The sequence below is a fragment of the Lampris incognitus genome, chromosome 10, assembly GCF_029633865.1.
Source record: "Lampris incognitus isolate fLamInc1 chromosome 10, fLamInc1.hap2, whole genome shotgun sequence".
NCBI classification, from domain to species: Eukaryota; Metazoa; Chordata; class Actinopteri; order Lampriformes; family Lampridae; genus Lampris; species Lampris incognitus.
The window spans coordinates 10,702,407-10,766,000 of record NC_079220.1 but is presented as its reverse complement, the minus strand read 5'-3'; the positions used below and the strand labels follow the sequence as shown (position 1 = coordinate 10,766,000).

At 44.5% G+C, this 63,594-nt stretch overlaps 1 protein-coding gene and 2 pseudogenes across 2 annotated transcripts; 1 reads left to right on the top strand and 2 right to left on the bottom strand.

The window, feature by feature from the left end:
* Window positions 1-2,885: 2,885 nt before the first annotated feature.
* On the top strand, window positions 2,886-27,049 carry engl (endoglin, like). Of its 2 annotated transcripts, XM_056287761.1 has the most exons (17): window positions 2,886-3,154; window positions 3,935-4,053; window positions 4,707-4,876; window positions 9,944-10,081; window positions 10,834-11,008; window positions 13,066-13,237; window positions 13,696-13,837; window positions 14,380-14,572; window positions 15,347-15,516; window positions 15,666-15,821; window positions 15,970-16,047; window positions 17,232-17,456; window positions 19,996-20,586; window positions 25,188-25,332; window positions 25,609-25,698; window positions 26,038-26,134; window positions 26,914-27,049. In XM_056287761.1, the coding sequence occupies exons 2-16, from the start codon at window positions 3,984-3,986 to the stop codon at window positions 26,130-26,132; spliced, it is 2,610 nt and encodes an 869-aa protein (XP_056143736.1). In that variant the 5' UTR covers window positions 2,886-3,154; window positions 3,935-3,983; the 3' UTR covers window positions 26,133-26,134; window positions 26,914-27,049. The 2 variants fall into 2 exon arrangements, with proteins under 2 accessions (XP_056143736.1, XP_056143737.1); XM_056287762.1 differs by lacking the exons at window positions 25,609-25,698; window positions 26,038-26,134; window positions 26,914-27,049 and adding an exon at window positions 25,045-25,107 and having other exon boundaries at window positions 25,188-25,308.
* A 1,372-nt stretch (window positions 27,050-28,421) lies between these two features.
* LOC130119305 (zinc finger protein Gfi-1b-like) lies at window positions 28,422-32,727 on the bottom strand (annotated as a pseudogene).
* Window positions 32,728-62,555: 29,828 nt separating this feature from the next.
* The window catches only part of LOC130119243 (KIF-binding protein-like), a 2,988-nt pseudogene continuing 1,949 nt past the window's right edge, over window positions 62,556-63,594 (bottom strand).

The window sequence follows — 63,594 nt, the reverse complement described above, 5'->3', positions numbered from 1 at the left end:
GTCTTTGAATACCTTGCTAGCTCTGCAGCAGTGTTCTGTAAAATTTTTCAGCTATGCGTAATATTGCAGGGGTGGAGGTGGGGGTTGGGGGATGCCAGACGGGGACTCAGCTGGTCATATTAGTAATGTCCTGAAAAAGTGATCAATGAAATAGTTCGCGGGGGTTATTCTCGTGTATGCAAAGAAACACGGGGGTATCTTCTGCTTGCAAAGACACAGCACAAAGTACACGGACACACAAACACACCGAAGGGTGCACCACGCCGCCAGCCATGTTTTTCTGTCTCGAAAAGTAATTCGGGTGGTCTGCAATGCTATAACGGCAAGCGATGAGTCAATTGAAGCTGGTAAAAACATCTGCAAAACCCCTCTCAGTGGAGAACGCAGCTGTTCAGTGGCGCTCCAGTATTTCGTGCGTTTAATTTATCAAATAGAAATGGCCTCCGATGGACATGGCGGAGAAAGATGAACTCAAACCATTTTGCAGAAAAGGACAACAACCGCTGTTCGCCTCAGCCCCGTCCCTAATTCCAGAAATGTTCGGAAATGTTTTATTTTCTCTCACAGATTGATCAGTCTGCCTTTTTTTTGGGGGGGATAAACTGCAGGTACACAGCATTCTGTATGGATATATCGGACATTTACCCCATTACACACATGGATGAATGAAGCCTTGTGAGTTAAGTCCAGCCAGCTGGAAGGGACCTTTACATGCAAAATGAAATTTTCCTCATTTTAGCTGGAATGTGGTAGACTTATGCTTTATAAACTTTCATAAGATATGAAAACACTCGTCTTTTTTTTCTTGTTGCGATATAAGTGATCCCTGTGCAGCTTCTCCATAAACTACGCCTATGCAGGATGCGGTGCATAGGAAAACCCCTCCCAGTCGAGGTTTGACCCAAATAACACGTAAAAACATGATTATCAGTACTTGTAGTACATCGGGCCGGGTGACATGGACAAAATCAAATATCACCATATTTTTGGCCGAATACCTCAATATCGATATTGTGATGATATTGTACAGAGGACTATTGGTGCTCTCACAAAATATTTACAAGGCGGCATTTTTGATAAACACTTATTAGTAATGTGGATATGATGTCCAAGCAGGTAGCGACAAATAACATAACAACTAGAACGGTCTAATAAGTTCAGAAAATTGCATCTCTTTACTTTCATGCAGCATTTAAAACCAGGAAAAGACGACACTTATGTCATATCACCATATTACGACCCAAATCCCAGATGATATCTGCTCTTATATGCATCCATCTATCCATTCATCCATTCATTATCCAAACCGCTTATCCTGCTCTCAGGGTCACGGGGATGCTGGAGCCTATCCCAGCAGTCATTGGGTAGCAGGCAGGGAGACACCCTGGATATGCTGCCAAGCCACCACAGGGCCCCCCCACACACACACACACACACACCTAGGGATAATGCAGCACGGCCGATTCACCTGACCTACATGTCTTTGAACTGTGGGAGGAAGCCGGAGCCCCCGCAGGAAACCCACGCAGACACGGGGAGAACATGCAAACTCCACACAGAGGACGACCCCCAAGGCTAGACTACCCCGAGGCTTGAATCCAGCACCTTCTTGCTGTGAGGCGACCACGCTAACTCTTATATCATGATATCGATATAATATCGATATATTGCCCAGCCCTGCCTGTACATGCTCAAAAACGGATTCGCCAAGTCAACTTTTAAACAGCCAACATCAGCGTAGCGGTATCGCTTCTGCAAGTCATCTGTAACGGGAACACAAAATGAAAGTCCAGCATGCACGACCCATACCGTCTGTAACAACGAACGCTTGAATAATGAAGACATAATGACTAAAAACCAAGCGATAAGAGACTTTATCAGCACCGCCTAAACTCAAAACCTGAAATAGACTTTCCTCCGTGGTCCCCTGGTGCTTTTTGAGCAGAATTTGATGATGATCTCCTGTAAACCGTCGCCCCCTAATGCATCTGAAACTAATCTGGATCTGACGTCTTGAGGTTTTGCTGCAAAAGAAAGAGATGGGTGGAGGAAAGAGGGAAGGCCGTTGAACAAGCTGATACGTACGATGGCATAATGGACACAGAATACAGTGTTTTGGCTTTCTTCACCCCCGAAATACCAAGTTTCACAGATGACAGCCGTACCAAACATCGATTTAGGTTGGCTAACACAAAAGGGTGAGAAACTGGGGAATGATCCGTCACCATGCTATGAGGATTAATGCAGGACCAGTCAAGTCTGAGATTAGTCAACAAGAAACTACTTTCTTTCACTTTCTTTTCAGCTATCTAATCTGATTTAGGCCTACATGTTGGCTGTATTCAATTGAACTGAAGTGCATCTCTTTTTATCCCCGTCGCAGTTCGATTTTCTTTTTCTGCCGGGAGAAAACGGTTTGACCGAGGAAAACCAGCAAAGCCCATTCTGAGGAAAATTTGTTTTTCTAACTTCTTCCTCAGAAAAGCTGATGTTGTTGACGTGAGTATAATTTAAGGGACGTCCCCAGAGAGATAGGCTAACACAGAGAGGAGGAGAGAGCAGAAGAGGAGGGTCGAGAACCACATCCAGCCACTTGGTTGAAGCCCATCTCCCCCCCCCCCGCCCCCCCATTGTTTTCTTCCAAGCACTTTAACCTCTTCCTGCATTTCCGAGACATTTCATCCCCCCCCCCCCAACTGCCTGTCACGTTCATGAAAGTCCGGCCTTTCCCTCTCTCAACCCTCCCATCTTCCCTCCTCCTCCCCTAAACTTCCCTCCTCTCACTCCCAACCCTTCTTCCTGTTGCCTTCTAAGTTTCTCAACGTTTTCAGAGTCTTTTATTCCCGTGTCTGCCATCCCTCTCTCCAGTCTGTCACACCATCCCACGGCCCCTCCCATAACGCTTCTCAGCACTGCTTCTGTGGGGGGGAAGCTGCTTTTTTATTGCTGTGATCAAACCATTGCAAGTTTCTCTGTTGCTCTTACTCAGTCGAGATGTAAAAAAAAAGTTGAAATTTAGATAGATATCTTTTTTCTTTTTTCTTTTTTTTTTACGCACGAGTAATTTCTACAAACAGTGAAGGTGTGAGTGTTTGTTGTGACCTACGTAGTGTCAAGTCTGCAGCAACAGTCGGATCTGTAGCCCTGCTGACAGGTAAGTTTCATTTTGTTGTCTTACGTCTATACGTGGGCTACACATATAGAGACGAGGCTCTCTTCTCTTCTATCCTCTTCTCTTCTCTTCTATCCTCTTCTCTTCTCTTCTATCCTCTTCTCTTCTCTTCTCTTCTCTCCTCTTCTATCCTCTTCTCTTCTCTTCTCTCCTCTTCTCTTCTCTTCTCTTCTCTTCTCTTCTCTTCTCTTCTCTTCTCTTCTCTTCTCTCCTCTTCTATCCTCTTCTCTTCTATCCTCTTCTCTTCTCTTCTATCCTCTTCTCTTCTCTTCTCTTCTCTTCTATTGGTGGTAACGGCGCACGTGCTACCGCTCGTGGATCCGTCGCGCACCTGTGCATTAACCGTTGTAACAACATCTGCATGGAAGTTTTTCCCAGTGAAACCGGAAGTTGGAGGACGACGTCTCTCGGCTCTGCTGTCATATCGCGTTCCAATATTTATTTACATTCGGTGTTATGTATGTATGTATTTATTTGTTTGGTTATTGTTTATTTACGTTCAATATTATGTATTTAATTTGGTGTGATATATTTTTTTCGCGGACTTGTTTACTCACGCGTTAATCGCGCTCAGCCGTATCCAAACAAACACCACGGCGAACCCGTAACCCCGCGGCGCTTCTCCCGCAACGTGAACCGCAGAGGTCCAAAAAGGGCCAAAAAAAAATCGCAAAAAAACCCAAAACTTTTTAAATAGTAATTTCCTCCTCATCGCGTTAACCCTTTACTCTTAATAATAACGAGCATGTTTTCATTTCTTAGGATGCCGCACATGTGGCCCTTTCACTGAAATCCCAACAGTTGAACGGTAATGATGGCGTCGCCATCAACTTCCGGATGGGCGCTCTTCTGTCTCCTCCTGCTTTGGGACAGAGCGGCAGGTAGGGATCAAACCTCCACAGCACACTCAGCTCATGCAAACAATGGTTGAGCTTGCAGCTTGTTTATTAAAAATATTAATATGATGTAAAAAAAATCAAAATATGATGCGATTTTGAAGTAATGAATTGCGAGGAGGGCTTTTTTTGGTGGGGGGGGCGGGGTCACATTTCCTTTTAGGACTTTTGTCTCTTCTCTGTCCAAGAGTTGTAATCAGTGTGCAAATCTCAAGTCATGTTTGCGTCAACTACACACACGGTGGACAGGGAGAGGAGAGAAAAGAAAAGAAATATAAGGAATACAGACAGATTGGCAGATAGAAAAGCTGCATAAAGACGTAACGACACCGAAAAAAATGAGCAGTTCAGTGGTATGTGAAACCATTCTTTCCTCTTGTATTTGTGTTATTGCACCCCCTGTTAATCCATGGTGTTTGCTTGCCCATCTTAGTGTCTATCTGTTTCCTTGCCTGTTTTTTTATGAATGTGTTTAAAACTTATTTCATCTTGATTTGCACACCTTGACTCTTTTATTTGTATGTAAACTCCAACCACCAACAACTAGGGGTTCTTGATATCACATTTAGTCTGCCTCTAAGTTCCTACTTCCTGCCCTCCTCTCCGCCCGTCTCTGTTCGTGTGCGGGCTCCTTTCAGCTGGGAGTGAGATGGAGGAGTGCTCCACGTCTCCGACGGGGGAACTCCACCCTGTTCAGGGTCTTTTGGAGAAGTTTGAGGTCGGTCCAGGCTGTGCTGCAAGGGAGAGCGGGGATAAAGAGACACATGTTATTGCCATAAGGAGAGCAACACAAAGTCCAAACAACCAGGTAAAGAGGACTTTCAGGTGAAACTTGAGGACACTGACAAAAAATTGTTTTTCCAAAGGCCGAGACAAGGGCTGTGTCCAAAATGGCTCCCTACCCCCCGTCTGGAGAATGTCCACACAAGACACTGAACAGTGCAGTAGAAAAACAGAATTCAGACAGCAAATATTGACTTTTATCATCACACAGCATCAAACGTTAGACCTGTTCCTGTCTGTCACATAACATAACAAACATAGCTGGTTAACACCTGTAAAGTAATGTCAAGTAGCTCTGACCCGTGAAAGATTAATATTTAAATTTCTGACTGACCAAACAAGGTTCGAAATCTGTTTTTCTAAATTTATTTCTGATTTTTCCCTTTTTCTCCCAATTTAGTGGCCAATCGATCCCTATTTTAGTTCAAACATCCACCCTCATACTGCATGCGTTCGCCAACTGCATCTCTCCGGCCGGGTTCGAATCCAGCCTGTGCCCTTTGCTGTGTGTCATCCGCTTGCTCTCTCCTGCCTTTCCTGTCTCTCTCTCTACTATCACTATCTTATCTACTACTACTACTTTTGGCTGCTCCCATTAGGGGTCACTACAGCAGATCATCGGTTTCTATCTCTTCCTGTCCTCTGCATCTTCCTCTGTCACACCAGCCACCTGCATGTCCTCTCTCACCACATCCATAAACCTCCTCTTTGGCCTTCCTCTTTTCATCTTCCCTGGCAGCTCCGTATTCAGCATCATCCTCCCAATATACCCAGCATATCTCCTCCACACATGTCCGAGCCATCTCAATCTTGCCTCTCTTGCTTTGTCTCCAAACCGTCCAACCTGAGCTGTCCTAATATACCCGTTCCTAATCCTGCCCTTCTTCGTCACTCCCAATGAAAATCTTAGCATCTTTAACTCTGCCACCTCCAGCTCCGCCTCCTGTGTTTTCGTCAGTGCCACTGTCTCCAAACCATACAACATAGCTGGTCTCACTACCATCTTGTAAACCTTCCCTTTAACTCTTGCTGGTACCCTTCTGTCGCAAATCACTCCTGACACTCTTCTCCACCCACTCCACCCTGCCTGCACTCTCTTCTTCACCTCTCTTCTGCACTCCCCGTTACTTTATAGAACTCGTACGCCCTCGTCACCTTTACTCATGCATCCTCACCATTCCACTGTTCTCCCTGTCATTCATGCATATGTATTCCATCTTGCTCCTACTTTCATTCCTCTTCTCTCCAGTGCATACCGCCACCTCTCCAGGCTCTCCTCAACCTGCACCCTACTCTTGCTACAGATCACAATGTCATCTGCAAACATCATAGTCCACGGAGACTCCTGCCTGATCTTGTCCGTCAGCCTGTCCATTACCATTGCAAACAAGAAAGGGCTCAGAGCCGATCCTTGATGTAATCCCACCTCCACCTTGAACCCATCTGTCGTTCCAACTGCACACATCACCACTGTCACACTTCCCTCATACATATCCTGCACCACTCCTACATACTTCTCTGCAACTCCCGACTTCCTCATACAATACCACACCTCCTCTCAGCACCCTGTCATATTACTACTACTACTTTCGGCTGCTCCCGTTAGGGGTCGCCACAGCGGATCATCCATTTCCATTTCTTCCTGTCTTCTGCGTCTTCCTCTGTCACACCAGCCACCTGCATGTCTTCCCTCACCACATCCATAAACCTCCTCTTTGGCCTTCCTCTTCCCCTCTTCCCTGGCAGCTCCATATTCAGCATCCTTCTCCCAATATACTCAGCATCTCTCCTCCACACATGTCCAAGCCATCTCAATTTTGCCTCTCTTGCTTTGTCTCCAAACCGTCCAACCTGAGCAGTCCCTCTAATATAATCGTTCCTAATCCTGTCCTTCTTCGTTACGCCCAGTGAAAATCTTAGCATCTTCAACTCTGCCACCTCCAGCTCTGCCTCCTGTCTTTTCGTCAGTGCCACTGTCTCCAAACCATACAACATAGCTGGTCTCACAACCATCTTGTAAACTTTCCCTTTAACTCTTGCTGGTACCCTTCTGTCGCAAATCACTCCTGACACACTTCTCCATCCACTCCACCCTGCCTGCACTCTCTTCTTCACCTCTCTTCTGCACTTTCTGTTACTTTGGACAGTTGACCCCAAGTATTTAAACTCAAATGCCTTTGTCACCTCCACTCCTCGCATCCTGATCATTCCACTGTCCTCTTTCTCATTCATGCATAGGTATTCCGTCTTGCTCCTACTGACTTTCATTCCCCTTCTCTCCAGTGCATACCTCCACCTCTCCAGGCTCTCCTCAACCTGCACCCTACTCTCGCTACAGATCACAATGTCATCCGCGAACATCATCGTCCATGGAGACTCCTGCCTGATCTTGTCCGTCAACCTGTCCATCACCATTGCAAACAAGAAAGGGCTCAGAGCCGATCCTTGATGTAATCCGACCTCCACCTTGAACCCATCTGTCATTCCAACCGCACACCTCACCATTGTCACACTTCCCTCATACATATCCTGCACCACTCCTACATACTTCTCTGCAACTCCTGACTTCCTCATACAATACCACACCTCCTCTCTCGGCACTCTGTCATAAGCTTTCTCTAAATCTACAAAGACACAATGCAACTCTTTCTGGCCTTCTCTATACTTCTCAATCAACATTCTCAAAGCAAACATCACATCGGTGGTGCTCTTTCATGGCATGAAACCATACGGCTGCTCGCTGATCATCACCTCTCCTCTTAACATAGCTTCTATTACTCTTTCCCAAATCGTCATGCTGTGGCTGATCAACTTTATACCTCTGTAGTTGTTACAGTTCTGCCCATCGCCCTTGTTCTTGAAAATCGGTACCAGTATGCTTCTTCTCCACTCCTCAGGCATCCTCTCACTTTCCAGGATTGTGTTAAACAATCTAGTTAAAAAACCCACTGCCATCTCTCCTAAACACCTCCATGCCTCCACAGGTATGTCATCAGGACCAACTGCCTTTCCACTCTTCATCCTCTCCATAGCTGCTCTCACTTCCTCCTTGCTAATCCACCACACTTTCTGATTCACTATCCCCACATCATCCAACCTTCTCTCTCTCTCATTTTCTTCATTCATCAGCCCCTCAAAGTACTCCTTCCACCTTCTCAGCACACTCTCCTCGCTTGTCAGCACATTTCCATCTCTATCCTTGATCGCCCTAACTTGCTGCACATCCTTCCCAGCTTGGTCCCTCTGTCTAGCCAATCGGTACAAGTCCTTTTCTCCTTCCTTAGTGTCTAACCTGTCATACAACTCACCATACACCTTTTCCTTTGCCACCTCTCTCTTCACTTTACCCTGCATCTCCTTGTACTCCTGTCTAATTTCTTCATCTCTCTAACCCACTTCTTCTTTGCCAACCTCTTCCTCTGTATACTTTGCTGTACTTCCTCATTCTACCACCAAGTCTCCTTGTCTTCCTTTCTCTGTCCTGATGACACACCAAGTACCTTCCTAGCTGTCTCCCTCACTATTTCTGCAGTGGTTGGTTGCCCAGCCATCCGGCAACTCGTCACTACCGCCCGGTGCCTGTCTTAACTCTTCCCTGAACTCCACACAACAATCTTCCTTCTTCAACTTCCACCATTTGATCCTTGGCTCTGCCTTCACTCTCTTCCTCTTTTTGGTCTCCAGAGTCATCCTACAGACCACCATCCAATACTGCCTAGCTACATTCTCCCCTGTCACCACCTTGCAGTCTCCAGTCTCTTTCAGACTGCGCCTTCTACATAAGATATAGTCCACCTGTGCACTTTCCTCCGCTCTTGTACGTCACCCTGTGTTCCTCTCTCTTCTTGAAACATGTATTCACCACAACCATTTCCATCCTTCTCACAAAATCCACCATCATCTGTCTTTCCACATTTCTCTTCTTGACACCATACCTCCTCATCACCTATATGTTTCCTTCACCGACATGCCCATTGAAGTCGGCTCCAATTACCACTCTCTCCTCCTTGGGTACCCTTTCCACCACATCATCCAACTCACTCCAGAATTCTTCTTTCTCTTCCATCTCACACCCAACTTGCGGGGCATATGCGCTGATAACATTCAGCAATACACTTTCGATTTCCAGCTTCATACTCATTACTCTGTCTGACACCCTCTTCACCTCCAACTCACTCTTGACATACTCTTCTTTTAGAATTACCCCTACCCCATTTCTCCTCCCATTTGCACCATGGTAGAAGAGTTTGAACCTTCCTCCGATCTACTATACTATCACTATCTTATAAAGCAGAAAATGCTAAAAAACAAAACAAAACTTCCATCTCCATATATTTGTAGATAGGGTCAGGAGATGGAACATCAGAGCTGTTTGATGGGCTGCTGGATGCCGTCACGTGTCACTTGGGTGCTTTCTTTCACCAAAAAAACATCCAAGTGACACAAGATTCACAAAAAAGGGGAAAAAAGCTTTACAAAGCATAGATAGATAGATATGTTATTGTCCTATGAGAGTATACTTTTTTTCACCTTTTGTACAGAGCCTCACATACAGTAAATACATGTACACATACTATACATACCACAATACATTAACAAAAGAGTTTAGAGGTTTGGTGAGTTTAAAAATTCAGTGGCAGAGTCATCGTGGTTTATTTCAACATTCTAGTAGTAAGCACAGCTGTTTGCTAGATGTTACAGTGTTTTGTGGGATATTTTGTGGCCCTAGAACGTATGCCAAATTTGGCTTGAGACTCCAAACACTAGACCAAGATGGCTGACACCTGAAATAGTGCACTAAATGGTAAATAGAGAGCCATTTTGGAGATAGCCAGAGATTTATTTACAGTGCACAGGTGTGGATGAGTAAAGTAGCTGACTCTTCCCTGGCAAGCCAATGTTTACCTCTTGAGAAATTTGGGAATTTGGTTTCAACTGTGGTGACCTCACGCGGACGTGTGAAATAACAGACGCGTTCACTTTGAAAAAAGTACACATATCACGTATTACCACGACACGTACCAAAGATGTTGGAGCGCTGACTGTACCTCCTCACCCCCCCCCCCATCTCCTTTTCCCTGTCTGTCTGTAGGTGACGGTTGTCCTGAAGCCTTTGTCTCTGTCCTATCCTCCTAATAGAGCCCTTACACTGGTGCTCAGCTCCCAGCTGCCAATCAACTGGTGGCTGCAGGCAGAGGGGCTGCCCCCAGACCTCCCAGTGCTGATACAGGTCAGCCCATGTGTGCATGCATTTGCTTATGATCCTTCTAGAAAAGATATAGAAACTACCACGAACTAGTGGTGGTAGACCTTAAATAACAAACCATCCATTATCCAAACTGCTTATCCTGCTCTCAGAGTCGGGGTGATGCTGGAGCCTATCCCAGCAGCCATTGGGTGGCAGGTGGGGAGACACCCTGGACAGGCCGCCAGGCTATCACAGGGCCTTTTTTTTTCTTTTTTTATCTACCTATTCTGTTAAATCTCAGATCTTGGTAAGTAACCAATGAGATCTGAGGCCTAACAGTACAGATAAATGTGGGCTCACTATTTGGCAAGCAATAGGTCACTGGTGCCCTTTTTATCTAATGGGGCACCACCTTTTTATCTAATGGGGTCTAAATAACAAACGACACCTTGGAAAATAGGCATATGCTGCAGATGAGGGTTAGGATCCCATGTGAGACATAGTATTTTAGCTCTTAGATCAATGTTAAAATTTTGATTTTTATTCTCAGAACACTTTTTCATGTGTGTCTTCATCTGTAACAAGCAAACTTGTTTTGTTTTTTTTTCTAATAAAAGTAAAAAGCTGTGAGCTGAGGTGTATTCATAGCTCTTGGCTTCTTTGTATTGGATTTGAAATCTATAAATATGGCCTGGTCGTCTCAAAAAACGACAATTTAAACGTCAACCCTCCATCCATTTTATATCTCCCCTCACCCTTTTCTTTCACCTCATCCCATATCTCCTCTCTTCCAGGTGTCCTCTAACTCCACAGTCCAGTCCTGCACGCTGCCTCTTCAGGTACAGCCATTGCATCGCCTACCATTTCGTGCACGTGCATTACTGCGCTGGACTCAGAAACAACACGGCAGCTTGTCCTCTCTGACACACACGCGACACGGCAACCGAGTCAACATTCGACTGGGAGAGGGTGAGCGAGCGACACTGAAACCAAACTACACACTGGCGGTGATTTGCATTCAGGGGGCCTCAGGGAAATTCAGCAATCAGAATAGTAATAAGTATTGAAAGAACCATATTGAGCTGAAATTGAACATACTAGTCTTGCTGCGGCTATTTTTAGCCTTATTTTTAACTATCCTGTCGGACATTTTGGACTCTTTATTAGCCCTACGTAGCATACAAACTCTGTTTCAATTTCAAAATCCTCAACTACTTTAAAATTCTGTACTTGGGCGTCCGGGTGGCGTAGCGGTCTATTCCATTGCCTACCACACGGGGATCGCCAGTTCAAATCCCCGTGTTCCCTCTGGCTTCGTCGGGCATCCCTGCAGATACAATTGGCCGTGCCTGCCGGTGGGAAGCCAGATGTGAGTATGTGTCCTGGCCGCAGCACTAGCACCTCCTCTGGTTGATTGGGGTGCCTGTTCAGGGGGGAGGGGGAACTGGGGGGAATAGCGTGATCCTCCCACGCGCTACGCTCCCCTGGCAAAACTCTTCACCGTCAGGTGAAAAGAAGCAACTGGCGATGTCACATGTATCGGAGGAAGCATGTGGTAGTCTGCAGCCCTCCCCAGCTGGGCAGAGGGGGTGCAGCAGCGACCAGGACGGCTCAGAAGAGTGGGGTAATTGGCTGGGTACAATTGGGGAGAAAAAAGGGGGGGAACCCCCCCCCCCCAAAAAATGCACTCATTTAAGATATTGACTTTTTTGCTATGGAGATGAACGACAGAATGCTATATCTTGTGAGGATAAGGTTATTGTTGAAGCATAAGCAGGTTTCTATTGGTGGTATCCTAGTTATTATGGGATGTCCTATTACTGCTATGCACTTAAAACCATCTAGTTGTAGCCCAGTAACCACCTAGAAACCACCCGGCAACCACTAGTAAACACCTAGTAACCACATAGCAGGCTCTTAGAGACACCCAAGCACTAAGAAGCCCCTTAGCAACCCCTTAAGTATCCTCCTAGCAGCTGCTAGAAAACACTGAGCAACCATTTAGCATCACCTGAGTAACCAAGATATAGGCCTGATGCCCTATAAACCAGCTACTGTAGAAATCTCCTTGCACCTGCTAGTAACCACCTGCCACTTTCCGCCAGCCCATACGTCTCTGAAAGGCAGTTACTGTGTAGTTATAAATAGAACTGCACAGATAAGCAAGGCATTACAAGCCAGAAGGGTCTGCTCTCCCTTTTGTTCACTATTATTGATAGTGTTGATTCTGAACTGCTTAGTGGAATATCTCAAGCCAGTGGGTTCATTACACAATAACCTGTCGGGTTGACCATAATGAGATTAGACAGAACTAGGTCTAATCCTGTTATAACTGTCCTGACCAGGTACTGATGTCAGTGCAGGACTGTGTGGTTCTGTGATGCCAGAAATTCGTGTTGATCCTGCTGGAAGTGTCAGGGGCTTAATCAAACAAATAGTATGTAACGTTTCTCCATAACAAATTAGACTTTAAATGCATACTCCTTAATGGTATACATAGCCTCACAAACCTCTCTTTCCTCTAAAACCAAAGCCTGGTTTTTACAAAAGTGAATCATCTCCAGCAGTATGAATCTTTGCATCAGAACCCGGATATTGGTGAAAAGAGATAAGATGAAAATAGGTCGGACAAAACTGGATCAACTGTTTCTCCAAAGAGAACATGTGGTCTCAGTTATTGATGAGATCACTGTGAGAGATGTCTCTTTTTCATTGAGATGTTGACTCTCATCATAGGAAATACACATTCCTAAAAAAGACACCCATAATAATAATAATAACACAAGTTAAATCTTTTTGGCATACCCTTTTTACGTAAGTGCACCATTGCTTTATTCGGGGGAACATCTGTGCACATTTGGTGTACAGATGTTGAAACCTGAGGCGCTGTATCCTCAACACCATTTCAGGATACTTTGCAGAAAAACAAAGTTCAAACGATGGAAATATATTGGGATTTATAAAACCAACCACCTTTAAAAAAAAATATGAGACATTTACTTCTTCTCCCACTTCCACTCTTACAGATTCAGCCTTGCCCACTGTGTGCCAGCTGCAGTCCCTGTTTCTCTCTCGGAACTACTTGACCTCTGACCTACAGCCACAGGAAGTGAAGGGCTGTGCCCCCGCAATGACAGGAGCGGAAGACATGGAATTACATGTGATCAAGCTCCATTCGGCTGGATCAGGGCTCTGTGGGTGAGAGCACATAAACTCAGAGGCCGATTTTAAGGGTGGACGCAAGGAGATGTCATTGGCCCCCTAAAACTTCCACCCACCCCTCCCTTTCCATCCCCTTAGGTTAATGCCACAATGTACTATATTTAAATAAAGGACCATGTAAAGAAATGTATTATTGATATTTAATTATCCATATTAGAGACTGACACTCGATGTAAGAAAATCTTTCATTGTTAAGCGTATCTAGGCCTATGGATACAGTTTAATTCAATTCAATTTATTGTCATTAAAAAACAACGCAGGCACATGTGTAAAAATTAAACAAGGAAGTGATTTAAAAGGTGATTGTGGTGCTTTTGAAGTATTCGAACCATAAATTGACACGTGATCATGGAAATGAGGGTAGAAAAGGAGGGCTTACTCGCAATCTTTGTGTCTCTCGTTCTCTTTCTTCCCTCCCCTTCATCTCTCTGAAGCTCTTTCCAGGTAGAGGTGGTTGTCTCCCTGGTGAGTCCTGCGAACTCAGGGACACACAACGTGGTGCTGATCCTCAGCAGCGCAGTGTCCGTCAACTGGGCGCTCACTGCTCCCGGCCTCCGTGGTCACATCTCTGTTCATGTGCGGACTGCATCTCTATTTCCTTTTCCAGATGACCCATTTGGGAAACTGTCCTGTTTTTGTCACCTTAATTTGTCGCCGTATGTTGTGATCTCTCTCATTGTGTTACTCATTATATAGATTGTCGTGCAATCCTATTTAAAATCCAAGAGAATCGCCACAACCGAAGCTACTGTGAGGCAGCAGGCGGTACACTTGAAATAATCAGCAGAAGCTGTTTAAAGCTGTTTTTTGTTGACTTTGCGCACCCTTGTGGACAAAGGCGGTAGTGTTTCTGGGAAGAACGACCTCATTTTGCGTAAGCGCGTTGGTTGCCTCATTTGCTTGTGGTGGCCATAGAACCAGGCATCAAAATTAAGACTGATAAATCTGTGTAAAACTCCTTGTAGCAACTTTTAAGGACAAAGAATCAAATGGCATTGGTTTGAGTGCTGAAGCGCACCTCTCCAAACATCTTATCTGTCTGTCTGTCTATCTGTCTGTCTGTCTGTCTCTTCTCTCTGTATTTTTCTCACTCTCTATCCATCTCACTTTCTTTCTAGTCCTCTAACAGTGTATCCACACCATACCCACCAGAACCTTACCTGACCTTGTCCAGCCAGCTGAACTTTGACCTCTCTGCCAAGCCTGATCTTCTTGCCTGGGCCAGTAAGAGCGGCTTCCGCAAGGTGACCTCGTACACTGAGGCTAGCTTGGCCAATCACTTTGTGATCCGGCTGACAGGGAGCAGGACAGGTCAGGACCCCGTGTGTGTCTCTTGTTTCCATCGCTGAGTGAGTGAGCCAATTGTTTAGGTTTTATTTACAATTTCTTAAAGCTACAATCCTGAAGATTTTTGATGATGCCTGATAATGCTGGTAATTGCAGTAATTGCTGATGTTGTTGTATCTGGCGGTAAAGGTTTTCTGTAAGCTTGGTCTGCCATATTGGCTTGTTAGCCTCAATAACGTTATCTCTCCCACAAACTGGTCTTATTCTTCCACATTTGGCTACTATGGTAAAAACACAAAACACTTGTGTGCAGGATTATTTTTCATGAATGCTGAGCAACTCAGCATTTGTGACTTGGGTATTTGTGGATTAGCTTATTTTAGATATGCCAACAGTAGAAAGTATCAAAAAGGAGGTTTGTTTTGCAGTTAATCTTGAGGATTAACACGCAAGTGAATCTGTTTTAATTTCATGTATTACATTTTCAACATATATGTTTTAATCAGGTACAGACTCACACACCCCCTGTACAGCCACAGTCCATTTATTACAGAGGGGCACAAAGTTTGTGACCTTGCTGAAGGGATTTTGCAAGTGGAGGCTGAGGGTGCAGAGAGCTCCTCTTTCTAATGCCCTTTTACTTGTTTATCCACGGAAGAGTGTCGTCAATCACTTCCTAAACTGTTTCGAATGTCAGGAAGCAGAAGAAAACAATACTTTTACACGGTTTACTTTGAATGATTAGTCTGAGGAGAACTTTTAAATAGCTCATTATGATGACCTCCTCCCCTTCCACAGAGGTGGTTCCAACAATGCATCCTCTCATAATGCGTCCCCCTTGGGCTGAGGAGCAGCAGATCAGGGAGTGGCTGAGCGGGAGAGGCAAAGCTGAAGGAGGCCGATGGGCGTTCACGGTGCAATGTGATGATGGACGACTCAGTGTAATAGTGGACAGACACATCCTGCAGGTCGCTATATGATAGAAATATGAAATATATGAAATGTGGACCTCTTCTAACACAATTTAATGTTTAACTTAAGCTTTGCGTACATTCGTTTTCTCATTCTCTTGCAAATGGAAATTACGGTTATAGCGGCTGTTTTCTCCTCCACTCAGACTTTGTCGGTCCCATTGGCTGCCGTGACTCTGCGGGATCCTAAATGTCAGGCTCAGTCCAACGGCAGCCATTTCCTGTTGGTGTTCCCCGTCATTCTCTGCGGGACTGAGGGCCTGTTGCTGAGAGAGCCCAGAAGGGTGCAGTATAAAAACATGGTGAGGAGAGGGCTTTGGGGAGAAGATAGGTTATAATATAGTGTGTTTTTCACTCATCTGGTCTCTTCCAGGAAAATTTCTTGAACCCATCACCAGTTGTGTTCCAGGAGGTATTATTTTTGAATGCTTCATTTCCTGTCTGACGCAGGTGCTGTTATGGAGAGACAAGCCTCAGACAATTCTGGCACACAATGAGATGGAGAAGACATGGCCACTTCACATACATGTAAGATATCTGTCTAGATCTATTATTTGGTAAAAAGATACAAACATAAGAAATGGGACATTTCTCTCATCCATCTCTGAGCTCAGCTGACACGCCACAGTTTTCAGGCAAGCCCAAAATCGCATTCTCCGTCATTTACAATATGAGAGGGTTACACAGGTGTCGGCTATTCAGGTCCAGAGAAACCTACAGGCCTATAACAAAAAGATTCAGCATGAGACACTGTCTTTGGGATTGAAGGTTTATAACCTATAAAAACATATGTAGGATACAACTGTGAATTTAGGCAACATCGATTTCTTTACCCCCCCCCTCCTTTTCCTCTCCAATTGTGCTTGGCCGGTTACCCCACTCTTCCGAGCCATCCCAGTTGCTACACCACCCCCTCTGCCGATCCGGGGAGGGCTGCAGACGTAGTCTGGCCTCCTCTAAAACCAAACCCTAGATTTTACAACAGTGAATCATCTCCAGCAGTATGAATCTTTGCATCAGAACCTGGATATTGGCAAAAAGAGATAAGATGAAAATAGGTCGGACAAAACTGGATCAACTGTTTGTCCAAAGAGAACATGTGGTCTAAGTTATCGATGAGATCACTGTGAGAGATGTCTCTTTTTTACTAAAATGTTGACTCTCCTCATAGGAAATGAGCATTCCCTAAAAAAGACACAAATAATAATAATGATAACACAACACACAACACATTTCTCTCCTTGACACCATACCTGCCCATCGCCTCCTCATCACCTCTGTTCCCTTCACCAACATGTCCATTCAAGTCCGCTCCACTGTGTTGGTAGGCAACGGAATAGACCGCTACGCTACCCAGAGGGATTTCTTTATTTTCTTTATTCTTAAACTCTATGAAAAAGAGAGGACAGGTCATTCCTTTAGTCTGCTTTCATTACACCACCTAATCTAGATAGTCTAGTCTGTTAATGAAGGTATCATGTTCACGTTACAAAAATAAAGCACCAGTGTTTGGTTCAGTGAATTTGAATTGACCACTAAAAATGACTTGGAAAAGAAGTGGGTGACTTTTGGCAACATCCCTATGTTTTAGGGCCCTCCAATCTTATGGGGGGGGGGGCAACTCAGCGGTATGCCAATGGGTACAGTACAACTTCGTGTTAAATCTTCCCTCATCTCCATAAAGCATTCTCATCTATTATTTGTCCTCCTAGTTCAGCTGTTTGGTGGAGGTCCCCAGACCTCCCGCTGAAGTGCCTACCCCTCCTCAGTCAGGTCTGGTGCCAGGGGACCCTCAGCATCCAGAGCCAGCCTTCATCCCTGTGCCCAGGCCGAGATCTGGACCGCTTCTCCTCTTGAAGCTGTTTGTCACTGAGGGCTACGAGCAGAGGAATACCATCCCATGTGTCATTATCGCAGACCATCGTGTGTATGTGGAGGTCAGTGTGCGTTTGCATACAGATTTTATATGTGTATCTATTATCACAGCCCTATCATGGTGTGTCTTCCCTGTGTCTGAGTATCAGTGCCTGTGCTTTTTGTAACTTTGATTCTTTGCTTTTTTTTCGGAGACTTTGATTTTTATTGTTATGATGCTGTTTTTTGGGGGGGGGGGTTACCCTTTTTTCTACTCAGTTGTATCTGGCCAATTACCCCACCCTTCCAAGCCATCCCGGTCACTGCTCCACCCCCTCTGTCAATCTGGGGGAGGGCTGCAGACTACCACATGCCTCCTCCGATACACGTGGAGTCGCCAGCCGCTTCTTTTCACCTGACAGTGAGGAGTTTCACCAGGGGGACGTAGCATGTGGGAGGATCACTCTATCCCCCCCCAGTTCCCCCACCCCCCGAACAGGTGCCTCAACTGACCAGAGGAGGCGCTAGTGCAGTGACCAGGACACATACCCACACCTGGCTTCCCACCCGCAGACTCGGCCAGTTGTGTCTGTAGGGACGCCCAACCAAGCCAGAGGTAACACGGGGATTCGAACCAGCAGTCCCCATGTTGGTAGGCAACGGAATAGACTGCCAGACCACCCGATCGCCTGCGGTGCTGTTTTTAGTCAGTTATACCGTGTTGTTAAATATCCCAGATTTAACTCTTATCATTCTTCATCCCTAAAAGCAGTGGTGTGTAGCAGTCTTCCATTTCAGCCTACACAGCACTCCTCTAACCCCATAGTAATTACCACTTTTAAAATCTGGCAACAAATTAGGCAACAGTTCAGCCGGCCTTCTCTCCCCCTAGCTACACCTATCTGCAGCAATCCACTCTTTCAACCAGCCAAGATTGATTCCAGATTTGCCGTCTGGCGCACACAAGGCCTATCCTGCCTGGGTGATCTTTATGTTGGTGGCCCGTTTGTTAGCTTTGCACAATTACGTTCCACATTCAAACTTGAACATTCTCATCTGTTATTTCCAAATTTGCAACTTTGCCAAATCCAGCACCCCCAGCATTCCGCAGGCTCTGCCAGCCTTGGGCGTTGACCAGTTACTGACTTGCCAAAAGGCCATATTTCTTTTATATACAGTCTTTTATCAGCAGTGACTCCCCCTGCTCTGCATAAGATCAAGACAGGCTGGGAGACTGAACTGGGTATCACTCTGTCCAATGATTGGTGGGACACTACAATACTCATCCTCCTCTTGTGTGAGGCTTAGTCTCATTCAATTCAGAGTCCCTCATAGGATTAATTTTAGTAAAGCAAGATTATCCAAGATTTACCGAAACCTCTCTGATATTTGTGACAGATGCTCTCAGGCGCCAGCAGACTTGACTCATATGTTCTGGTCATGGCTCGAGTTTGACGGAATACTGGAGGTCTGTCTTTGACCTGATATCGGGGATTTTGGAACTGAATCACCTCAAATTGCTATCTTTGGTGTCTCTGAGGAGGGAGTTAAGATGACTGCTAAACAAATTAATGTGATCTCCTTTGCCTCTTCAATTGCCCGTCGTCGTATTCTCCTCCAATGGAAAAATCGCTCATCCCCCTCAAACACGTCCTGGTTACGGGATTTTATGTCATTTCTGAAAGGGGAAAAGATCCAATTTGCTGTCCAGGGCTCAGCTGAAAGTTTTTACAAACACTGGCAGCCTCTTATCTCTCACTTCGAAACGATGCGCTCTGTCCCACTGGACTAGAGCAGTGGCTGTATGATTTGGTCTAGATAACTGTGTACTGTTCTGGCATATGCGTGTGCAGCATATACATATAGTGTATACAGGTGCATTGGGCATGTGTTTATGTTGGTAGGCATACATGCAGGTATAACAGTGTGCAAGTACGTACATCTCGGACTCTGGCCTCGTGGGGTGCAGGCGATGTTTGAGGGCAGATTGACATGTTGATTTGGTGTGTTACCAATTGTCCATACTTTTTCTTTTTTTCTCCTTTTTTATGTTATACAAGTATTTTGTTATCTTTGCTTATTCAATTCACTCATTTATTATTATTATTGCTGTTGTTGTGGTGGATTTTGATGTTAGCCATTAGGAGGGAGACAATGTTTATCGGTGGTTTCCCCTTTTTATATATATTTATATATATATACATATAATATTAAAAAACAATTTTTTATTGTGTGTTTTTGTTGACGTGCAGGGGTTGGGTGGGGTGGAAGGGTGGATGGGGAAAAGAAAATATGAAAAATGGTGACCTGTAAACCCAGTATTGTGTTTATTGTTTGCTCATTTTTCCCCAATAAAAAAATCTATATTGAAAAAAAATCCCAGATTTTATGGTGTTGCATTCCCCAAGATTTGCCCTCTTTATCGCAACAAAATGTGGCATTATGGGGCACATTATGGGGCGCATTATGGGTCGTCGTCTACCATAATGCAGTGAAAACTAAGACAAAACTCGCTTCACTGACTGTTTATAGCAGACATCGTGTCAAACGCACCTTCAACACGTCTATTTCATTACTTTTCCTCACATCTGCTTCGTTGTCCTTCCTTTTTGCCGCTTGCAGGTGTCAGCCGAAGGGCCAGTTAGAGGTGTGGTGGAGGTCAAGTCGTGCGTGGTGTCTCCTCTGTCTGACCCGCAAAAATCGCCTTTCTGGAATGTGATAACAGACGGCTGCTCCACGGAGCCCTCTCTGACCATAGCCAAAACCAGGGGAGACGGAGAGGAGGACAAGCAGGTGGAGGTGGACGAGAACAGCGAGAAAGAGGAGGAGAAAGAGGGGTGGGAAGAAGTCGGCGGTAACGAGGAAGACGGCGAGGATGTGAGCAGAGGTGTGCCTTTTAGGCATGGAGGACGACCTCGGGGACGCGGCACGGCAGATAGCGGTGAGGAGAGAGGGAGAAACACTCGGGTCGAGAGGGCGGAGAGGAGCATCGGGGAGGGAGCAGAGGGGGAGGTCCATTCCCTGAGGTTCAGTTTCATCCTGCGACCCATTTATAACAACTCCATGCAGTTCCTCCACTGCAGCCTTCTTGTGTGCGTCTCTGACTCGGCGGGGGAGTCGGGAGAGGGATTTGGAGCAAAGGAAACGATGGGGAAAGACTGTCAGAGCGGGCTACGCATCCGTCCCCTTGTATCTGAGACACCGGGCAGACAGGTACTGGGCAAGAAACCTGGGGCTCATTTTGGTAACACAAAGCATGAAGCTAGAAAGTTGATAGCCTCCATAAAATATGGATTAAGATGTTTTTTAAATTTAGAAAAAATTAAAATACAAACATTTGAATAGTTTAGACATGATAAAGAGTCCAGCTTTAAATATAACCTAGCTTTTTTTAACAAGATATTTTTGTTTTCTCTTACAGCTACTTATATTGTTATTATTGTAAAGGAAAATGGCTCTAGTTCAGTTAAAGGAACAGTCTGGAATTTTTCAGGTCTTTCCTTATTTTATACTCACCTCTCATGTAGTACATGGATAAGTTTCATTTTCACGATCATCCATCCATCCATCCATCCACCCATCCATTAGCCAAGCTGCTTATCCCAATTGGGGCTGCGGGATGCTGGAGCCTATCCCAGCAGCCAATGGGCGACAGGCGGGGAGACACCCTGGACATGCCGCCAGTCCATCACAGGGCCGACACATTCACACCCAGTGACAATTTAGTACGGCCGATTCACCTCACCTACATGTCTTTTGGGCTGTGGGAATCATCTATCCATTTATTCATATCGGACGCACAGCTCCAGCTTTCCATCTAGAAATCAATGCAAAAAAAAAATAATTCCACAGTTCAACCAAAGCTATTATGATGCTGCCGCAGTCTGTCATAGTGGATTCCAGTGGTAATTTTGAAAATGTAGTTATTTTTATTGCTTAATTCCCTCTTTGTGTTTGTTTTGAGTGACTCCTCCTGGTAATTGCTTGTTGACTGTGCTGCAGAAAGTAGAGCGGTTGGAAGCCGACCGCAAAAACCTGTAGTTTTTTAAATGACCATTTGAAATTCACCATAATAGACTGCTATAGCATCACGTTAGCTTTGGCTAAGCCATGGAATGCTTTTTTTAAAAATATATTCATAATTTTTTTATTATACAACACAGAACAAAGCAGCTCAGACACAATATAATAAATATATAATCAAATAGCAAGGTAAGCAAAGCAAGTAGAAGAGGTACAGAGACAGGCCAAGCCGGTTTAGGAAACTGTTGTAACATGGAAGATGACAGTGTAGGTCCAATATATTCAAAGTAAGGGTCCCAGACTTTATAGAACGTGCCCACTGAAGAGTGAAGCATATATGAGATGTATTCAGTGGGAATACACTCCATTATAAGATTGTGCCACAACTTTTGTTGGAGCAGCATCCTTGAACTAAAAGAGCAAAATAGGTGTCTGGGTAGTGCAGCGGTCTATTCCGTTGCCTACCAACATGGGGATCCCCACTTCAAATCCCTGTGCTACCTCCGGCTTGGTCGGGCGTTCCTACAGACACAATTGGCCGTGTCTGCGAGTGGGAAGCCGGATGTGGGTATGTGTCCTGGTTGCTGCACTAGTGCCTCCTCTGGTCGGTCGGGGTGCCTGTTCAGGGGGGAGGGGGAACCTGGGGGAATAGCGTGATTCTCCCACGCGCTACATCCCCTTGGCGAAACTCCTCACTGTCAGGTGAAAAGAAGTGTCTGGCGACTCCACATGTATCGGAGGAGGCATGTGGTAGTCTGCAGCCCTCCACGGATTGGCAGAGGGGGTGGAGCAACAGCTGGGACGGCTCGGAAGAGTGGGGTAATTGGACGGGTACAACTGAGGAGAAAAAGCCCCCCCAAAAAATATAAATAAACAAACAAAAGAGCAAAATATTCTTCCTAGTGGCAAAAGTCAATGAACTGGATAACCTCTTGTGTTTGATATTTATAATATGACCATCTGGAAGACCAAGTGTGAGGCACATAGTGTCTAACTCATTTGGAACACCAAAAATAACACACAGTTCATCCACAATACCAGACCAATAGTTTTGTAGCTTCACACATGACTAGAAACAGTGAATGTAATTATCAGTCTTAGAGGTAAGTTATAGCAGAGCGGAGATGCCTTTGCATCCATTTTGTTTTTGAGAGCAGGTGTTATAGGTGTACGATGTATAATTCAAAACTGAGTATATTTGGTTCAGTTACAGGTAGATATTTACATAGCATGTATCTACACTTCCTGCCAGATTGTCAATAGAGATGCCCATGTCTGTCTCCCGGGCTTGCTTAGTAGCTTGGGAAGTTAGAGATGAATTTGAATTGGAATTGGATGAATTGGAATTTAGGCTCTATAAAATACAATGTGTTTCAGCCTGAAACACATTATCTTATCTTATCTCATCTTTTTACAAGTATCCTGAAATTCAGGATACTTGTAAAAAGATAAGGCCCTTTCTACATGTGAGTTGGATCTTTTGTGATGAAGTATCTGATTTGTAAATATCTAAAAAACTCAAATTTCTGTAAGCCATATCACTACTGTAGCTGCTGAAAGGATAGTAAAGTCTGGCCATCAAATAGGTCTCCTAGCGTTGTTATCCTCTGGCTGTACCATGCTTTAAAGTCCCAGTCTTGACAGCCAGGCAGAAAGTCTGGGCCATCCAGAATAGCAGCAAGAGGGGATGTTAACTGAAGATGGCCCTCTATAGTACGGATGGACCTCCAGGCTTTGACTGTGCTTAAAGTGATAGGGTTAGTACAGAGGTCCTTCACAGAGTTAAAGTTATTCACAAACAACAAATTCCACAAAGGGTATTTGGACTGAGAGGATTCAATGTCAAGCCAAATTGAGGTTGGGTCATATTTGACCCTATCCGCTATCACACGAAGGTATACTGCCAGGTAATAGTCTCACATTTGGTACATCAATGCCCCCATCAGAGCCAGCCATTTGGGGTTTTGCCATCTCCACTCAGATAAAGGAACTCAGCCAGCCTTAATAACCTTGTTTGATAATAAAATACGGATCATTTGCAGGGGGTAGAGTAGTCTGGGTAGGATGTTCATTTTAATAAGAGCAATCCTATCCAGCCAGGAAAGAGGTAGGGGGGCCCGACGATCTAAATCTGCCTTTATAACATCCAGAAGAGGAGGGAAATTGGCCTTAAACATCTGACCATATGTAGGTATTATATACACTCCCAAGTACACAAACCCAGAGGGTGACCAACAGAAAGGATAGGGCTCTGATAGGCTTGGGGCATATGTTAAGAGACCCCAGCAGCATGGCCTTGGAGTTTGCTAAATTAATTTTGTACCCTGAAAATGTGCCAAATGTTGTAATGATTTGGATCAGGCAGGAAATAAGAGTTTTTTTGGTCTTGGTAAAAATATCAACACGTCATCCGTGTATAAATTAATTTTATGCTCCCTCTCTCCAACAAGAATACCAGATTTTAGAGCATTGTACCTAATTGCTGGAGTCAGTGCTTGACAGCAACATTAAAGAGCAATGGGCTAAGAGGGTCACCCTGCCTATTTCCGCATGAAAGAGAATGTTGCCAGAACTCAGCCCATTAGTCAGAACTGCTGCCATTGGATTATTGTAAAGAACCCTTACCCAATTGACAAAGTTATCACCCAGATCAAATTCCTCCAGAGTATAAAACAAAAGAGACCACTCAACCTGGTCGAAAGCCATCTTGGCATCAAGAGAAAGCACAAGGGCAGGGTCCTTGTAGCCCTGGGATAGCTGAAAGATGTTAAGAAGCCCTCTCATATTATCACAGGAGTTCTGACCCTTAATAAAACGGGTCTGGTCCTCCTTAATAATGTAAGGTAGCGCTTTTTTCAAACGCATGGCTAGTATTTTGGAAAGCAATTTTTGATCAGAGTTTAGTAGGGCTATTGGCAACTGTCAGGGCACTTTCCTTTTTTAAGGATAAGAGAGACATTGGCCTCCCTAGTGATTGAGGTAGGCTCCCACTTTCAAAAATTAATGGTTAATATAACCAGCAAGGGGTCTAACAGAATATTGTCAAACTCCTTATAAAACTCACACCCAAGTCCATCTGGCCCTGGAGCCTTCCCCGATGGCATAGATTTCAAAGCAAGCATTGCTTCCTCTCTTGTGATTGGGGCATTTAACTGTAGTTTTTGAGCTTCTGTAGCTTTTGGTAGTCTAAGGTCTGAGAAAAATAAGTGCATAAGGGCTAGGGTATTGTCAGGCTGTGCCGACTTGTATGAATTGGAATAAATAATGCAAACTCTTTTATTAATGGTTTTGGCATTGAATGATCTGACACCTCTGGAGTCTGTAATTGAGACTATAATTTGAGAGTCTGCCCTCTTTTTAACAAGATTGGCAAGATATCTACCAGGTTTGTCCCCGAACTCATACAGCATCTGTCTGACAATTTTGAGGGAGTGCCCAGAATCCTGACTCAGCAGAGTATTCAGTGCAGCACGTGTGGCCATTAGTTCCTTGAGTGAGCTTGGGCTTGATATATAGTTTTTCTCCAAGTCAACTAATCTAGATTCAAGGAGTTTATGCTGATCATTCTTTCAACGTCTCTTGGGAGTGCTTTTTTTGTACTGAACGAGGACTGTGTATTTGTCCCCCATTAATTGCATTGAAATCTAGATGGTAATCCGGAGCTGTGTGGATGACTGTGGTAATCAAACCTACCTGTGCACTTAATGAGCGGTGAGTATAACATTGAGACAGACTTCAAAGGTTTAGAACCGCTCCTTCAACTTAAAAGCATGCTGCAATATTCCTGTTAGTGTGAGATCAGAAACCTCTCTAGGCCAATGGTGGTCACCCAGCCCATCAGTCCAGTCACAGCCAAACCAGTGGGGCCCCTTCCTGGCCAGAGGACGAGGAGACTCGGTGTATCTCGGCTGGACAAACCAAGCCAAGAGCACGGCAGTGAGTATCTTTCATTCCTGTTTTTTTCAGCTCTCAATGATTACAAATAGTAAAGACTATTTATTTATACAGCACCTTTTATACATGAATTGCAGCTCAAAGTATTACATGTTAGCTTTAAAGTATTACATGTTAATCACAAAGTGTGTTGCCCACACTCATAACTGCTTAAAATTACTCAATGTATGGCATACCCTCATTCTTACTCCATTTTTTCCCGTTTTCTTTTTTGTTTGTTTGTTTGTTTGTTTGTTGGTTGGTTGGTTTATATTCCAGACTCTGGAACAGTGGTGGGAATTGTCTTTGCAGTATTTGTTGTCGGTGTAAGCCTGATGGGGGCGCTGTGTTGTATTTACACTCATACAGGTAATGGACTCAGTCCAGTTTGTAGTAGTAGTAATAATAATAATAATAATAATAATGATAATAATGGATTACATTTATATAGTGCTTTATCTAGACACCCAAAGCGCTTCACAGGGAAGGGGGTAACTCATGTCAACCACCACCAATGTGTAGCACCCACCTGGGTTATGAAATCAAATGCACAGTCCACATTCATTTCATTAAAAGTGCTCTTAGCACATTTGGCACACTTGGCACACAGAAAATCACAAAATGAAGCATGTTTTATGTTGCGGTATAATGCTGTTCATGCACAAGTGGTTTCCAGAGGGAACATTAAGTTTGTGTGGTTGCATAAAGGCATACAGCCTCCATCCATTAGATGTGAAAGGCAGAGGGACCACAGTAACTGGAGTCCCCCAACACAGATGGATCAGTCCCACAGCTCTGTGTAGAGGTAAGACCTCAACCTCACAATCATTAAGAACTGTTAATAATGGCTATTAATAATAATAATTAATTGTTAATAATGTTAATATTGACTGTTAATAATGTTAATAATAACTGAACATAGGCTGTTTTATAAAATAACCTATAATGATAATAATAATAATCATGATGCAATCGGGGATTTACTCTTACTCATCAAAAATAAATTTCAGATAACCTTACGTCATGGAAACTTAGGTCTTAGGCATTAGAAATAAAGCTGTATTATTATCCATTTTAAATGGGAAAAAGCATGACCAGTTCGAAAGGAAATAGCGTAAATAGATTTTAAAAGAATACATTGTCTTTTTGGCATAAAGGTTACTTCCTCATTATCTTGTTTTCATACCACTAAAAAGTGGCAGCAGTTTCACTTTTGGAGCACAGTGGATAAGCTATCAGTGTAAAAAATCACAACAAAAGCATGCACCATAGCAATTCAGATATTTGAGAAACAAAAATGAAACCGCTATCAATCAGGCAATCTGAGTTCGTGAGACCCTACGCTATGGCTGTCTGTAGACTTGATGCAGATCTGGTAGAGTAGCGCTGCACATGGCACACAGCAGCAAGAGGACCGCAGCGTAAACAGGATGTCAAAGTAATGCAGTTATAGATATTACTGCCGTGGTTTAAAGCATCAGTGTCTTTCAAAAATGCATCTGATTTAGCAAAGCGCCTGCAAATCATAATTTAGTTATGTCGCACTTGTGACTGAACATCCTTCATCTTTTATCCCTCTCTCAGGATTTCCTCCTGCAAACCTGAGACCGAAGGCAACGTGGGACGGCGCTTACAACTAGTTGGTGTGTGCACATGAGCATATACGGTTATGCGAATGTCCACAGCGGTCATTCTAAGGTGTACATCAGAAATATGAGCGGTCTGAGAGACCTGGCGATGACGTGAATGTGTATAAAAGCAGTTAACCAAGCCCTCGCCGTGTTGCTGTAAAGAACCAAATGCTTTTTTTTCCCCCCACAGTGAAATATCACCCCTTCGATTCCCCAGGGGACCTTACGTTATCCGTAGCCGTTTCAAAAGTGGCGGCTGGCAGTCTAAGGGGAAGTCTGGATTCATACAGGATCCAGACCTGGTCTAGTTTGACTTAAGCTGTAACCACATCCTGGCCGTCTACGGATGAGGTTCATGAGGTCAGACGCTACATGAGCGGTTATCTGTCGGAGGTCCACATTTGTTCCTAGCTTCGTAATTCTGTACAAAGTGTCTGTGTAACTGTGAACTTGGGTCTGATTGTAAGATGTTATCACAAATAGGTCTGTATTGAATATGGTCGGTGTCCATGTGCTGCATAGTCGTAGCTGTAGTAGAGTCTAGCGTCCCTCGTATAACTTTACACTCTACAAATGTCACTTTTGTGTAAAAAGGTGTGCACATATATTAAAATCTATACCGTCCACGGGTTATGGGAGCGTCTCCGCATTCTGCAGGACGTTTCGTTGTCTTTTTTTTTTTTTTTTTTTTTTAGAGATTAATTTCAGCAAAATTGTCCTAGGAGACGTAGGAGCACAGTAATCTTGACCACGATTTGGCCGAGTGCACTTCGAGAGTGGCTCGTCGCCGGTCATCTCCCCCGGGGAGTCCGGCGCCGGTCCATTAAAAGTGGATTTTTCTTTAACCGGTGACAACGGGGGGCCGCAATCCCCTGCACACCTCCAGGGAAATGGCTTCTGGGAACGAGGGAACGTCATTGTGTAATAAGACGGTTATAACGCTGCTGCTGATGTCTTGATTTTCTTTTCTTTTTTTTCTTTTTAATAAGGTGCTAGCGATGTCAACAGGGACCCAGGATTTGATCACTGAAAGGAAGATATGTGAAAGCAAACCTAACGTGTTAATGATTGCTCCCGTTAACAACACATATTATTACCACATTTATTTTCAAAACTACAAAGTGCAGAGTATTTCTTTTTCCTATTGTGTGTTTTTTTTTAAATTAATTTTGTTTTTACACAAAGCACACCAGTATTAATTGTAAGGGCCGCGGTTAAAATGTCCTTTCGATGAAGTAACTTTCATAACACAGACCTGGGCCAGACTTCCTGTGTGGACTTTAAACACACATCAGACATCAAACATGGATCTGCCAGAGTAAAATGTACAGAGATTACCAGAACGTTATAACTTATCACCTGTATGTATCTGCAACTATTTCAGTACATCATTTTAAAACGTCCCATCTGTATGGCACGCCAAGACTTTTCAAACAAAGCGTTGATTTTTTTGTTTTGTTTTTTGGAATTACTTAAATTCATTTATCGTTGAACTCAGATCTGTAATCCCCCCCCCCCCGATTCAGCGGTGAGTACAAGCACCGGGGGGGTAGCTGCTCTGACTCTCTGTGTGGCGCTGCAGGTCGACCCGGCGCTGGAAGCTGCGCTGGCAGTAAGGGAGGGCAGGTGAAGGGCTGGGAGCTGCTGTGTTTGCGGCTGTGGGTGATGAGGTTGGAGCTCTGGCTGAAGGCTTTACCGCACACCTGGCACACATGTGGCTTCTCACCTGAGGGGAAGCCATAAGAAGGGAGGGGTGGAGGACATGGCGTTGGCAGAGAAGAAATTTTTATTTTTTTGGTAGGGGGGGGTCAGTTTTTCTGAAATTTGGCAGTTTGCCTGTGGGGTACTGAATATGATTCACGTGCATGCAGTGAATGGTTGCTGAATGTATTATTTGTACATGTTTAACATGCTATTTATTGCATCCTCTTGCATCGCACTTTCCTTTTGCTCTCGTTTCTGTGTCTCTGTATCGTGTGTTGAGTTTGTTGTGTGTTACAAAGCCAGTTGTGGATAGGACTCAGGCACCAAGGCCACTGAGACGGTCTCCTTTACACTCGCAGTATGGCACTCGGTCAATAAAGTGGCTTTGATTCTGACCTTACTGTGTGAGCATACTTACTGTGTATTTTCAACTTCCAAGTTTTAATGGTAGACAAGTAAGTTTTGCACGTTCTAGGAATCTGACCTAATGGGGCGTTCAACATCAAGATCACAAACATGATGTAAAAAAAACTAAAATAATATTAAAAAAAAACGTAAAAATCTTAAGACTATCTGACGATACTATTATCCCTAAGAAATGTGAGAAAAGTTTCATTTCTTACAGAGTACAAAAATTATTAACTGGCAAACACAAATCAGTACAAATGGCATATAACAGCCTATATTAAGCATTGCATTGGTGTGTGTGTGTATATATATTTTACTACTTTATTAATCCCTATGGGGAAATTCTTTCTCTGCATTTAAACCATCCTAGCTGTGTAGTTAGGAGCAGTGGGCAGCTGCAGCGCCCGCGGACCAACTCCAGTTCGTCTTGCCATTGCCTCGGTCAGGGGGCACCGACAGGAGTATAAACCCTAACATGCATGTCTTTTTGATGGTGGGGGAAACCGGAGCACCCGGAGAAAACCCACACAGACACGGGGAGAACATGCAAACTCCACACAGAGGACGACCTGGGATGACCCCCCCCCCCCCAAAATTGGACAACCCCGGGGTTCGAACCCAGGACCTTCTTGCTGTGAGGCGACAGCGCTAACTACTGGGCCACCGTGCCTCCCAATATTGCACTAATAACAAAATATATTGACAATGTATACAGCGGGGATGCGAGTATATATTCATGTTGTGTTGATGCAGCATGCTTGCGTTTCGTGGCCTTACCTGTGTGTGTGTAAGTGTGTTTCTTCATGTCTGACTTCTGGTGAAACCTCTTGCCACAGTACTGGCAGGGGTAAGGCCTTATGTCTGAGTGGATGAGGAGGTGAGTGGACAGTGTTGATGAACGTTTGAACACCTTCCCGCAAATCTTGCAGCCAAAGCTGCGCTCCTAAATACAAAACGCACATTATTAACACAAATCGAATAGGAAGAAGTTCATTTTTCCTTCATCGTTGAAAAGTCATCCCTCTGCAATAACAACGCAAGTACAGAGAGTCTGTAAATCCTAATGGCAAAATGTACTCCCAACGTATACCATACCTTCGTTTTACCGTAGCTCCCGACTGGCATGTGTTCATTAGGGGTATGGGGTACCTCTCTGGCTGTGGGGGAGTTTGTCCATGGGACTGAGGGTGTGTTGACAAACGTAGCCTCCAATCCATGGTCTGCTGAGAGGATGATAGGCGAAAGATACTGAGAGAGAGAGGGCGACATTCTAGACAGCACCTGTAAAAAAAGAAAGGAAGAAAACAGCAGAGTTGTCAGTCTCTGCAAATGTGTGCTTTTGTATTCATTAGATGACAAATGAGTGAGGGGGTGAGGAAGGTGGGAAGTTGCAAAAAAAAAAGGTGTCATCGCTGAGTCAGCCACCAGGCCACATTACATGATTGTAATATAAGCCAACAAACGGGCTCCATCGAATGACAAAGGTTTTCACAACTGCCCCACATCTACTTGTCATGCACTGTAAAAACACGCCGCCAGTGTGTCTTCTGACACGTCTAACAATATATCGCTACATCCTGCCAATCACGCAGGTAGATGAAATTATTACTATCATGACACAAGACAAACCAAAGACATCCTCAGGGCTTGTACTGTCTCATAAAGAATTTACTTGACTAACTGGATTATTTTGCTCCTTATTTGTTGAGCATTTTCCCTACCGTTGAGTGTTTCTTTTAAAAAAAGTTTTATATATATATATAGTTTGACATATTTGATATAGTTTGACAGCTGATGATTGCTTATGGCATGAAACAGGCTTCTACTGTCTATTAAAGAATTTACTTGAATCACTGGATTATATATATATATATATTTAAAATTATTTTTAAAATTAATTTATTTCTATTTTTCCCCTTATCCCACCCGATTATCCCAATGGCATATGGCCGGAACTCTTGTCGAATAACTCCCCTGGCTCACGTTTCCACAGGAAGGAGATAGTCGTAACACCAGCTTCCTTCAAACTCGTGTCGGCCGCTCTCGCTGTTTTACGCGCTGAAGCCTCGCATGGTTTGCATTACCTTAAGGCCGCGAAGGAGACGTAGGGAGAACGCTTTCGGTTGCTTGGCTCCAGGCGCCCGGATGGGTCGCTGGAGAACGACGAGTCCCCGAACACTACACCGATCTACACCCACTATCCCTCGGGTAAGGGTGGCCTAATGAATGCCTCTTTTTTATATACATATATATATATATATATATATATATATATATATATATATATATATATATATATATATATATATATATATATATATATATATCCATGCAACGTTACTATATATATATATATATATATATATATATATATATATATATATATATAGTAACGTTGCATGGATAAGTAGACACGTTGGTCCTTGAGTAACGGGTCGGACCCTTTAGTCGACTGGTTAACGTTGTCGCCCGCGGTGCAGGAGATACGGGTTCGCATCCCGGCGGTGGCGACGATTCCTGGGCTGCCCCCCTAATCCGCTGCATCTGCCATCCAATGCCTGGCCCTGGACCTCTTCCTACGGGCTGTACAGCTACTTCACCTCAGGCAACAGGTGCGGCTTGCCAAGCCGCTCACCACTGAAGAGTCGCTGCATAGGGCAGAGGAGGTGGAGGTCATCATGGCGGAAAAAGGAACGGCCCCAACACTGCGCCATCATGTGCGGGCACTACAGGAAAGCGAGGAGGAGCCACGCACATCCGTCCTGGCAGCACGAAGGAAGTGGGATGGTGAGACCGGGTGGCCATCGGAAGCGCGTGCGCCCAGAGGCTCGAGGGAGCTGATATGCTGAAGCGCGGGGGTAGTGTAACGTGCATGGATAAGTAGATACGTTAGCCCCTGGTTAACGAATCGGATCGTTTAGTCGACTGGTTAACGTTGTCGCCCGCGGTGCGGTGTACACGAGTTCGCGTCCCGGCTGTGGTGGTTCTCGACTGCCCCCCTATATTCGCTGCTTAGCACGAAAAGTAAGGAAATGTGTGTTAGGTAGATTGTTTCTTTGTTGTAACAATGCTTCTTGGCAATAAATCTTATACCGTTGGAAAACCTGTTTATTTCCCTTTTAAATGGCGCCACATTTGTAAGGAACATGCATTTGTGGGATGAGCAGCAAAGCTGAGAATGTGGGTTGCACCCATGAAAAATTTGCCAAATCTTCTCTGCCAATGCCAAACAGCTTATTTTGCTGTTGCTATTGACTCTTTTGAGCTTCTGGTGCCCCAGGTGCTGACAATCAGGTGCCTGATATAAGATTTATTGCCAAGAAGCACCGTTACAACAAAGAAATAATCTACCAGACACAATTTTCCTTACTGTTCGTGCTAAGTTTATATATTATATATATATATATAAACTTTGTTAAAAGAAACACCCAATGGTAGGGGAAATGCTCAACAAATAAGAAGCAAAAAAAGTATATACACAAATATATGAATAATGCTGGACAAGAAAAAGCAAAGGGAAAATGTGACATTTAAAACATCTACTGTCTCTTACCTTCTCACAGAGAGGGCATTCGCTGACATGCGATTTGAGGTCAGTGTGCAATACGTGGTTGAGTAACACCAAAACCAGTCTCTCCAGCTCCTTCTCTCTCTCAGAGCCACCAGGGTTATGTGACGACCAGGTCAAAGCAGGCTGTGGTGGCTCCTCGCCATTTGGCACATCGGCTCCTGTCGTAATATGGATGAATGACGGTGTGCCACAATCAGCTTCACGTTTACCATATCCTCTAGAGATCTCAATCCTTCACAAACAATCCGACAACTTGTCTCTAATGTTGATTTGTGGAGGATGTTAGTTTTTGCGCTGTCTCTAATAACATTGTAACCTTTCTTTAAACTCTATATCTCCTTCAGACGTGAAATCTGAGTATAACATAGACATTTCATATATTATAACAAAGTCCATCTGAAAACATTGGCTTGTCATTCTGTTCACAACTTTCCAAAAGGTTGCTGAGCAGTTTAATGGAAGACTTCTTCCTGTGGAATAGAAAAGCTGGTCTTGGTACCTGAGGACCACTTGGCCACGGGGTCTTTTGAAAACAGAGTCTGTAGAGCATCTTGGGACTGCCGTCTGTCCTTCAGTGGACCACACTGCAGACTCTTGGAAGCTTTTACGTGGGACAGGACATAGGCCTGGGATTGGCCTGAAAGACGATGCTGAGGCCGAGGTTGATGGTCCAAATCCGTGGCTCGGGCGTCCATAGAGGAATGATGTAGGTAAGACCTACTCCTGTTACGCTTGACAAGGAACGAACGAGGCATGGTCCACTCCCGACTGAGGGGACAAGAGGAGATCAAGTGTGTTTAGATGAAGGTAAAGACTAAATGAACGAGACGGCAGAAAGCTGTCATTTTAATGTCGCTTTGAAAGCAGGGCTTCGCTAAAACAGTGCACATACACACCTGCTGGTAGATGTTCAGTTGAAATGCCAGCGCCTGAGGTTTGCGAATCAAATACAGCACGGCCACCTGTTGTGGTGTTGCTGGAGAATTTTCAAACTGACATTGTCTTCTGTCTGTTGCATTTTTACATGGATGTCACAGACCTATTTTCCAACAGTGCACATCTACAAGCTCATTTACATTTACAGCTTAGGGATTTACGTTGATGCTTTAAAGTGACTTACAATGAGTGCAACTGAAGAACAAGCTTCATTTCCTAGATAATCAGAGTTCAAATACACTACAAGAGTCATAAGTGACCAACTTTAAACACTGCATTTATTAAGAAAGTCATTTTTAAGTGGGTTGACGGTGAATGGGTTCATATTTTCAGAAATGAGATAGTAGCATAAAGTTGCTTCTCTGTGTAACTGTACTATAGCAATACAGTGTTATTTGATCAAGTGAAGCCCGATAAGACACAACAGGAAAAAGCATAAAGCAAAAGAAGTATTTTGTCTTTTTTTCCATATTATTTTCAAATGTATTGCAGGTTGGTTTCAATTATGCTCCCTGAAGATTTGGGTTGCATGGTTCAATAAATGTCCAACAGTTTCACTGTGGTGACAATAATTAAAACAAAATAATACCTATGCCTATTCACCCACAGCTAGTTTTAATTATTAGCATAATGTCCACATGCACTTACATTTTAAATTCATGTTTTATTCCAATATGCGATCCAATAAGACTAGAAATCAAGTTACACCCTGGTACATTATCACCCATATTTGTCAAATGTCGGACAGCAATTGAATTGTTAAACTTACCCAAGCGAGGAGGAGGTGGGGGGGGGGTTCATATGCCGAGGCTGCTGGCAACGTCCTCTATTCTCTCTCTCACACCCATTGACTGCTGACATGACACAAGAAGATTTGATATGATTTTGAAGTGGGTTAGTTCTTGCTGAGAAATGTGGGGCATAAAGCTTGGCAGATAAAAAAAAAGCGGTCAAGAATTTCAAGTGAGAGTTTGAACCTGAAACTCTCACTTTCTGAAAGTGTCTTTTTATGGCTCACCAAATAATGATGTGGGACCCAAATTAGTCCTTCCACGAGAGTTCCCAAAGGCATGAATAATTCCCACAGCGACGTTGTAAAGCGTATTACTGTCTACAAAGGTTTCTAGTAAAAAAAAAAAAAAAACCCAAGAATTATTAATAAATTGTCCATATATTGTGGTCAAGGCAGACCACAATGGAAACAGTTACTAACATAATTCCAATCTGTTCTCAATTAGTAGTTAATTTTTTGTTAATTAGTCAACCTCATCTGATCACCCTCACTTGTATAAAAGACAACACCTCTGGCTTTTTCCAAAGCTATGTCACCTTTGCTTCTTTAGTATGGAGCTAAACTAAAGTGTTCCATGTCAGACCTATGCTGACACACGTAGTAATAGCACAGGTTACTGTGGGTGGACAGCTGAAAATATTGAGCATGCTTGGGAAAGTTTCAGTGCACCCACATTTACATGTGAACACCGGGACCTTTTATATTTGTGTGTGTGTGTGTGTGAGAGAGAGAGAGAGGTGTGTGTGTGTGTCTGAGCGAGAGGTGTGTGTCTGTGTGTGTGTGTGTGTGTGCTTAATTATACTGTACGAGGTTCCGTCTGTTTCAGTTAAATCATTTTCGCTTCGATTCATGCCATTCTATTTCATCTTCTGTGTCGTTGCCATTCTATTCTATTACGGTTTAAATTATTTTTACTGATTTGTTCTGTCTGATTTCTTATTTTACCATCACCGTTTACTCCTCTTTCACTTAAGCGCATTGCGTTGCATTTCAGAGTACAAACCGTGAAATATGAATAAAGTTTTTAAGTTTGACTCCGGGTTTTTACTATGGTAGAGGCTAGTTCCCGTCGATGCAGAGAACGGTCAACTGAGCATGCGCAAGTACTCGTTGCCTCCGTTGTTTGGGTAGGTTAGGGTTAGGGGCGGGGTTAGGGTTAAAGTTAGCTAATCAGACGCAGAGTAGGGGTGGGTCTTCCTAGAACCCTAGCGCCTGGATGCTACGCGGGGCGCGTGGAGGCATTTTGCGCATGCTCATTTGACCGTTCTCTACTCCCTTTCCGTCCTCTGCATCGATGGGAACTAGCCTCTACCTTTTTGCTATAGGTCTCCGACTTACACGAAGTAGGCAAACTCGTGGATACCTTTATAACGTCTGCGCATGTGCAGTTTGAACGTACACTGAACGGGGAGTTTAGCTTAGCTCACAAAGGGAAATACGCCTTCTCCGAAGCCAGCCATCAATACTTACATCGGCTGATTAGCTGTAGTTTCGAATATTTTTCAGCAATACGCATATCCTACGCATAAGTCACTTTTCGTAGAAGAAGACAGATATGCGTCGTTTTGTCCGTAGAAGAAGACGACTTTTCCGGAAATCAAATGATCCCCGTAAGCCTGATGTGCAAAAAGAGCGGGAGGAAGAAGATGGCGGCGGGGGAAAAGCATGACGCCTGAGAGGCCAGTATCATTGCGGACCGGAGTATTTTACATCTAAAAAGGTGTTGGTTTCGGATATTATAGCAGAATTAACTTCCTAAAGCTCAGAACAATCATCGTGATAATGATGATCATAATCATGTGACTTTTATGGATATACGGAATTCATTTTTACTTGTACTCTTGAAACCCAAGTAATTGTAATACCGTAAATTTACCCCTAATACTTAATTACATTTAATAACAGATAATCTAAGACTTTTACTCACGTGGTATTCATATGGGGGAAGGTTCACGTTTACAAAAGTTATTTTTGGGTGAAGTATCATTACTTACGCGCGGGTAAAGATTTTGAGTACTCTTTCGAACTCTATCTGTGTATGTGCTCTCATGTGGTACACAAACATCCCACGCAGCTCCATTTGTGACCAGAAGGTGATTTTTTTTTGGTACTTCATTTTGAAGGTACAAGCACTGAACTAACCAAACAAACAGGAAGGTGAGAAGACTCAGCAAGAAGAGCAAACCTGGGCATTGAGCGAAAATCAAAAAGGTGAGCTGCAATTGCTCGAGTGCATGTTTGAGGAGCTCAATTAGCAACTGTCAAAAGAGCTGCACCTTCATGTGTTGAAGGTTGAAGTTGAGTTTTATAGGCCACAGTGACAGGCCCCTTAAACATGTTAAAATTTAGTTTCATTATTACCGATGTCAACGATGTACTTTTTTTTTTTGCAAGTAAATGTCCTCCATTCCATTCCTCACCTTGAGTAGTCGCAAAGACCCCGAGACCCTCAGATTGAAATCAGATCAAAATGAGTCAGATATAAACTTAAAACAAAGGGCTTCTGAATGTGGTTGTTATTGCACAGACAGCTGGTGTGAATCCTAGTGTGAGCAGCATTGCAGCGGCGTTGAGCGTGCCTCAATGTGCTCAGAGAGGAGTCTACCAGGGTGCTGTGGTTTGTGTGGCGGTGGGCTTGCAGGGAGAGGAGGCGAGAGGGGAGCAGGGAGCTGAGACGGGTAGTCGGGTTTGGTGGGTTTGCATCTCATCTCTGTGGAAGGGGCTCGGGGGCTTCTCATTCCCCTGATGTTGGTAGCAACCCGCCTTTCTAGGAACCCAAAAGTCAGGGGTCTGGGGTGGTGGTGTGTGAGGATGAGAGGAGAGGAAGGAGGAGAGGGGAAGGGAGGAGGGGGGCGAGATATTGTTGTTTCAAAGTTGCTTCATTTTTCCAACTGTTTTGTTTCAGATGTTCACTTGCTATATATACCGTGTGTCTTTACGTCTCACACTGGCAAATTAGTAGTGTAGTTTGAATGTCATGAAGCTCTTGATGTGTGGACATTTGTTTGACATGGACATTGAAGCTGGACCCCAATTATGAGCACTTGTATCCCTTTGAACACTTAATAACAACAAAATGGCTTTTCTGAAGAGGCCAACGAGTCTACCCTTTAAAAAAAAAAAAAAACCTCCCAAGTTTTCCAGACAGTTGACTGACGTTAGATTAGAAACTTTGGCGCAACAAAGGCATTTTTCCGCTTCCGGTGTGGGAAGATGACGGTGCAAATTCACGTTTGCAGTCGCCTCACCCAATACTGGTGTGGGAAGATCGCAGCGTGAATTCACTCACCCAGTACCGCCCATGCAGTGTCTTTGTCCATGTCTGCGTCTAAGTTTGTTGTCTTCGTTTGATGGCTGGGAGAGCTGGCGCTGGATCTGCTGGGAGAGCTTGGTCTGCTGCGTCCTGTGGGCCCAGGGACTACGGCCCTGCCCGGAGCTGCACCCGACGAGGTAACACCAAGGGCGATCTTACATGACGCGGAAGCGGGGCAGGCTAAGCTAACTGCTAGCCCATGCAGACCGGCAGTTCCAATAACACGGAGGGCAGTCTGGCGGCGGCCTCACCTGGCGTAGACTGTGTTTTTGATGTCGTCGTGTGGCGTGCGGGGAGGTCTGTCGATGGTGTCTGGCTGGGAGAGCTGACGTTGGATCAGCTGAGGGAGCCTGGTCTGCGTCCGGTGGGCCCAAGGACCACGGCCCTGCCTGGAGCTGCACCCGAGGAGGTAACACAAAGGGCAATCTGACAAGACGCGGAAGCGGGGCAGGCTAAGCTAACTGCTAGCCCATGCAGACCGGCAGTTCCGGCAGTCATCCTGGCTGGCGTTCATTCCCTTGGACAGTGATTTTTTTGTTTAGATTGAATATGTGTTAGTTTGGATATATGTGTTCTTGTAGTTCATGTAGTTTTTGAATATGTGTTTTTGATACGTTTTTTTCTTTGTGTGGGCTGGGGGAAATTATATTTCGTTCCATTTGACAGTGTTCCTGATGGCAGAACGGCAGGAGCCAGGAATCAAACTCCAGCACAGTCTAATTAAAATGAAATTTAAAGTACATAAGAAAATATGATGGGTTAAATAATGTTATACAAATATATATGAAAAAAGTTTTAAAAAAAAAGTTAAATGTAGAACGGGTGGGATTTGTCGGTTGCAGTTTGTAAACAACGTTCAAAGTTGGCCCCTCCCCCCCGGGTCAATGCCACCAGAAGGACACGTCCCCTGACCGCAGTTGCCGGAACCCATCCCAGCGAACTCTGCGTCGCTCTTCATTCCCATCTTCTCCTTCAGTACTCGCCAGCGGTTGAAAGCCAACCCCAGATTCACTCTCGTTTTGGAATAAGCTTTGTCCGCTTCACGTTTCGCCTCACTATATTTGCATCTTTTCGGCGCTGTGTGTCCACCGTTGTCGTAGTTTCCTCTTGGAGGCGTGCTTACGATCTTGATCCACTGCCCAACGGTTAATGCCCAGAAACGTCCCACACACAGCAAAATAAGAACAATAAGAAAATACAGGCAAAGGACAGGGTCTCTCCAGATACAGACAATGCCACACATCTAGTCGGTGACGGTAAGTGGTGACGTCATCAATATGGTTCCGTGGACAGTAGCCTGGGTTCTGTGCTCTCTTGTACTTTTTCTGTTTTTGTTTATTTGTTTAGTTTCCAACGCCCACACACTGATCACATACAGCAGGGAAGAACTTCTTAGTCTCCAACTGTCGACTGGACAAACTGGACAGACTTTTTTACCGACTTTAATTAAACATTTTAACGAAAGTCTTGCCGAGGTCTTGATCGGTACAGCCCCGTGCAGACTATGACGAAGACGCCAAAGGGGTACGCAAGCTGGAGCGCTTGTTAAAATGCAACAGCGGGGATTTAGAACCGCGCTCCCATCAATCCACCTGTTGAATGTCCGCTTTCTGGTCAACAAGAGGCCCAGGGCCTCTCTGATCACTGTTTGATTCATCTTATCCCAACCTACAGGCAGAAAGGAAAATCTCCAAAGCCTGTGTTTAAAACTGTGAGGAAATGGACCAATGAGTCAAAACTGGAGCTCCGGGCCCATCCATGACTGTACTGACTGGAGTGTTTTTGAGGCTACATCTACAGACCTGGATGAACTTACTGACACTGACATCTTACGTCAGCTTTTGTGAGGACACATGTGTGCCCACTAAAACCTTCTGTACCTTTAATAACATTAAACCCTGGTTCACAGAAAAACTCAGGCAGCTTCATCAGGCCAAAGAGGAAGCCTATAGGAGTGGAGATAGGATCCGGTATAACAAAACCAGAAATACACTCACAAAGCAGATCAGAGTGGCAAAAAGGTGCTACTCTGAAAAGTTGAAAAACAGGTTTTCTGCCAACATCCCATCATTAATCTTGAGTAGTTTGAAAGACATTACCAACTACAGGAGACCCCCCCCCACATACACACACGCTGCAGGGAACCATTAGGCTGACGACCTAAATGGGTTTTACTGCAGGTTAGAAAAGCAAACTTTCACACCCCTAACCCTCTCCAGCTACAATACACAACCAACTGCACTCCCGGCCAGCCACTCCCCCCCCCCCCACCTGCACTCAGGATCTGTGTTGAGGATGTGCAGCAGCTCTTCCAGAGACAGAAGACCAGGAAGGTACCGGGCCTGGATGGTTTGTCACCCTCCTGTCTTAAAGTCTGTGCTGACCAGCTGGCCTCCATTTTCACACTGATCTTCAACACATCACTGGAGCTTTGTGAAGTCCCCTCCTGCTTCAACAGCTCCACTATCATCATGGTCCCCAAGAAACCCCGTATTAGAGGATTAAATTACTACAGGCCCATTGCCCTAATGTTTGTGGTCATGAAATCCTTTGAGAGACTGGTGTTGGCCCACCTGAAAGAAATCACAGGCCCCCTGCTCGACCCCCTGCAGTTTGCCTACCGAGCAAACAGGTCAGTGGATGATGCAGTCAACATGAGATTGCACTAGATCTTGCAACACCTCGACTCCCCAGGGACATATGCAAGGATCCTGTTTGTGGACTTCAGCTCAGCATTCAATACCATCATCCCAGATATCCTCCACTCCAAACTCATCCAGCTCATTGTACCAGCCCCCATTGACCAGTGGATTAAAAACTTCCTGACAGACAGGAGGCAGCTGGTGAGGCTGGGAAAAATCACATCCAGCACCCGGATAGTCAGCACTGGCAGCCTCCAGGGATGTGTGCTCTCCCCTCTACTCTTCTCCCTCTACACAAATGACTTCACCTCAGGTAACCCATCTGTTGACTCCTGGAGTTTGTGGGCAACAGTCATCATTGGCCTTATCCAGGATGGTGATGAGTCTGCATATAGACAGGAGGTTGATCACCTGGCCCCCTACTGCGACCATAACAACCTGGAGCTGAACACACTCAAAACAGTGGAGATGACAGTGGACTTCAGGAAGAGTCCCCCAACACTTACCCCCCCCCCCATCATGCTCAACAGCATGCTGTCTACAGTCAAAATCTGCAGATTTCTGGGTTCCACAATCTCCCAGGGCCTAAGGTGGGCATGCAACATAGACACAATCAAAAAGGCTCAGTAGAGGATGTACTTCCTCTGCCAGCTCAAGAAATTAAGCCTGCCTCAGGAACTGTTGATTCAGTTCTACAGTGCAATAATCAAGTCTGTCCTCTGCACATCTATTGCTGTCTGGTTTGGTTTGGCCACCAAACAGGACAGGGCCAGACTACAATGGACAGTTAGGTCTGCAGAGAAAATCATTGGTGCCAACTTGCCCTCCATTCAGGACATATACAGCTCTAGACTCAGAAAACGGGCAGGCAACATCACTGCAGACCCATCACACCCTGGTCACAACCTGTTCCAACTCCTCTCCTCTGGCAGGTGCTACAGAGCACTGTACCCCAAAACTACCAGATATCAAAAGTTTCTTTCCGCAGGCGGTCATCCAAATGAATGGTTAATACTGTCAATAAATCCAACCATTTTGTATATACTGTACTGTACAATGTACGTATACTGGTATGCTGTCATGTCCATCTACCTCAGGCATGTACAGTGGTGCTTGAACGTTTGTGAACCCTTTAAGAGTTTTCTATATTTCTGCATAAATATGACCTAAAACATCATCAGATTTTAACACAATGCCTTCTGACTCTTTTTACAGAGTTCTTAAGCTGTTGATTGTAAATCGTATATTGCAAATTGGAATGTGTGTGTACCTGTTGTACTTTGTTGTTTGCACATTTCATTTCGGAGCTCGTACCTTTTTTTCTTTTTTCTTTTTTTTTCATTTCACTGCACTCAGGACTTGTACTTGTGTGTATGTGACAAATAAAACTCTTGAATCACAAGTCCTAAAAGTAGATAAAGAGAACCCAATTAAACAAATGAGATAAAAATATTATACTTGGTCATTTATTTATTGAGGAAAATGATCCAATATTACATATCTGTGAGTAGCAAAAGTATGTGAACCTTTGCTTTCAGTATCTGCTGGGACACCCCCCCCCCCGTCCGTGTGCAGCAATAACTGCAACTAAACATTCCTGGTAACTGTTGATCAGTCCTGCACATCATCTTGGAGGAATTTTAGCTCATTCCTGTACAGAGCAGCTTCAACTCTGGAATGTTGGTGGGTTTCCTCACATGAACTGCTCGCTTCAGGTCTTTCAAAAACATTTTGATTGGATTAAGGTCAGTACTTTGGCTTGGCCATTCCAAAACATTAACTTTATTCTTCTTTAACCATTCTTTGGTAGAACGACTTGTGTGCTTAGGATCATCGTCTTGCTGCATGACCTATGTTCTCTTGCGATTCAGTTCGCGGACAGATGTCCTGACATTTTCCTTAAGAATTCACTGGTATAATTCAGAATGCATTGTTCCATCAATGATGGCAAGCCGTCCTGGCCCAGATACAGCAAAAAAAGCCCAAATCATGATACTACCACCACCATGTTTCACAGATGGGATAAGGTTCTTATGCTGGAATACAGTGTTTTCCTTTCTCCAAATATAATGCTTCTCATTTAAACCAGAAAGTTCTATTTTGGTCTCATCCGTCCACAAAACATTTTTCCAATAGCCTTCTGGCTTGTCCATGTGATCTTTAGCAAACTGCAGATGGGCAGCAGTGTTCTTTTTGGAGAGCGGTGGCTTTCTCCTTGCAACCCTGCCATACAAATCATTGTTGTTCAGTGTTCTCCTGATGGTGGACTCATGAACATTCACATTAGCCAATGTGAGAGAGGCCTTTATTTACTTAGAAGTTACCCTGGGTTCCTATGTGACCTGGGTGACTATGACACGCCTTGCTCTTGGAGTGATCTATGATGGTCGACCACTCCTGGGAAGGGTAACAATGGTCTTGAATTTCCTCCATTTGTACACAATCTGTCTAACTATGGATTGGTGGAGTCCAAACTCTTTACAGATGGTTTTGTAACCTTGTCCAGCCTGATGAGCATCAACAACGCTTTTTCTGAGGTCCTCAGAAATCTCCTTTGTTCTTGCCACGATACACTTCCACAAACGTGTTGTGAAGATCAGACTTTGATAGAGCCCTGCTCTTTAAATAAAACAGGGCGCCCACTGACACCTGATTGTCATCCCATTGATTGAAAACACCCCGACTCTAATTTCACCTTCAAATTAACTGCTAATCCAAGAGGTTCACATACTTTTGCCACTCGCAGACGTGTAATATTGGATAATTTTCTTCAATAAATAAATGACTTCAGTATAATATTTTTGTCTCATTTGTTTAACTGGGTTCTCTTTATCTACTTTTAGGACTTGTGCGAAAATCTGATGGTGTTTTAGGTCATATTTATGCAGAAATATAGACATTTCTAAAGGGTTCACAAACTTTCAAGGACCACTGTATGTAAGTAATCTGCTAACATCTATTCCAGCATCTCTGATATATTCTCTGCACCATTGCATTTTATTACCTCTTATTTCGCTTGTATAAGTCAATCCTTGTGTATATATCTGAAGATTGTTGTTGCAGAATTATGGTGTGGTCACTTTAAATTACAGGCGAGTACTTATGACGTACCCAAGTGGCGACCTCAGTGGTAACGTAGCACGGAGGGGTGATAGAGGCAGTCGACGTGTGTACAACTTAACCGGTCTACTGGAGTTTATAGGCACGTTAAATGGTGTCAGAAGTGGGATAATGGCTAAAGTGCTTCGTCGCATCGACCCCTTAATTTTCGATGACAATATTGCCGATAACTGGCGAAAGTTTGACAAGGAATGGAGAATTTATTGCAACGCGGCGCTGTTGGATAAATCAAAGAAAGTGCAAGCCTACACGCTCCTAAACCTCGCCGGTCCTGAGGCTGCTGAAAAATCGGAATCATTCATTTACGAAGACGGAGAAAGTCACAAAGATCCAGAGGTTCTACTGGAAAAGTTTGCTGAATTGTACTTGCCTGCAGAACACATCATTATGGACAGGCATGCTTTCAACACTGATAGTCAAAAGCCTGGCGAGTTAGTTCAAGCTTACATCTCCACTTTGAAAACACTGGCTAGGAAATGTGATTTTGGCGCGCTCCGCAACGAATTGATAAGGGATCGCATTGTGTGTGGCATAGAAAGTGACTTTGTCTGCAAGCAGCTACTCCGTGAAAATAATCTCACCCAGGAATTAGCGATAAGTACCTGTATGCTCCATGAACAGTCAGAAAGGAGCTCCAAGGAGTTAAAGAAAGAAGCGGATGTGTGCGCTATTCAGAAAACTCGCTGTGGCAACTAGAAAGGGAAAACACGCTCCTGACCGTAATAAATGTTATGCATTCAGTAAACAATGCAATAATTGTGGCAAACTCAATTTTGCTAAATGCTGCAGATCCATACCAGCATGGCCCATAGTTGGCGCCAAAGCTCCCAGTCAATACAGAAAAAGCCAGATAGAGTGAACGAACTGACCACACAACCAGACAGTACTTTGGATGATACTTTTTATTGTGACCCAGTTGATTCCCCCACTCAGAAAGGAGAAATTTTCACAACGCTGAAACTGAAAAGTGGAAAAGGGGCAACTGAAGGTAAAAGTGGACACTGGTGCCAAATGCAATGGGATGTCCAAGCGCATGTTGCATACAGTTGACTGCACAATCCATGTGAATGCAGATGAAAGAGTCAATCTTGTGGCTTATGGGGGTGAAACAACACAGAGGGCACAGCAATACTACACTGTCTGCAGGGGCAGTTCAAATTTCACGTGGTCAATAGGGATGTGAGACCATTGCTAGGACTATAAGACGGTGTTGCCATGGGACTCATACACCTTGGACCTGACATCCACACCCTACAACAAGAAGCACCAGAGGTATGGGAATACAAAGACCTGTTTGATAGCAACACTCTAGGTAAATTGCCAGTCATATCGCATGAGGCTAGATGACACTATTGCTTCTACAGTGTGTGCGCCTCACAAGGTTCCAATAGCCATGAAAGAAAAGGTCAAAGCAGAGCTTGATCGAATGACTGCACTTGGTGTCATAGTGCCAGAAAATGAAGCCACAGATTGGGTGTCCGCCATGGTTGCAGTCAAGAAAAAAGATGGAACTGTGAGAATTTGCATCCACCCAGTGCACCTGAACAAGGCCCTTCTCAGACCACGTAACCCCTTGAAATCTATCGAACAAATCATTGCAGACATGCCTGATGCTTAAGTTTTCAGTATTCTGGATGCCAAATGCAGTTTTTGACAGATCCCTCTTGATGAAGCTTCCTCAAAGCTTATAGCTTTCATGTCACCCTATGGCCGCTATAGGTTCCTGAGAATGCCATATGGCATCTGCACAGGCAGTGAGGTGTTCCAAAATATGATGGAGCAACTGTTCACTGGACAACCCTGTGAGATTGTAGTAGAAGATATTTTAGTCTGGGGACATACAATGCAAGAACATGATGATCGTCTGAGACGGGTATTGAACAGAATTCGGGCCATCAACTTGAAGCTCAACCCCGACAAATGCAAATTCAGAGTCCGCTGTGTCCACTCTGTTGGCCACCTGCTAACCGCTGATGGTGTCAAGCCAGACCCTGAAAAAATTAAAGCAGTTTGCGACATGGCAAAACCGCAGGACAAAAAACCCCTGCAGCAGTTCTTAGGTATGACAAACTATCTGTCAGAGTTTATCCCTCAATACAGTGAGGTTACTGGTCTCCTGAGACAACTGATACGCCAAGATGTGGAGTGGACTTGGTATGAAGCCCATGATGCAGCATTCAACAAACTGAAACAAGCAATGACAAACCCACCAGTTCTACAGTTCTTTGACATATCGAAGCCAGTGGTCATATCAGTTGATGCATCACAACATGGTCTGGGTGAGGTGTGTCTCCAGCAAGGGAGGCCTGTGGCATTTGCATCACGTGCCCTCACACCCACTGAGTCAAGATATGCACAGATTGAAAAAGAAATGTTGGCTCTCATCTTTGCAACCAAGAAGTTCCATGATTTCATCTATGGACGTCCTGTCACAGTTGAAACCGACCACCAGCCTTTAATTACAATTCTGAGGAAACCGCTTCACACCACATCACCTCGCCTGCAGGGCATGATGTTGAAATTACATCGCTACAACCTGGATGTGATTAATAAATGCGGTAAGGAACTTTTTGTTGCTGATGCTTTATCACGTGCACACCTACCAATGACTGAGCCTGCACTTACTGATTACCTGTTGGATGTCATGACCAAGGCTGGGTGTTTGTCACGGAAGTCGCGGGTGTCACGGATTCCGTGATTCTCGCCATTTTTTTGCCATGTCCGCGATTTACCCAGTTTTTAGTGCTTCCCGTGATTTTTCTACAGTTTTGAATGGTAGCCTAACTGTCAATCTTATCGTAGCCTAAAGTGTGATCTGTATAGGCACTAAGCATTTTAACCATCACTTCTGAACCGCATATAGCCTAGCATTGTACATGTTGACCTACACTCCGACCCATAGATTGTCCCAATTAGCGGAAGTTTACAGTTTAAAGTTACGTTCCCATGGTTACGTTAGAAGTGCGAATGAATGAACAGCTAACGTTAGTCACGGTCCGATCAAAAACTTCAAAATGAGTAAAACTGCAAAGACCTCCGCTAAAGCACGATCCCTACAATAACCAGAAAAAACTTTTCATGTCAGTGGTGGTTTGTTATTTTGCTCAGTGTGTAACATCCCGGTGGACTACACTCGAAAAGCAAGTTGCGACAAGCATTTGCAGACAAACGTCCATAAAAAGAAAACCACAGATTGGGCCTTTGAAACCGAGAAGAGCCGAAAACTGCAGAAAACTGTGTCAGAGCTGTTTCAAGCTAAAACAACCGCACAATTGCATAGACAGAGTGAGGTAATTAAACTTACAGAAGCTTTCACTTCAGCCAACATCCCCTTACACACACTGAACAATGTTGGCCTGAAGTCCTATCTGGAACGCAATCTCTGCGACATCGGAGTAATTCCAAGTGCCTGTCAACTGCGACGCACCTACCTGCCTAGCATATTCGTGAAACACGTGAACGAGATCAAAGACAAACTCAAGGTTTGTGACGGAATAAGCATTGTTGCTGACGAGGCAAACAGCGGGCAACTGTCCCGTTTTTAAAAAAAAACAAATTATTCAAGCACTTGTTACTGTTGCTACAGTTGCGCATGTTATTTCAATAATTTACCACTACTGTGCATGAGATCTCTTGGTTAATTGAATACATTCAAGCTATTTAAAACACTCCGTGATTTCTGCCTCTTTCTTTTCAGTTTTCCGTGATTGTCTACAACTTTGCCATGATTGCTCCGTGACTTTAGTCAATATTTTCCGTGACAAACACCCAGCCTTAGTCATGACAGTCCAGGTGCTCTCCTCATGTCACACAGATGAACTGAGAAATGCTGTGGAGAGGGGTGTAATGTGTCAACAGCTCTCTGACATTATCCTGCACAGCTGGCCTAACACCTCAAGAGAATTACCCCACGCTCTGCATCCCTTCTTTTCAATGAAGGAAGAGTTGACTGTCGAATATGGACTTCTGCCCCATGGACAAAGACTAATAATACCCCCTGCACTGCAAAAGTTTTATGTTGGACAGCTGCACCAAGGCCATCCTGGTATTGACGCCACCAAATGCAGAGCTCGGGAGACCATGTACTGGCCCTCAATGTACACAGACATTGAGAGGGAGATGTCTCACTGTGCGGCCTGCAATGCTCTCACACCTCACCACACAAAGGAACCACTACACCTTCATGAAATCCCAGACCTTCCATGGTCATTCACTGCAGCAGATATATTCAAATGGCATGCCAAAATGCATTTAGTGGTTGTGGACTCTTACTCGGAGTGGTTGGAGCTGGACTACCTCCCTGATATGAAAAGTACCACAGTCATCGCAAAGCTGAAGCGACACTTCGCAACACATGGTGTTCCTCATACCCTCATGACTGACAACGGGACCCAATTCACTGGTAAGGACTTCTCAGACTTTGCACAGACGTGGGACTTCAGGCACATGCAGAGTAGTCCTCATTTCCCGCAATCAAATGACCTTGCTGAGCGTGCTGTACGATCCGCTAAGCACCTCCTGGAAAAGTGCTACCGTGATGGCATGGACATCCAAGCTGCTCTCCACCATGCTCGCAACATTCCCCGTGATGGACTCCCCTCTCCCGCTCAGCGCCTTCTGTCCAGGCGAACCAGAACATTCATACCAGTGACCAAAGCCATGCTGCAGCCGGCTAGCCACACTAATGTGAAAGCTGCTATCACAAAAAAGAGGATGAGGGGGAAAGCATATCATGACCGCAATGCCTGGCGCCTCCCTGCATTAAGTCCAGGTCAAACCGTCAGGGTGCAGACTGCACGTGGTTTTGACAGGTTATCAAGAGTAGAGGGCCCAACCCCTCAGCCTAACAGCTACATAATGACATCCCAAGGAACCAACTACATCAGGAATTGGCGACACCTTCTCCGAGTTGATGAACCCCCACTGGCCATCTCTGAGGACGACCTGCCACAAATTCCCGCTTCAGCAGCACCTGATAGAGAGGCTGTCCACCACTCACACCGTCCATTGCCACACCAGAATCGCCTCAAGTGATTTAGGTGGTAGACAACCTGTGATGACTTGCTCAGGAGGAGTCAGCCACCCCAACCAGCGTTATCGGGATTACACCACCACTTAGCCCCAGTGACTGATAAAACTATTGTGTGCACTCTGAGAAATATTGTTCCTCCAGTGATTGATTACTGAGTTTCCTTCTTAGTTATTCTGTACCTTATTAGTTACACATGCCATCTCATTTTTTTCTAGCGGGTGAGTTTGTCAGGTTCCTGTTATGTGCTGTACCCCACTCATGCTGTTGTGTTCAGGGATCTGTGCCACTCAAGTTATGCAACATAGCGGTTGTTTGTGTTGCTGTAATGTATCTTGTGTTACATCTAGAAGAGGGGGAATGTAGAGTTATGGTGTGGTCACTTTAAATTACAGACGAGTACTTATGACGTACACAAGTGGCAACCTCAGTGGTAACGTAGCACGGAGGGGTGATTGAGGCAGTTGAAGTGTGTACAACTTAACCGGTCTACTGTGGAGTTTATAGGCACGTTACAGTTGTGTTGTCGTGTTGTTATTCTATGTTAAGTACACTGAGAGAGCCACGAAACCAGAGTCAAATTCAATGCATGTGCAAACCTACATGGCCGATAAACATGATAGTGATTATTTTTGTACGAGTCTATACATTGATTTTTAGGAAAAGCCTACTCGTTCGACCTTAAAGTCCTTTAAAAGGCTTTTCAAATGTATGGATTTTATGGATTTATTAGGAAATCATTTTGCACAAGGTTAACACCAACAAACTAGAGCCAGGCAATACAACTGGTAGCCTTTCCCCGTGCCAGCCAGCTGCAGAAAAACACAGAGAAGCCCACTGATACTGTGCCTTACCATGACGGTGAGCAAGAAAGGCCTAATGGTCTTAGACACTCAGCATGCATTGACACAAACACAAGTGGATCAGGACACAGTCAAACATAAAGGCAAAAACGCCAAAATGTACACATATTTGAGCATACACAAACACAAATATTAAACACTTTTTCCGCTGACATTTGGCTGGCTATTCATCACAAGAGCAGTTTATGAATAAATTAGCACTGCATTTAGCATGGATGTAAAATTCATTCATTCATTCATCTTCAGCCGCTTGTCCGGGCTCAGGTCGCGGTGGGAGCAAGCTGAGTAGTGCACTCCAGACATCCCTCTCCCCAGCAACGCCCTCTAGCTCCTCCTGGGGGATCCCAAAGCATTCCCAGGCCAGATTGGACATGTAGTCCCTCCAGCAAGTTCTGGGTCTACCCCAGGGTCTCCTACCAGTTGGCCATGCCCGGAAAACCTCCAAAGGAAGGCACCCAGGAAGCATGATGTAAAATGGATGTAAAATTAATAAGTAAATGAATAGGTCAATAAGATGCCTCAGTAATCGCCCAAAATAAACTTAATGTTGCTGTTATGTTGCTGATTTTGCCTTGTTGCCATTTCTTTTATCGGCGGATTAGTAGAAAATTATCTGATCGTAATAATCATAGCGGCGGCACGGTGGCGCAGTGGTTAGGACAGTTGCCTCACAGCAAAAGGTCCTGGGTTCGAGCCCCGGGGTAGTCCAACCTTGGTGGGTTGTCCCGGGTCGTCCTCTGTGTGTAGTTTGCATGTTGTCTGCGTGGGTTTCCTCTGGGGGCTCCAGTTTCCTCCCACAGTCCAAAGACATGTAGGTCTTTGGCCTGTCCAGGGTGTCTCCCCGCCTGCCGCCCAATGACTGCTGGGATAGGCTCCAGCTTCCCTGCGACCCTGAGAGCAGGATAAGTGGTTCAGATAATGGATGGATGGTATAATCATAACATCCGTATTCACCTGACTCCTTTTTAGACCTCTTCCAAAATCAAAGACCCATGTGGATATCGAACGAGCATAATATAAGTTCAGTAACACAAAATCTGTATCACATTGATGCTCAGCCATCCTCAGAGGTTTTCAGTGTGCATTTGTTTAGTGTTTGTGGCTGATGGCTTGCAGCGGTTTTGGTCAAAGGTCTCACGGCATGGCAGGCTCTGTGCCACTTTCTCACAGTTGACTCAGTTTCTCTTCCACTCTGTCACCAGCAATTACCCCACCCACCATGTTACAGTCATTTCCTCACACCAACTCTTTCTCTCAATGCTGTTAGTTGGTAGAAAGGCCGAGGTTCATTCACAGTGCAGGACTTTTCTTTGTTTCGCTTGACGGTGGCCTTCCATAGAGTCGAAAGAAGCACGGTGACTTGGTTAGACTTCACCATAAACATTGTATGAGATCCTCGACATGTTGCTAGTCATTATATATGCTGTGCAGTGACCGTTCAGTTTTTGCACACATTTCCACGTGAAATTTCACATGTTAAGTAAATATAGCACAAGAAAAACGAGTGACAGGGGGCGGGGGTGCGAAGCCTTGGTGATGATGTTTTAAAGACGGGGGCTTTCCTGGCAAATTACCCTATCAAAACTCGCAAGGGGCTTGGTGTGAAGGTTACTGTGTACAAACAATAGCGCATCGACTGTCGAGCTTCTGTCACACTTGAAACAGTGGACCCGTACCTGCTTTCCATATCGCGAAACACGTAAGATATGAGAAAACCCACAACACCGATAACCGGGCATAACACTCCTACTGAAGGAAATAGGAAATTATCATTTTGGTGAGGCATTTTTCTTTCTATGTTACAGTCACCCCCTCCTACTGTTCCAGGATAAGAATATCAGATGAAACAATGACATGAGAGAGTGTGGTCTGTCCATGAATACAATACTGTTTAAGTACAAATACACACTGATCAAATGTAGTTTGTCACTGAATAAGATAATATAATATATAATAATATAGATTATGTATACTTTGTGAATAAGTCACAAACTATATGTAATGATATGCATTGCTCTGTAATTCTTTTTCTTTCAGCTTGTTCCCTGTTTCTCAGGGGGTCGCCACAGCGGATTTGATCGTTTCCATCGGTACCCTGTGAGGGCACAGCACCGATGGCGGTCATTGTTAACTCGGGCCTTGACCGATCCGGTATGGTCTTGTCAGTCCATGTAATGATTTGGCAGACTTTTACATCGGACGCCCTTCTTGACACAACCACTAACCCTATGGATGGGGGGCACAGGTAAAGCGCTGGATGCCATCCCAGTATTCACTGACTAGCACTCATGCCTGTCACCATAGCACCCACGTCTGTCGCCATACATACAATATACATTACACTGTAATATTTGTGACAAATACTGAGCTGTGGCTATCTTATCACATAAAAAAGATTATGGCTGAACTCCCCCCCACACACACACACACACATCCAGCCATCCACCACACACACACACAGCCATCCACCACACACGCAGAGCAATCTGTCTGGGATTTGACTCTTCCACAATGAAGGGGCATTGGGCGGTAAACGGAGGTATGAAAATTTAAACAGCAGGCAAGACAGACACGACATACTAGGCTATGTCCCAAAGATGATCATGTATGCTTTATAATCTAATCATTCGGGGAAGTCATTTTGAGAGTATGTATTTGAGACAGGATGGAGCAATGTTGGAGCAACTGCATGGCAATTTTGAGGTCTAGAGTGACCAGCTTGTTGGGACACCTTCCAGCAGAGTAGGAGGAAGGACGGTGATGAGAAAGGCAATCTGATGACTTGCATGACTTAGTGGCAACAGATATTTCGCAAAACATGTTTGACAGAAGGGTGGTGCGGTGGTTAGCGCAGTCGCCTCAAAGCAAGAAGGTCCCAGGATCGAGCCCCGGGGTAGTCCAACCTTGGTGGGTCATCTCAGGTCGTCCTCTTTGTGGAGCTTGCATGTTCTCCCCGTGTCTACGTGGGTTTCCTCCGGGGGCGCCGGTTTCCTCCCACAGTCCAAAGACATGTAAGTCAGGTGAATTGGCCATGCTAAATTATACTAAAGAAGCACCAGCAAGTGTGTGTGTGTGTGTGTGTGTGTGTGTGTGTGTGTGTGTGTGTGTGTGTGTGTGTGTGTGTGTGTGTGTGTGTGTGTGTGTGTGTGTGACGGCCCTGTGATGGCCTGGTGGCCTGTCCAGGGTGTCTCCCCGCCTGCCACCCAATGACTGCTGGAGTAGGCTCCAACATCCCCGCAACCCTGAGGGTAGGATAAGCGGTCCAGAGAATGTGGCAATGAGCAAGAATGCCTAAACCTTGGGGTCATGAGGAGTTTGCATGTTCTGTCTGTGTCTGCAATGTTTTTTCTCCGGGTGCTCCGGTTTCCCCCACCATCAAAAAGACATACATGTTAGGGTTAATACTCTTGTCTGTGCCCCTGACCGAGGCAGGGCAAGACAAACTGGAGTTGGTCCCTGGGTGCTGCACGGCGTCTGCCCACTGCTCCTAGCTACACAGCTAGGATGGGTTAAATGCAGAGCATGAATTTCCTCACGGAGAGTAATATAGTATATCCATCCATCCATCCTCCATTATCCACACTGCTTATCCTGCTCTCAAGGTCGCGGGAATGCTGGAGCCTATCCCAGCAGTCATTGGGCAGTAGGTGGGGAGACACCCTGGACAGGCCACCAGGCCATCACAGGGCTGAGGCACACACATTCACACCTAGGGACAATTTAGTATGGCCGATTCACCTGACCTACATGTCTTTGGGAGGAAACCGGAGCAGCCGGAGGAAACCCTCGCAGACACGGGAGAACATGCAAATTCCACACAGAGGACGACCCAAGATGATCCCCAAGGTTGGACTACCTCGGGGCTCGAACCCAGAACCTTCTTGCTGTGACACAACCGTGCTAACCACTGCGCCACCGTGCTGCCAAATATAGTATATCAAATATCAAAATACACCTCTCTCAACCATAAATATCAGATCAGTTAAAGCCACCTTTAACAGACGTAGTCTAAAAAACAGTGAAAACATGCTGTTACTGACACAAATGACTGAGAAATTCAACTCTTTGGTGAGAAATGAAAAATTAATTACAACAGCTTCACATGGAGGCTCTGGCTTAGGGGCCACCTGACCCCTTGGGTCCCAGTGGGCCCATTCAGGAATCCATACAGTAGAGAAATGTCGCTCCCTAGGGTCTCAAAGCAACTGTCCCATACATGGCTTTCTCAGGCTTCCACACACAAAATTGTGTATCTCTGTATCATCTATGTGCCAAAGACTTCTCCCCCTCTACCGACTGAAGCAAACTGGACGGAAAAAAGGTTAACTGGGTGCTGCTGTCACTGACAAGCTCAACCACTCCTGGTTTTCTTTGCCTCCCAACCACCTCTACCTCCTGAGCCATGCAAACCCACATGGCTCAGGAGGTAGAGTGGGTTGTCTTGTAATCAGAAGGTTCCAGGTTCGATCCCCGGCTCCTCTGGAGAGCCTGTCGAAGTACCCTTGAGCAAGACACTGAGCCCCTAACTGCTCCCAATGAGCAGGTTGGCGCCTTGCATGGTAGCCGCCTCCATCAGTGTATGAATGTGTGTGTGAATGGGTGAATGTGAGGCGTACACTGTAAAGCACTTTAAGTGGTCGGTAGACTAGAAAAGCGCTATATAAATGCAATCCCAACCAATGTTCAATCCCCTGTTCGCCCAGGTATTGACCTTTTTTTTTTTTTTAAAGACGGTACATGTGATTTTCTAAAATACACACATAGCATGAATACACATCCTGTTGAAGTGTTTTCATTTCGCCAACAATGGACTTAAAGTTAACCTGCTATCCTATAAAAAGTATATTGAGTTTTGATTTTGTGCCGTTTAGAATTAAGTGTCACTTTTTACAAATAGTGAACCGTTGGTTTTGGAACAAAACCCCTCAAATACCTTTTCACATCTTGCAAACATATTAAACTGTCGACAATGTCAGGATACCCCTCATAATACTTCTATCATCTAACTGGAAAACAAACACAGTTGAATGTAACAGTGGCTGTATCTTTGCTTTCAAAAACAGTTACGTTGGGACACAACTAAATTATCTCATCTTCCCACAACATACAAAAAGGAACTATCTGAAAGAAACCATTCTGTTGTGTCACCCACCAAACGTCCACCCGATAGCGCTTTCTTTTGTTTATTTTTTTCATTAAGCGATGGGATGATAACCAATTTTTTTTAGCAGTTTTAAGAAATCAATGCTTTCGTTGTGGATGAATATTCTCAGTGACTTGAGTTATTTACCAAATGTCAACGTCTTACTCACGTCAAACAACTATCAGTCACTCAGTGCGCTGGGGTCCCAAGTGAGCTTGTGGATTTATGGGTTGGACGTGTGAATCCTCTCTCACACATTGCACTGCCACACCCAGAGCGCCACGCTTGCCACTCGAGTTGATGATTATACTCGTATATCGAAAAGAGAGGTGTGAAGCCACGGGCCGCTTCAGAACAGAGCTCTGAAACCAAAAGTTGTTAGGTTTTCTCAGCCATTTGACTTACTGGTAAGGTTAAGCCTGCTACCAGTGTTTCTAGCTACCCCTGACAGAGGTGGTCTATACGGAGCTGATGTGAGGCTGCAAGGACTTGTTGACATCATTTTAGGACAGTTATATGTCGTAAATATGCTTATAGGTGGTCTTGAACTGTATTATGTGAAGTTGAACTTTGTATCAACAACTAACCAAAATACTATGTAAGAAACCCTTTGAATAGGTCCCAACCCATTCCTGAAATGAAGGTATGTATTTTTGTTGTTTCACACACATGGTGCTTGTATGTTCACACACACATGAAGAGTGCATGTGCACTCACATTCACACACGTGTATAGTACTGTATACATTGTATTGAAAAAACAAGTTGCTGCAAAACCCTGACCTACAGTAATTTTCTATCCAGATCATGACACATTGTGTGAACCATGGATTTTAAACATTTGATCAGATCAGATCAGATTACTTTATTTTCCTATGAGAAATTTCTTTTGTCCAGCTGTGCAGTCTTAGTCACTTAACACACACTCAAATACAGATGGAAAAGTAAATATGCAAACATTACCCACACAATCTCAATACAGTACATTTTTCTTACCTAATCAAAATCAATAAACAACCTGAGATTTCTTTTTGAAACCATAAACGTGCTCAAAAGCAACCCACCACTAGATGCTCCTCTTTTATGGCCCATGACCGTTTAGATTTCTTTGGCAGAAAGATCGAGGATATTTGAAACAAAATAAGTAATTTACCTTCAATTAAAACTACAGACCCTGTAATGTTAAGTTCATATAAGGACTCTCGGATTGTCCCTGTATTTTCCCCTGTACTTTCACATTTTGAAACCATCTTACTTGAAACAGTGTCCAAGCTGGTGTTGACAGCCAAACCTACTACTTGCCTCCTTGACCCTCTCGCCGCTAAAGTTTTTTGGCTGCTCCTGGGACCCTCAATGCTCAATATCGTCAATTCATCTCTTAATACTGGCATTGTTCTTACTATTTTCAAAATTGCCATAGTTAAATCTCTCTTAAAGAAACCAAACCTTGACCCAGGCATTTTCAATAACTATCGCCCAGTCTCCAACCTACCTTTTTTTTTCATAAATATTGGAAATAGTTCTCTGTGAATGTTCTCATTCATCCAGGTCATGGTTATCCAAAGGAGTTGAATCAAGTGCAACTGGACTTGTTATACAGTGCTGCTTGAAAGTTTGTGAACCCTCCAGACATGGTCACTGTTTTTGTAAAAAACATTAAAATAAGCTTATTACACATTCATCCAAATCCCAATTTGTAAAGCACACCTTCCAAATAATGGACACACACACAAAAAGAGATATATTTTCATTATTTAATTCAACAAAGGTGGTTTATTTCACAAAAACTGAAAATTTAACATGTGCAAAAGTATGTGAACCCTTGTATTAGTAGCTTGTGGCTCCTCCTTTTGCAGCCATTACGTCAACCAAACGTCTTCTGTAACCACTAACCAGTCTGTCGCATCTGCTTATGGGGATTTTTGCCCACTCCTCCTTGCAGAACTCAGCCAGTTAAGAGAGGTTGGAGGGACATCTGGTATGTACCAACTTCTTCAGGTCTCGCCACAACATTTCAATTGGATTAAGATCTGGACTTTGACTGGGCCTATCCAGAGTACGAATCCTCTTTCTCTGAAGCCATTCCTTTGTAGTTTTGCTGGAATGCTTTGGGTAATTGTCTTGTTGCATAATCCATTTTCATCCCAGCTTCAACTCCCTGACTGATGGCAGGAGATTCTGGTCAAGAATTTGTTGATATGCCAGAGAATTCATGGTTCCTTGGATAATATGGAGTTGTCCAGGTCCAGAAGCAGAAAAGCAGCCCCAGACCTTCACATTTCCACCATCATGCTTCACTGTTGGGAGGAGGTTCTTTTCTTCATATGCAGTGTTGGCTTTTCTCCAAACATGTTGGTTTTGATTGTGACCAAATAATTCTATTTTGGACTCGTCTGTCCAGAGAATGGACTTCCAGAAGGTCTCTGGTTTGTCCAAGTGCTCTCTGGCAAAGTTGAAATGGGCAGCTTTGTTCTTTTTTGAGAGCAGAGGCTTCCTTCTAACAACCCTCCCGTGAATGTCATGGCTATTCAATTTTCGTCTGATTGTAGACACATGCACATTTGTCCCAGATGCTACCAGAGAGGTCTGCAACTCTCTAGAGGTGATGTGTGGGTTGGCCTTTACCTGATTTATTATTTTTCTGGTGCTTCTGGGTGATAGTTTTGATGGGCGTCCACTTCTAGGCAGAGTTGCTGTCATGTTGAAGGCCCTCCATTTGTAAATTATTTGTCTTACAGTGGATGGATGGAGCTGGAATCTTTTGGAGATGGTCTTATATCCCTCCCCAGACTGATGGGCTATCACTACCCTCTTCTTCATGTCCTCGGATATCTCCTTTGCTCTCGGCATTGTTGATTTGTATGGGACCACAGTGGTTTGGTTGGTTTCCTCTCTCTTTTAATTAGTGCAGGCCAAACCCTTTCCCAAGGATGTCTCATTTCATTGGTCTGCTTAAATGATTAATTAAGCATCCAAATGTGTTTCACCCGAGTCTGTTACCTGCTTGACTTAACCAATGCAGCTGGGGGTTCACTTACTTTTGCACATACAGTATTCCATGTTTCATGTAGTTTTTGGGCTACTTAAACAAGTCCCACTAAACAAGTACATGGAACTGATAAACATATATCTGACATTTCATACATAAAAACTGGTGATGATAGAATAAGAAAATCATGGTAAAACAACAGAAAAATCTAAACTGCTCAAGGGGTTCACATACTTTCAAGCAGCACTGTATATCCGTGAAGACGTTTCGCCTCTCATCCAAGAGGCTTCCTCAGTTCGTGCCTTCCTGACTAGACCAAGCTAGTCTGACTGGCTGGTGATGAGACTCAGAATTTATCCTCTCTGGAGTCGTTGTCAGAGCTATAGATGTCCATGGCTCTTTGTGTCCCGATGTTTACCAACGCCCGTCGCTAACAGAGCCATAGATATGCGTGGCTCTTTTGTGTACCGATGTTTGGCCGCGCCCGTCGTTATCGGAGCTATTGATATGCGTGGCTCTCCTGTGCTCCGATGTTCAGCCGCGCCCCTCGCCATCGTGGCTATTGATTTGCATTTGTTTAGCAGCGACGGTCGTTGGGGGTGTTAGTTTCGACTTCATTATTCAGTGGTCATGAGAGTCGTTGGAGCCGTTAGTGACCGACTGTTGTTCTTGGAGGCTAGGCTTCTTGAGTCTCCTGGGTAGAGATGAAAGGACGGCATTGTAAGTGGGAGATAGGTGGTGTCGCAGACCTCCTCCTCTGTCGAGGGATGGTTTTTCCAGTTTTGCATAGATGGCTTCCTTCACCCCTCTTTCAAACCATCTATCTTCCCTGTCCAAAATGTGTACGTTGCTGTCCTCGAAGGAGTGTGTCTTCTCCTTTAGGTGTAGATAGACTGCTGAGTCTTGACCTGAGGAGTTTGGCCTTCTGTGTTGAGACATCCGTTTGTGTAGTGGTTGTTTGGTTTCTCCTATGTATAGGTCAGTGCAATCCTCATTGCATACAGCAGATTGCTTTTTTGGGTGTGTGGTACACGGTCTTTGGGATGAACCAGTTTTTGTCGGAGTGTGTTGCTGGGTTTGAAGTATACCGGGATGCGGTGTTTGTTGAAAATTCTCCTGAGTTTCTCGGAGACCCCAGAAACATACGGGATGACTGTGCTATTCCTTCTGTTCCTTTTCTCCTCGCCGCTCACCTGGTTGGTCTTTTTGGAACATGTTGCAGTTTCACAAAGGTCCAACTGGGGTAGCCACAGGTTTTTAAAGCTCCCCTCAGGTGTTTGTGTTCTTCTCATTGGGCCTGAGTGCTGCTGGGCACATTGTCACCTCTGTGTTGCAAAGTTCTGATGACGCTCAGTTTGTGTTCCAGAGGGTGGTGAGAGTCGACTCACACCACCCTCTGGAACACAAACACACTACCCTCTGGAACACAAACTCACACCACAGTCGACTCACAAAGACTGGTTCATCCCAAAGACCGTGTACCACACACCCAAAAAAGCAATCTGCTGTATAATGCAATGAGGATTGCACTGACCTATACATAGGAGAAACTAAACAACCATTACACAAATTGATGGCCCAACACAGAAGGCCAAACTCCTCAGGACAAGACTCAGCAGTCTATCTACAGTTAAAGGAGAAGACACACTCCTTCGAGGACAGCAACGTACACATTTTGGACAGAGAAGATAGATGGTTTGAAAGAGGGGTGAAGGAAGCCATCTATGCGAAACTGGAAAAACCATCCCTCAACAGAGGAGGAGGTCTGCGACACCACCTATTTCCCACTTACAATGCCGTCCTTTCATCTCTACCCAGGAGACTCAAGAAGCCTAGCCTCCAAGAACATCGGCTCCAATGACTCTCATTACCACTGAATAATGAAGTCGAAACTAACACCCCCAATGACCGTCGCTGCTAAACAAATGCAAATCAACAGCTCCGATGGCGAGCGCCGCGGCTGGACATCGGAGCACAGGAGAGCCACGCATATCAATAGCTCCGATAACGACGGGCACGGCCAAACATCGGTACACAAAAGAGCCACTCATATCTATGGCTCTGTTAGCGACGGGCGTTGGTAAACATCGGGACACAAAGAGCCATGGACATCTATAGCTCTGACAACGACTCCAAAGAGGATAAATTCTGAGTCTCATCACCAGCCAGTCAGACTAGCTTGGTCTAGTCAGGACGGCATGAACTGAGGAAGCCTCTTGGATGAGAGGTGAAACGTTTTCATGGATACATACCAAGTCCAGTTGCACTTGATTCAACTCCTTTGGATTGGAAATAGTTGTAACTAAACAACTTTCAGCCTCTTTCCAACAATGACCCCTTTGAACCATTTCAGTCTGTATTCAGAGCATGTCACTTCACTGATACCATGCTCACAAAAGTGGTGAGTGACCTTTTGCCTGAAATGGATTCTGATTCCACCTCAGTGCTATCGCTACTTGATCTCAGCGCACCTTTTGACACCATTGATCATAGTATACTCTTAAACTGCCTTGAGAATTATGTTGTTGTCTCAGATCTGGCCCTGTCTTGGCTGAAGTCTTACTTATCTGACAGAACACATCTTCCATGGCAATGTTACATCTAAATTCTCTGCAGTGAAATATGGTGTACCCCAGGGCTCAGTTCTTGGTACTTCGCTCTTCACTCTTTACATCTCACCTCTTGGCCAAATTATGCGCAACTATGGAATAAATTTCCACTTATATGCTGATGATACTCAGTTGCATGTACCTGTTAAGTCAAACAGTCGCTCCCATTTTAGAAATTTAGAGGCATGTCCATCTGGAGTGAAAAACTAGATGTCATCTAACTTCCTACCACTTAATTCTGAGATGCTGGTTATTGGCCCTGGTAGACAGTATCTTTTGTCCACTGTGTTGTCTCCTAAAATTCCACAGCCATAAATCTTAGTGGTACTTTTGATCATACCTCATGTTTTGAATTTTGCATTAGAGAAATCACCAAGACTGCTTTTTTTTTTTTTATCTGCAAGATATTACTAAAATTCAGCTTATTCTGTCCATGGCTGATGCTGAGACTCTGAGCAGCACTTTTGTTTCATCCAGATTAGATTCCGCAATGTGCTTTTTTTTCTGGCCGGCCACGCGCTAGTCCTAAAAACGTTCAGTTGGTTCAAAATGCTGCTGCAAGAATATTAACTAAATCTACAAAATTTTACTTTTTCACGTTTATTCTAGCTTCCCTTCACTGGCTCCCTATTCATGCAAGATCTGACTTCAAAGTGCTTCTCTTAACCTATAGAATACTTCATGGGCTTGCCCCTTCTTATTTGTCAGATCTTGCAGCCTGGTGTACCATCTTGTACCCTCCATTCCCAAGGTGCAGGCCTCCTCTCTGTCCCCAGAGTTAAAAAGAAGTCTGCAGGCTGCAGGGGCTTTTATTACTTAAAACACATCTTTTCTCATTACCTTTCATCTAGCAGTTTACTTATGTGTTAATCTCTTTTTCGAAAGCATTGCACCATTTTTAACTTCTGTTTGTGTCTCTGACAACCATGAGCACAGCCGCCCATGTTGTGTGCCTGTCTCTCTCTGTCGCGCTCTCCTTCTCTCTCACTCCTTCTCTCTTGTTCAAAAATATCAAAATATTATCACTGGCACAGGCAAGATCCCAGACTTGAGCAAACTACACGACCCCTAGGTTTTCAGGAGCTGTCAAAGTCATGTGGTTTGTAGAGCAGTTGGGTGATCAGGTAGTAAGGTAGCGAGTTAGTTAGAAAGTACTGGAATAAATCTTTGTTATAATTTGCTGACAGCTTCCTTGAGATTTGTCATTAGGAGTGATAAAGAATCATTTTGTAAACTCTACAGTGTCAGCAAAAGTACATCCATGCAGGAGCAAAAATGGAGGTAAACACAACCAGGCAGCCATTAGCATGCAATTGGTAAATTCCTTCTCATTAAATGCTTATGCTGGCAATAATTAGATGCCAGTGCTGACTCTGCCATATTGTTAAAGTCCACAGGCCTTTGCTTTCATTGTGCAATAGTGGGAAGCTACACGAGGATACTGATGCTATGGAGGGAGGGTTTTGAAAAGAGATGTTGGCTTTGATAATAAACTGGCTGGTTTACTCTCGGGGGCCTTTACAGAAACTTTACACTCAACCTTGAGATTCTTCTGTCTTCTCTCATTCATGCTGCTGCTGCCACTGCAAAGCTGCAACCCTACCCCTCGCTGTAACCCATTACACGCACGCACACTCACACACACACACAAATTCTCTCTCCCTCTGTCTCTCTGTCTCTCGCTCGCTCGCTCTCTCTCTCTCACACACACACACCAAATGCACACACATAGACATCTGAACGCATACTGAATACACAAAGCAGCTGTGTAGCTGTGTATAAAACATTGTGGTTTACCATCAATTTGAGTTTTTGCTTCAGATTCCTCCTGGCCTGAATAGAAGGAGGGCAGCACACACACCTGTAACATATTCATGACCAGAGTCATGCTGACATATGCAGAAGAGACATAGAGTCACACACACGCACACCACGCTCACACACACACACACACACATGCAGGCACGCACACACGGCCAATTTCACACTTCTGAGTGTCAGTCATGTAAAGTCACTTTTTTCAAACAAAGCTGTAAGACTTGCGCAGCAACACATTTTACACATGAAAAATTGAGACGAAAGACGAGAGAGCCATCCTCTCTTAACAAAACATGATGAAGACGATATGTTTTTGTTTTTTTGACACTTTAGCAGTTTACTAACTCAAGTATGTGTGTCAACCTGGGATTTAACCACTTGGTCTTATCTGGTTACCATAGCAAGGGTGAATTTTGGGAGGGGTCCGCTTTCTGCATTGTTTGAATTACAAGCTTTTTAAGTACTGCAATTTGCTTAAACATTGTGTTGAAACAGTATTTTCACTGTACGGACAGGAAGGCATCAACCAGTCAAATTAACAACACAGTCAGACAGTCAGTCCACCATCCAGTTGGTTCAGACACTGAAAGTAGCCATTTTGATTCAGACTGACTGGCTGGTGGACTAAACAATAACTAGTCAACCAATCAGCCGCTATTCAGTCAATCAGCAACAGCCTTCCTTCATTGTTTGCTGCCATCTTGGCTTTGAGGCGGCAGATTTTGATTGGCAGCAAGCCGACCATTTCTTGGCTCAGCTCCAGCTCCATTTCCATCTCCACGGCACCTGCTGCCTCAGGGTGGGCCTCGCAGTACTGGACCACATACTTGTAGTTGTCTAGAGATTTGTTGAGGTTGTCCAGCTGAGCAATGGGCACAGTACAGATCAGTCTGCTGTAGAGTTGGGTTACTCTTAACTTGGCCACCAAAGCTGGCCTCAGTAAGTCCTCCAGATGCTCTGGAAACTTCCCCTCTGGTGAGCAAAGAGAGTCCAGAGACATTTGGAAGTACTTGGCAGAAGAGCAAAGGTGGTTGTATTTCTTAATTGTGTGGCTATCCAGTGCCTGTGTGTTGGGCTGTCCGATGGCCAAGGTCAGTTTCAGATCCATCATCTCATTGTAAGTCCCAGCTAACTCAAACATCAGCTGCTTGTAGATCAACAGGTAGTACTGGGCATTTAGGTCATTGCAGATTGGTTCCAACATGTTGACTCGCCATTTATGCATCTTGCAACGGCACTCCAGGTACTCTTCACAAAAGGCCAGGGCACTGAATAGAGAGCTATGGTCCTATAGGATCTCAATGTGATCTGTCTCATAGCCATCCATCTTAAAGTACTCCTTGGCCTGTGTGATGCAAGTTTGTCCCACCAGAAATACAACTGGCCTCAGTGAAGTCCAATGGGAGCAAGCAGCGCACCTTCTCTTCCAGACTGGCAATCGAATCAAATGTTTCTTCAGAGCCAAACAGCAGAGCACTCTTCCTGTCCTTCTCTTCCTCCCCCGCCACTCTTCTCATTCTCTTTAACTCCTCCTGATGCTCCACTTCCAGCTCCCCAGTGTTGTCCTCCAAAAGTTTCCTGGCATCCTGCAGCAGGTTGAGATGGTATTTGATCCAACAACTGGCTATCTCTGCCCTCTCCTGTCTCAACTGGTCCCTACACTCACTCTGCCATGCTGCCCTCTGCTGCAGCCTCAG

Bases quoted from the DNA above. Each gene is read 5' to 3' on its own strand.
- engl (XM_056287761.1), top strand. From the start codon at position 3,984: ATGATGGCGTCGCCATCAACTTCCGGATGGGCGCTCTTCTGTCTCCTC. The intron at 11,009-13,065 runs GTGAGCGAGCGA...CCACTCTTACAG, and splicing joins CAACATTCGACTGGGAGAGG to ATTCAGCCTTGCCCACTGTG. The intron at 14,573-15,346 runs GTCAGGACCCCG...CCCCTTCCACAG, and splicing joins GCTGACAGGGAGCAGGACAG to AGGTGGTTCCAACAATGCAT.